The sequence below is a fragment of the Colobus angolensis genome, unplaced genomic scaffold, assembly GCF_000951035.1.
Source record: "Colobus angolensis palliatus isolate OR3802 unplaced genomic scaffold, Cang.pa_1.0 Scaffold344, whole genome shotgun sequence".
In the NCBI taxonomy this organism is placed as follows: domain Eukaryota; kingdom Metazoa; phylum Chordata; class Mammalia; order Primates; family Cercopithecidae; genus Colobus; species Colobus angolensis.
Window position 1 is genome coordinate 928273 of NW_012116755.1, and position 63369 is coordinate 991641.

Consider the following 63369-nt stretch of genomic DNA (forward strand, 5'->3'; position numbering starts at 1 on the left):
ATCCTATGAGTCAGTGGGCTAGAGAGGGAATCAATCCCCATATTCAACAACGATGACAAGCTGGTATACTCACACCATGTCAGTCTGCCTGGAATACTCCATTTTTACCTGTCCAGAAACCCAGAACAAATGATTACCAGCCTGTACAGGACTTGCAGGAAGTTAACAAGTGGACAGTCACCATCCATCCAACTGTCCCTAACCCTTATACTGAGCCTGCTCCCGCCAGAATTTATGGTGTACACTGTCCTTGACTTAAAGGATGCTTTCTTTGCTATTCTTTTGACCCCCAAAAGCCAATATATCTTTGCTTTTGAATGGACAGATCCTAGCTCGGGAGATACAACCCAATTAACCTGGACTCGATTACCCCAGGGTTTAAAAAATTCCCCCACCCTTTTTGGGGAAGCCCTCCAACAGGATCTTATACCATCTGAGCCAGTCACCTTAACTGCACTCTTCTCCAGTATGTAGATGACCTGTTATTGGCTACTGAAACTACTGACAGCTGCCTGCAACATACTAGGGACCTATTTTACCTCCTTCAGGAATTCAGGTATCGGGTCTCGGCCAAGAAAGCCCAGTTTTGTCTTCCCAGCATTTCCTACCTAGAGTATGAAATAAATGAGGGAAAAAGGGCACTCACCAATGCTTGAAAGGAAGCCATCCTGCAAATCCCCACTTCCACCACTAAGAGACAGGTACGTAAATTCCTGGGGGCCGTGGGATACTGTTGCCTATGGATATTGGGGTTTGCGGAGATCGCCAAGCCACTGTACGCTGCTACTGGAGGGAATGGCCCGCTAATTTAGACTGACAAAGGAGAACAGGCTTTTCAAAATCTGAAGAAGGCATTAACTGAGGCCCCTGCTTTTGCTCTCCCAAATATCTCAAAACCATTTCACCTTTTTGTTCATGAAAGCCAGGGAGTCACTAAAGGGGTACTCACTCAGACTTTGGGGCCATGGTGATGCCCAGTGGCCTATTTGTCTAAGAGACTGGACCCTGTGACCTCCAGATGACCAAGTTGTCTCGAGCCATGTGGCAACAGCAAGCCTTGTCCAGGAGGCTGATAAACTGACTCTAGGCCAGAATTTAACCCTTATGGCTCCTCATGCCATAGAGACTTTGCTATGAAGTGCTTCTGGCAAATGGATGTCGAATGCTCACATCCTGCAGTATCAGTTTACTGTTACATCAGCCTCGTTTAACTTTCTCTCCCACAAGGTGTTTAAATCCAGCTACCTTGCTCCCTGATCCAGACCTTACCACACCTGTCCATGACTGCCAAGAACTGTTAGAAACTACGGAAGCTAGCTGACCCGATCTCCAAGATGTGCCTCTAAAGGAGGCAGACACCACCGTATTTACAGACGGTAGCAGCTTCCTTGAACAGGGAGTACAAAAGGCTGGTGTGGCCGTTACTACGGAGACAGATGTACCGTGGGTCCAGGCACTGTCGGCAGGTACCCCGACACAGAGGGCTGAATTGGTTGCCCTCACTCAGGCCCTCCGATGGGGTAAGGACAAATGTATTAACATCTACACTGACAGTAGGTATGCTTTTGCTACTGTACAGGTACACAGGGCCATCTCTTAAGAGAGAGGGGTGCTCACCTCAGCAGAAAAGACTGTCAAAGATAAAGAAATTTTGGCCCTGCTTGAAGCTGTTTGGCTCCCTCAACAGGTGGCTATAATTCACTGCAAAGAACATCAAAGAGAAGACACGGCCATTGCTTGTGGTAACTAAAAAGCAGACTCTGCAGCTCGAGAGGCAGCTCGGTTTCCCGATCATACCTTTAACCCTGCTGCCCGCTGTGTCCTTTCCGCAACCTGACTTGCCAGACCACCCAGAATACTCCCCAGAGGAAGAAAAACAAGCTTTGGATCTTCAGGCCAGTAAAAATCAGGAAGGTTAGTGGACTCTTCCTGATTCCAGAATCTTCATGCCCCAAGCCCTGGGGGAAAGTTTAATCAATCGTCTGCATTCTACCAGCCATTTGGGAGGAGTAAAACTGGCCCAGCTTCTAAGGAGCCATTTCAAGATCCCCCACCTTCAGGACTTAACTAACCAAGCAGCTCTCAGGTGCATGACTTGTGCTCAGGTAAACGCCAAACAAGGTACTAAGCCCAGCCCAGGCCACTGCCTCCAGGGAGGCTCACCGGGAGAAAGGTAGGAAATTGACTTTACACACCGGGTAGGGTACAAATACCTCCTGGTGCTAGTAGACACCTTTTCCAGATGGACTGAGGCATTTGCCACCAAAAACGAAACTGCCACCAAGGTAGTTAAGCTTTTACTCAATGAAATCATCCCTCGACATAGACTACCTGTTGCCATAAGGTCTGATAATGGACCAGCCTTCACCTTGTCCATAGCTCAGTCGGTCAGCAAGGCATTAAACAGTCAATGGAAACTCCATTGTGCCTATCGACTCCAGAGCTCTGGACAAGTAGAACGCATGAACCGCACCCTAAAAAGTACTCTTACAAAATTAATCCTAGAAACCAGTGAAAATTGTGCAAAGCTCCTTCCTTTAGCCCTTCTTAGAGTAAAATGCACCCGTTACCAGGCTGGGTTTTCACCTTTTGAAATCATGTATGGAAGGGCTCCGCCTATCTTGCCTAAGCTAAGAGATACCCATTTAGCAGAAATCTCACAACCTAACTTGTTATGGTACCTGCAGTCTCTCCAACAGGTATGAGACATCATCCAGTCACTTATCCAGGGAGCACACCCCAACCCAGATTCTGACCAGACTGGGCCCTGCCACTCTTTCCAGTCGGGTGATCTGGTGTATGTTAAAAAGTTCCAGAAAGAAGCACTCACTCCTGCCTGGAAAGGACCTCATACTGTCATCCTCACCATGCCGATGGCTCTGAGGGTGGACGGCATTACTGCTTGGATTCATCACTCTCACATCAAAAAGGCCAACAAAGCCCAGCAAGAAACACAGGTCCCCAAGCCTGGGCCAGGCCCCTTAAAACTGCTCCTAAGTCGAATAAAGTCATCAGATTAATTCTTTTTATTTATCTGTCTGTTTCCACCTGTTATGTCCTCTGCCCCTTCCTACTCTTTTCTCCTCACTTCCTTCACGACAGGACGTGTGTTTATAAACACCACCTGGAAGGCAGGAACCTCCAAGGAAGTCTCTTTTGTAGTTGATTTATATGCTTTGTTCCTAGAACCTGCCCATACCCTCGAAGAGCAATGCAATCTGCTGATCATGGGAGCAGGGAACGTCGACCTTGCTGCAGGGTTCGGACACACCGGAAACCAGACTGGATGTGGAAGCTCTAAGGGTGCAGAAAAAGGGCTCCAGAGCATTGACTTTTACCTTTGCCCTGGAAATCACCCTGACTCTAGTTGTTGAGATTCTTACCAGTTTTTCTGCCCTTACTGGACGTGTGTAACCTTGGTCACTTACTCTGGAGGATCAACCCAATCCTCAACCCTTTCCATAGCTCGTGCTTCCCGTCCTAAACCATGTACTATAGGAAATTGTAATCCTCTTACTATAACTGTCCGTAACCCTCAATGGTATTATGGCATGTCATGGAGATTAAGGCTTTATATTTCAGGATTTGATGTTGGAACTGTGTTCACTATCCAGAAAAAAATCCTGGTCCTATGGAGCCCTCCTAAGCCAACTGGACCTTTAACTGATTTAGGTGACCCTACGTTCCAAAAACACTCAGACAGAGTTGATTTAACTGTCCCACCACCATTCCTGGTTCCTAAACCTCAGCTGCAATGACAACACCTCCAACCCAGCCTGATGTCCACTCTGGACGGGGTACATGACCTCCTTAATCTCACCCAGCCTAAACTAGCCCAAGATTGCTGGCTGTGCCTAAAGGCTAAACCCCCATATTATGTTGGATTAGGAGTAGAAGCCATGCTCAAAATTGACTCTCTTTCTTGTCATACACACCCCCATCCCCTTACACTAGGAGACGTGTCAGGGAATGCCTGCTGTCTAATTAGCACAGGGTATAACTTATCTGCTTCTCCCTTTCAGGCTACCTGTAATCAGTCTCTACTTACTTCCTTAAATGCCTCAGTCTCCTACCAGGCACCCAACAATACATGGTTGGCCTGCACTTCAGGCCTCATTCACTGCATCAATGGGCCCGAACCTAGATCTCTCCTATGTGTGTTGGTTCATGTACTCCCCCAGGTCTACGTGTACAGTGGGCCAGAAGGACAATTTCTCATCACTCCCCCTGAATTGCATTCCCGGTTTCGCCAAGCTGCCCCACTCCTTGTACCCCTTCTGGCTGGCCTTAGCATAGCTGGGTCAACAGCTATTGGCACAACTGCCCTGATTCAGCAAGAAACTAGACTAATATCCTTATCTCAACAAGTAGATGCTGATTTAAGCAGTCTCCAGTTAGCCACAAATACACTACGTACCCAGGTAGAGTCCCTAGCTGAAGTAGTTCTTCAAAACTGCCAAGGCTTAGACCTGCTATTTCTCTCCCAAGGAGGTTTACGCGCAGCTCTAGGAGAAAGTTGTTGTTTCTATGCCAATCAGCCTGGAGTCATAAAAAGTACTCTTCAAAGAGTTCGAGAAAATCTAGATAGATGCCAGCAGGAACGAGAAAGTCACACCCCCTGGTACCAAAGCATATTTAGCTGGAATCCCTGGCTAACTACTCTAATTACTGAGTTTGCGGGACCCCTTCTCCTCCTCTTGTTAAGATTAGTCTTCAGGCCTTGTGTATCAAATTGGTTTCTTAACTTTGTAAAGCAACGCGTAGCTTCTGCCAAACTTCCAATATAACCCCCTTATTATAACCGAGGAATCAATTATTTGATTCCCCAAAACACGAGTGGGAAATGTGATACCCTACCTTTTTTTAACCTGACTGACTCTCTCTTAGCTGAGAGAGCCGGACAGACGCCATTTCGATTTCTTCGCTTGCAGCCTCTTGTCCCCCTCCCTTAAGGACATAACTGGTGCAAGCTGACTCCAAGCACATCCAGGAATGCGCTTTCTGATAAAATACTGAGGCAAGCTGTACCAGCAGTTCCTGAGAATGCGCTCGGTTGATGGTACCCAAAGCCCCTGCATTTATCACTTTGTGATCATTTAAGCCCCTACACCTGGAACTGTTTATTTTCCTGTAACTGTTTCTGTAACCATTTATCTTTTAACTTTTTGCCTGTTCTGCTTCTGTAAAAAAAATTGCTTCATCTAGACTCCCCCTCCCCTATTTAGACCAAGGTATAAAAAGAAATCTAATCCCTTCTTCGAGGCCAAGAGAATTTCGAGCTCTAGCTGTCTCTTGGTCGCCGGTAATAAAGGACTCCTGAATTAGTCTCAGAGTGTGGTGTTCTCTCTATAACTCGCTTGGTTACAGTAACATAGGCCATTAAGTTGGAATCCCATTCTAGAAACCTGGAGGTTTTCTGTGGAAGGGAAGTCAGAAAAGAATAGCTTGTACAGGAGTGAAGGGGTAAACACAGCTCAGTCACAGAGGCCCATTCACTAACCCTTACTTGTATGAGCTAATCTGTTTTTCTTGTACTTTCATTTAATATATGACCGCTGGTGCCAGGCAATGTGCCAGGAGCTACAGAGAGCTATAAAGTATACTGAGAACACTCCAACCCTGGCATCAGCCATCTTTGACCTTATAATCTGTTTTTCTTCACAGTATCTTTAATAATGGAAATTGTTTATTGTTTGTCTCTTCCACTAAAAGGTAAGCTGTATGAGAACAAGGCCTGTGTTTTTCTTCATCACCACTCTATCCCCAGCACATAGTAAGTATTCCAATGCTAAATGAGAGGATGAATGAATGAATGAATGAATGAAGATCTGACTTCTATTCTCCTTGTTGCCACTGTTTGGGTGGAAAGACACTGGGGCCATCCATCAGACTAGGGAACCCAGGAGGAATAGGTTTATGGGGACAGGAAGATGAAGTCTGCAACTCCCTGTTTGGAAGATATTCAGTTGAAATGTTAATTGACTTAATTTTTTCCCTCTGTCCTGCCATGTAGTTGTCCCTTACCTGTTTAGTTAGAGGCAGTTCAGGGAGAATTTGGCATTGTTGCAGCAGGAATGCAAGGAGAATAAAACAATATTTAGTTCTAATATCCAAATAAGATTCTTAAAACTGCACATCAGAAATAAGTTTTGAAAACCAAGATGTTGATTAACAAAAGGCAATAAAAGGAATAAGTGATATTTAAAAATTAACATTATAATGGAAAGAAAATAATACAAGAGGAGATTCAGTCTAGGACTGGGGAGATACCTAAGGACCACAAGAGAAATGAGGAAGCATGAGGAGGGAGGACCTTTGCGTGGACTTTTTGAACTGGGGGGACCACAAAGCAAGGAAGTGGAACAAAGACGTGGAGTGTGTTCAGCTTCCTGCATGTGCATGCATCATTGTCACCAGTTCACGAGTTTGTGTCAGTGGCCCAAGACCACCCCTTACAATTCAAGTGCACACTCCTGTGACCAGGAGCCATCTGTTGCAGGTCTTCCTTTGATAGCTGTCTGCAGCCTGCCCTTGGTCAACCAGCAAGGGAGAATTCATCTATGACATGAGGTAGGCACAGCCCAACCAAACCACCCTATGTGACAAACCACCTTTACAATAGTCTAGGTCATCTGCAAGCCTAAAATAAGAAAGTGGCCCTGGTGTCCTGGAGAGCAAGCAGTTCTCAAAATATGATGTGGGGACTCCTGGAAACCCTTCAGGTGCTCCGTGAAGCCCAAACTATTTTCACAGTAATTTCACAAACTATTTTCTTAAAGAGTTAAGATTTTCTTTGCCTTTTATTCTCATTCTCATGAGTGTATAGAGGCTACATATTTGTCATATCCCAAAAGATTAAATGCAGAAGAATATATAACAATCCAGCTAACTTCCATTAACCAGTCTCTAAGGAGATATACCAAAAAGTAAAATGGTACAACTCTTCTAACTAGTCTTTGGTTTTGGAAAATATAGTTATTTTCATTTTAAAATGTTGTAAATAATGTAAATATTAACATGTAATGAATTTATTATTGCATTTGAATAAATTAATGGATATTTTTAAATGTCTATCTTATTTATAAGTCAACACCAAGAAGTTTTCTTGCAGTCCTGAATAATTTTTAGGGATGTCAAGAGCTTTTGACTAAAGAGGTTGAGAACCTCTGATCTAGAAGGACGGTATTGTGAAAGTAAAAACACAACAACAACAACCAACTCTGCACTTGGGTGAGAATGAATGGAACCAGAAGAAGACAGTTTGAAGCCAGTATAGTAGAGAAAACCTGCCTATTGCACCTGCTAAACTGAAAACACCCAAAGGGCACATGTCTAGCCTACTTGAATCTAACTCACTGCCTGGCATTCACTTGGTGCTAAATAAACATTTGTTCCATCGGTATCTATACAACTTGAGATGTGCTGAGCTTGAGGTGTCTGTGAGACATCTAGGGAGAGACAAGTAGGGAGACAAATGCATGGAGCTGGAGTTCACTGAAGTAGATATACAGATGTGGAAGTCATCAGCTTAAGAGAGTAGGTGAAGCAAGGAGTCGGTGAGCTCATCTAGAGAGCGAGGGTGTTAAAAGTGAAGTGAAAAGGTCAAGGAAAACCTGGGGAACATTAATATTTAAGAGGTGGATTAAGGAACAGATCAGCCCATTTTGAGAGCCCAGCTGTTTGATGCTATGTACTAGGAAAGCTGTGTCAAAGAAGTAGAACTGACAAAGTATCTTATTGCTGAAGTCAAGACAGAAGAGAAGTGCAAGAAATTAAGAGTGGTCCTGGGACAAGCACCCTGGCTTGGCTCACCCAACATCTTTTCTAACCCTCTTTCTCCTGTACTTCCTTCATTTCAAAAGTGTGGCTGCTGTAGCTGGGTGTGGTGGCTCATGCCTGTAATCCCAGCACTTCAGTGGCTCAGGTGGGAGGATAGCTTGAGCCCAGGAGTTTGAGACCAGCCTGGGCAACATGTGAGACTGCATTTCTACAATTTTTTTTTTTTTTAATAAGCCAGGTGTGGTGGCACACGCCTGTAATCTCAGCTACTTGGGAGGCTGAGGTGAAAGAATCACTTGGGCTGGGGAGGTCAAGGCTGCAGTGAGCCATGATCATGCCACTGCACTCCAATCTGGGCAACAGAGCAAGATCCTGTCTCCAAAAAAGTGTGACTGTCCAATATGGTAGCCACTAGCCACATATGGCTATTTAAATTCAGATTAATTTAAGTCATATAATATCATAAATTCAGGTTTTTAGTCATACTAGCCAGGTTTCAAGCGTTGTCACCACATGTGGCTATAAGCCATTCTATTAGAGCAGGTATAGAACATTTTTATCATCACAGAAAGTTTTATTGGACAAAGCTGCTCTAGAGGTTGGAAACCTAAAATGGTCTCCCAGATTCTCTTAGAACTAGAAGTGGCCAAATTCACAGTTCTAATGTGTAGAAGAAAGTCCTTGGTGAGGCATCTCTTACCAAATGGTTTTTTTTTTTATTAAAAAAATCTCTAGATGGGGTGTTGCTGTGTTCCTCAGGCTGGAGTGCAGTGGCTATTCACAGGCACAATCATGGTGCACTGCAGCCTTATGGGCTCAAGTGATCCTTCTGCCTCAGCTTCTAGAGTAGCTGAGATTACAGGTGCATGTCACTGCACCCTGCTCAAATAATAATCTTTTTAAATATATGTATAACTCACATTTATTTCAATGCTTAATATTAATGATGTTTAGGGTCTTTGTTTAAAATTTTGGTGATATTTTTGTGACTAGAAATATGCCATAGGAACTTAACTCATTTGTGTCAATTAGCCTGTGGTAAAATTGGTGGTTATATGTCATTTAGCTTAAAGTCACAGCTTCCAAGAACCTGTCATGACTCTAAGTGAGGGCTTGCCCTGTACATATATTTTTATTTTACATATATCATATATATTTTTATTTTTACATTATATAACTTTATCCTATTATTACATATTGTCTTGTATATAATATGTAAGCATTCTATATATGATGTTTCTCTGGAGAACCCTAATACAAATATGTGTATGTAATAACAGGCTGAACTAATGAAGCTGACACTCTAGAAATTGCTTGCTAAAATGTAAACTGGAGGAAGGAATCAAAAACCATAGACAGAAGCCAACTATGACATGTTTGTTTTCCAAATAGTGCTTGCAGAAATTTTTAGAGGTTGGTATTTGCCAAGGGTTTTGAGACTGGAGGACATCACAGCAGAGGAGAATTGTTGGAATGGGTTGGATGACTAGGATTAATGAGATGAAATAGAATTCTAGTGATAGGGCTAGAAAAGTCCTAAAAGAAAGGATACAAAAAGTCTTTGGGGGCGTTTCTTTTAGAGGAGAGTTGTAGCATTTATCCTAGTGCAAAAAGCAAAGAGGAAACAAACCAAATTCCAATACACAACTGACCTTTTCACATAGAGTAGTTTCTACTAGAGCTTTACTCTCCAAGCCTTATTTTTCATCCCTCTCAGTAAACTTGATGCCAATGACTGAAAAATAAAAAACAAAAACAAAACAAAACAAAACCAGTCTTTTCTAATCCTAAACAATACTTATGGAAATATCACAGAATTTTCTTCATGGTCATCACCTTTCCAAGTTTTGACAGCTTCCGGGGTGAAAGAAGCCAGAAATTACAGGGAATTAGGGTGAAAGGGGAACAGGCTTAACTCATTTCAGGTGAGCAACTGGGGCTAGGCTTATTCCAGGCCTTAGTAGTAGTAGGAAAAAGGAAACAATATTCCTGCCCACCTCTAATTGGGGAAAACCAGCCTGGCCCTCCAGAATGCCTACATTGAGGGAAGATGAAACATCCCCTCACTTTGGGAGTTCTGCACACTTAATTTGTAGAAACATTTGTGTGTGGAGCATTGGTTATTGGGCATGGGGCAATCTTCTAGACCCTATTAGAAGACATGGGCTTAGCCGCAGAAGAGTTCTAAGGGCATATGGTGGCATCCTGGAGGCCTCATAGGTGAAGGGAATTTAAAAATTCACTAGGGTATCAGTTTCTACTTGGCTGTTGTCCATTGTTCAAGGAAGAATAATGAATGGGCCAGGGGCAGTGGCTCACGCCTGTAATCCCAACACTTCAGGAGGTCCAGGCGGGTGGGTCACCAAGTCAGGAGATTGAGACCTGCCTGATTAACACGGTGAAACCCCGTCTCTAATAAAAATATAAAAAATTAGCCGGGCGTGGTGGCAGGTGCCTGTAGTCCCAGCTACTTGGGAGGCTGAGGCAGGAGAATGGTGTGAACTTGGGAGGCAGAGCTTGCAGTGAGCGGAGATTGTGCCACAGCACTCCAGCCTGGGTGACACAGAGAGGCTGTCTCAAAAAAAAAAAAAAAGAAAAGAATGAATGAATGAATGAATATAAGTATCACCTGTTTTCTAAATCAATGGGAGAAGCGGATCACCAGGGGACATTATGGAGGCTTAAGAGCACACAAATTGTATGTATCTAGAGATAGAATCACTGTTTTTGTTAATTTTCTATAGCCTACAACAGGAAACAACTTGTGCTGAAATAATGACTCCCACCCCCACCCAGCAATTTGATCATGTTGTTCCCTCTGCCAAAAATGCTCTTCCCTTTTCCTCAAGGCCCAACTCAGTGCTATTTCCTTTTAAGCTGCCCCTGGATTAATCCCTTGTTTGGCTCTCTGAATTTATCTTACGTTGGGTATCACATACCGAGTTTGTTGGAGTCAGTGGTATCTACCTGCCCTTGCCCTTGATATTTCCAAGGTCCAGGACTTACTGCCTTCTCCCTAGAATTCAAAGAGTTTTTTGCATAGATGTCTTTGGTAAGTGATTATGTCAAGGCTCTCACCTTACCTCACTGAATCCTCCCAATTCTGAGAGGGTAGCAAGCATGGATATTTTTTCCATTTCACAAATAAAGAAACTTAAGACTCAGGGTGTGTACATAACTTTCTCAAGGTCTCAATCCCAGCTGGTATGTGGCAGAGCTAGATTCTGCCATATTTACAGGCTGGAAAGAAACTCCAGTCTATGTTTGAGACCCTTCTGGAAGAATCTAGATTTCAAATCTGAGGTCTGACAAAACCCGGAAATGAATAGATTACAACCTATGATGTCAAGTTTATTATTTCCAAGAAAAAAAAATCATGTTTTTAGAGAATCAAACTCACAGAATTCTGGCCCAAAAAGAGACAAGGTCCCTACAGTGAGAGGCAGGAGACCTGGGTTCCTATCTCTCCATGTACCTGTTTCCCCACCTATAAAATAGGAAGGTAGTGACTGGATTAGTAACTCTAAGGATTCTCCCTGCATGCATGCTAACAACTGGTATATGGGAGCTGTGGGTAGGCTGGCCTGAAAATGCTCCTTTCCCTTCACAGATTTGTACCAGGAAGGGCCAGAAGCTGAGCTCTAGGGCTGGTGGGGAGATTGGGAAAAGGACAACAGACCCCAGGACTGGGATTTAGTCAGGACAGAGTACCAGGAGTAGTATGGCTCAACTCTCCTCAACCCACCCCCAGAAGAACAATGTGTAGAACTCCCAGGAAGGAAGCACTTAGAGCAGGGGTGGTACTGGGTTAGGAGCCAGAGGCCTGTGGGGTCCCAAATGCCATTGTTAATGCACTGGGTCCCCAGCAGGTTGCCGCTGTTCTTTAGGCCTGTCTGTCCACCTGTCATTATGTCTGGAGTTGGTTCCTTCCAGTGGGTTCTTGGTCTTGCTGACTTTGAGAATGAAGCCGTGGACCTTTCCGGTCAGTGTTACAGCTCTTAAAGGTGGCACGGACCCAAAGAGTGAGCAGCAGCAAGATTTATTGTGAAGAGTGAAAGGACAAAGCTTCCACTGTGTGGAAGGTGACCCAAGCAGGTTGCCACTTCTGGCTGGGGTGGCCAGCTTTTATCCCCTTATTTGTCCCCGCCCATGTCCTGCTGATTGGTCCATTTTACAGAGCGTTGATTGGTGCATTTACAATCCTCTAGCTAGACACAGAGCACTGATTGGTGCGTTTTTACAGAGTGATGATTGGTGCATTTACAATCCTTTAGCTAGACACAGAGTGCTGATTGGTGCATTTAAAATCCTCTAGTTAGACAGAAAAGTTCTCCAAGTCCCCACTCGACCCAGGAAGTCCAGCTGACTTCACTTCTCAATCCCCAACTCTAAACAGGATCCCCATCTGCTGTTGGGAATTGGGTGATGACCACTCTATCTAATTCCTGCTGGATAGGGGTGAAGAAGGGGCTCTGCAGTGGTAGTGTCTCTAGGCCAGTAAGAGGGCCAGTGGGTCAATCCAGGGGTCCTCAGTAGAAGTTGTTATTTGAACTCATTTGGGGTTCCATTTGTAAGATCACCTGTAGCTTGATGGCCTCAATCCTGGAGGAAACAAATTTGACAAGGAGGTTAAAAATACAGGGCCCAAAGATGAGTAATAGCAAGATGGCTGTCACGGAACCTAGAAAGGGGAGAAGCCATGTCGCCCAACTCCAGAGGTTGGTATAAGAGTTTGAAACGCTTTGTCTGATTTCAGAAACCTTTTCCTGTAATGCCAGGCAGCATCTCATACTATCCTTGACTGGTTAGTGTAAAAGCAACACTCTTCTCCTAAGAAGGTGCAAAGTCCCCCTTTCTCAGCAGTGAGGAGGTCTAGGCCTTGGTGGTTTTGGAGAGTCACTGCTGCTAAAGAGTCTATTTGGGATTGTAGAGTAAGGATAGATTTTGTTATTTCTTGCAAACTGTCTGAGAAATCCTTTGAGAGTGTGCGGTAGTAGGATAATACATGTTATACTGTTAACTTTTAGCAAACTTTACTTTTGTTGAAAACCTTGTAAGTTTGCGATTTCAATTATTCCTTGGTATTAATAAAACCTCATTCAGTCCATACTGACTTAGAATTGGTATAGATGGCTCCTTCCTGATTCTGTAAGTACTTTAAGGTTTAACTGAGTGCAAACAGCTGGCATGTTTGAGCAGACCAATTACTAGGCAATTTTCCTAACTCTGCTTCTACAAGAGTTTCCTTATCACTTACTGAATACCCATTGTGTCTTTTTCCCTTAATCGCCCGGGGGGAACCATCTATGGTCCTGTCCTGAAGGGAGTTCCTTCTAGGTCTGCTCGGACCTTTGTATGATAATTAATTAAGATTTAGATCCCCTATTAGAAAACCTGCTGGGTTAAGGATTTTTGATAGGAAGGCTATGGGTTGTCAGTGGCCTCAGTGCTTTCAGGCTACACACTTGTTTACACTGACAAGGTGGTACTGGAGTGTTAAAGAGTTATGGAGAAGACCTTCAATTATAAATTTTAGGTTTTAAATTTACCCTGACTTTTAAAGGAATAGGGTACACTGTTTTTTCTTTACTACTTCTCTCTCTTTCTCTCTTTCTCTTTTTCCTTCTCTCTTTGACTTTCTGTCTCTCTCTCTTTCTCTCTGACTCTCTTTGACTTTGTCTTCCCCCGTCTCTTCCTCTCTCTCTCTCTCTGACTTTCTCTTTCTTTCTTTCTTTGACTTTCTGTCTCTATTTCTTTCCTTCTCTCTTTGACTTTGTCTGCCTCTGCCAGCCGCTTATGCTGCTGTTCTCCCCTCTCTTTCCCCTTTTAATGGCTTTGGCAGTGTAAGACTGCCACCTCCTTGGGTTTTTGCACTGTGTGCAATAACTCCATGATTTCCTTGTGGTATTTAATGGGGCTTCCACCATTAAAGGTTAGGTTTTCCATATTGCAGCATGGACATGTAGGATTAGATGTAGCATACTTGCTATCTCTATACACATTTATTCTTTATCCCTTTCCCAGTTCCAAGGCTCAGGTAAGTGCCACTAGTTCTGCTGACTGGTCACTGGTCCCTGGGGGAAGAGACTTACTTTCAAGTACTGTTACATCACTAACTACAGCATAACCTGCCATTCGTATCCCATTCTCCACAAATGAACTTCCATTGGTATATAGGTTAAGGTCAGGATTAGCTAAGGGGACTTCTACAAGATCCGCGTGGGCAGCATAAGTCTGGACTATAATTTGTTGGCAGTCATGCTTGATTGGTTCCCCATCCTCTGGGAGAAAAGTGGCAGGGTTGAGGGCCACACACGTGCATATTTGAAGCACTGGTCCCTCAAGGAGTAGCACCTGGTATCTAAGCAGGCAGTTGTCTGAAAGCCATAAACTTCCTTTGACACCTAGTATGCCATTTATGTCATGAGTAGTCCAGATGGTGAGATCCTTTCCTTGTATTATTTTGATAGCCTCTGACACCAAGACGGCCACCACTGCAACTACTCATAAACAGTGAGGCCAGCGTTTTGCTACTATATCAATTTCCTTACTTAGATATGCCACTGGCTGTGGGATTGTCCCACAACTCTGAGTAAGAACTCCAAGAGCCATTCCTGCTCTCTCTGTGACATATAAAGAGAAGTTTTGTCCTGTGGGAAGGCTTAAGGCTGGAGCTTGTACTAGGGCCTGCTTTAAGGTTTTGAACACTGTTTCTGCTTCTGGTTCCCATTATACTACAAGAATATTTACCCTCTGGGTCTCCTTGATTAGAGTATAGAGTACTCACTCCAGAGTATAGAGTGAGTGACCTTGCCATCTCACTGTATCTGGGGATCCATAGTTGGCAAAAGCCAGTATTCCAAGGAACCCCTGCAATTGTTTTAATGTCTTAGCACAAGGATAAGCCAGTATAGGCTGTATTCATTCCTCACTGAGGGCCCTGGTTCCTCTGGCTAAGATTAGGCCTAGATATATGACTTGTTGTCAAATATTTCCATGCCTTGTACCCTTGATTAGCTAGAAAGTTCAAGAGATCTAGAGTAGCCTGCTGCCATGAGGCTTCTGAACTGGTAGCCAAAAGTAAATCATCCAGATACTGAAGGACCAGAGTGCTTGGACTTGAGAAGTGGCCTAGATCTTGGGCCAGTGCCTGACCAAACAGATGAGGGCTATCCCTAAACCCCTGGGGCAAGACCATCCACATAAGTTGGGACATTTGGTCTGTGTGATCCTCAAAGGCAAAGAAAACTGGGCGTCAGAGTGCAGGGGAATACAGAAGAAGGCATCCTTGAGGTCCATAACTGTGAACGATTCTGCTTCCTCTGGTATTTGAGACAGGAGGGTATTGGGGTTACATACAACTGGATATAGAGGAATTACCACCTCATTGATGAGTCTAAGATCTCGTACTAGTCTCCACTGACTGTTCGGTTTCTGTACTCCTACAATTGGGGTGTTGCAGGGACTGCTGCATTTTCTTACTAAGCCTTGAGCTTTTAAATGTCTAATAATATCCTGTAATCCTTTATGAGCTTCAGGCCTTAAGAGATATTGCCTTTGATAAGAAAAAGTGGTGGGGTATTTTAGCCTGATTTGGACTGGGTGGGCATTTTTTGCCCTTCCGAATTATCCCTTCAATGCCCAGACTTCAGGGTTGATTCTCTCCTTAAGCAGGGGACAACAAATGAGTAACTTGTTCTCCATATTCACGTAGATAATAGCTTCAGCTTTGGCTAATATGTCCCTCCCTAATAAGGGTATGGGACTTTCAGGTATAACAAGAAAGGCATTTGAAAAGAGCAAAGTCTCCCAATTACAACTGAGGAGGTGGGAGAAATACCTGGTTACAGGCTGTCCCAGGATTCCTTGGATGGTAATGGACCTGAGGACAGCTGTCTGGGACAGGAGATTAACACTGAGAAAGCCACGCCAGTGTTCAGGAGGAAGTCAATCTCCTGGCCCTCAATGGTTAAACGTACCCGGGACTCACTGAGGGTGATGACATGAGCTGGTACTTGCCCCGGGCACCCTCAGTCCTGCTGTTGGATCATCTGGTTGGGGGCTTCCAGCCCAGAGAACCTTTGCCCTTCAGGGCAGTGTGCCTTCCAGTGATTGCCTCAGCATAGTGGACATGGGCGAGGGGGCAGCTTGTTTCTTGTTGGACAATCTTTATTAAAGTGGCCTTGCAAATCACGCTGATAAGAAGCCCTACTGGGTGACTGACCTTCTCCATTTTCTGTCCTCTCTGAACTACCAAGGTTTGTTTGTCTGAGGGCCACAACTAAGGCTGCAGCCTTTCTCTGATCTTGCTTTTCCTTTTTGGCCTGTTCCTCTTGGTCCCTATTATAGAACACCGAGGTTGCCAGGTTTAATAATGCCTCCAGATTTTGTTCAGGGCCCAGGACTCACTTTTGGAGCTATCTCCTGATATCTGGGGCTGAGTGGGTAATAAACTTATCTTTTAGGATCAACTGACCCTTGAGGGAGTCAGGTGACAGGGAACTATATTTTCTTAAGGCTTCCCATAGCTGCTGGAGGAAGGCGGTAGGATTTTTCTTCCTTTCCCTGAGTTATGGTGGACATCATTGAATAATTCATGTGTTTTTTCCTAATTCTCCTTAGTCCTTCTAGAACACAGGTCAGCAGATGTTTACGACTGCAGTCCCCATGATCTGAGTCTAGGTCCCAGTAGGGATCCATACTGGGGACGGCTTGCTGACCAGTAGGGAATTTGTCCCTTTCTTCAGCTGTCATTCTATCATTTGCTCAACTAAGATATCAGGTATCTCCAAACTCTCAGGCTGCAGCTAAAGCCACATTCTTTTCGTTAAAGGCCAGAGTTTGATCTAACAATAGCATGATATCTCTCCAAGTGAGGTCAAGGGTTTGCCCTAGACCCCGTAGGACATCCATCTGAAAACTTCCCCGGATCTGCCTTTATCTGCTTTAAATCAGAGAGGGAGAAGGGGACATGTACCCGGGTTGGGCCAAATTCCCCTCTCCCTATAGCTTGAAGGGGACATACTGATAGCCCATGGTTTTTTGTGGTCCTTTGGAGATTTCTTTGCTTATTTCCTTCTGCACTGGGAGATTAGAGGAGGCTTATCGTTAATAGAAAGGGGAGGTATAGGGAGGCTAGGATATGGAGGTAAGCTGAGAGGTCCTCTTGTGGGATGTAAATTGCAAGCTTTGCATAGCTGTGGATTCTTCTTCAATGAAAAGAAAGCTTGGACATAAGGTATTTCACTTCATTTGCCTTCCTCTTACAGAAAAGGTCAAGCTGCAGGATAGGATAGTATCGTAATTTATACTTCCCTCAGGTGACCATTTTTCCCCATCAGAGAGAAAATACTGGGGCCAGGCCACAGTGCAAAAAAAATAAGCCACTTCTTTTTCAGGGTTTGTGGGTCAAATTGGTCTCAATGGCTTAGGATGCATTTCGAGGGTGAGCCTGTTGATGCCTGAGTGTTTCCCATGTGAAAGAAAAAAACTGCCCATGGTTTTGGTTTGTTTGTTCCCCCCATCCCCCCAGCAAGAACCTGCAACAGTCCCTGGACCCTGCTGATTGGAATAGTTGTGCTCACCAACGCAGCAACAGATCCCCCTCTTGCCCAAGAACCCAAAATGGTCCCTGGACCCTGATGATCAGAATAGTTGTGCTCACCAACACAGCAGCAGAAACAATAGTTTTCCTCTTAGACCACAAAGAGGACCAAGGAAAGTCAGATTTAGTGGCCCTTACCAATGCATTCTCAAAAACCTGCACCTTGTCTGTCCTCTTAGACCACAAAGAGGACTGAGAAAAATCGGATTTAGTGGCCCTTATTGACACATTCTTGAAAATCTGTTACAGTCTTGAGTGTTTTTTCCTGTTAGTATTGGGACCTTACTCTTGTCCCATAAAGATGTTATGCCTCAAAATGGAGTGGAGGGCCATACCCTGAGGGAGGGAAGGGACATCCAGGGTTGGAAGAGTGATACCTTTTGTCCTCAATTGTCATCATACAAACAGGAAGGATGTCATTTCTGAGGTTCCTCATATCCTAGCTTCAGGAATAGCTTTTGTTAGGCCTACTAGCCTGAGGAGGGATCCTAAAATTCCAGATAATCCCCCCTACCAATGGGACTTTGGGCAAAAATTATGTCTTTCTGATTGTTGAGCCCAGGTGCCTAAAGAAAGGAACAGAGTCCCGAAATTTATACTAGAAATCATTCCTATAGGAGAAACTAGAAAAGCACCAGAGACAGGGAATGGTTTTAAGAAGCAGGACTAGCCTTGGAAAAGAGAGGCAGGGGGAAGTTTGTCTGACAGGCAATAGAATGCAGGAGGCAAGGGTCAGGCTAGATGGGCAAGTCTTGCTTGGGCTACGTGACTTTGAGAGCCCTGCTCATGGCTACCGGGTCAACCAACTTTCTGTCAGGACCCCAGAGCTGAATGGCTTTCCTCTCTGTTGACCCTTGGGGTCAGCCCAGAAGTACAGAAAAAGTGGAAGCTGGTTCCAGGCAAACCAATGCTCCCAACTCCGAAGAGTCAGGGGTTGTTAGTGAGTCCTTTCCCAGAAAGCCTGATACCCGTGTCTTTAGTCTGATGGCCACGCTAGTCGCTTTTAACTGGCCGACAGGTGTCCATTGTTTAGCCTCCGAATTCTAAAGAAAAATAGGACAGAATAGCAAGTGAAAGGGGCCCAATGGTACTCACCGCTTGGTGATAGTCCCTTCGTGGTTGACAAGATGTGTCCGGAGTTGGTTCCTTCTGGTGGGTTCTTGGTCTCACTGACTTCAAGAATGAAGCTGTGGACCTTCGCCGTGAGTGTTACAGCTCTTAAAGGTGGCACGGACCCAAAGAGTGAGCAGCAGCAAGATTTATTGTGAAAAGCAAAAGAACAAAGCTTCCGCAGCATGGAAGGGGACCCGAGTGGGTTGCCGCTGCTGGCTGGGGTGGCCAGCTTTGATCCCCTTATTTGTCCCCGCCCATGTCCTGCTGATTGGTCCATTTTACAGAGTGCTATTTGGTCCATTTTACAGAGAAAGGATAGGTCCATTTTACAGAGTGCTGATAGGTGCATTTACAATCCTCTAGCTAGACACAGAGCGCTGATTGATGCATTTTTACAGGGTGCTGACTGGTGCATTTACAATCCTTTAGCTAGATACAGGGTGCTGATTGGTGCATCTGCAATCCTCCAGCTAGACAGAAAAGTTCTCCAAGTCCCCACGTAACATAGGAAGTCCAGCTGGCTTCACCTCTCATCATGAGGGAGAATCCATACCAGTGCCAATGACAAATGGGGGTAGCCTGGGGCCACAGCTCCCATGCTGGGGTTCCGGTAGGCTTGCCCACAGGCAATTGCCTGGGACAAGTCCTAAACTAAAGAGCACCAGAAGCAATTTGTATTAGTCTGTTCTCACACTGCTATAAAGAACTATCTAAGATGGGTAATTTATGAAGAAAGAAGGTTTAATCTCTTGTGGGAAGTCAGGGACCCCGAACGGAGGGACTGGCTGAAGCCACAGCAGAAGAACATAAATTGTGAAGATTTCATGGACATTTATTAGTTCCCCAGATTAATACTTTTTTATAATTTCTTACGTCTATCTTTACTGCAATCTCTGAACATAAATTATGAAGATTTCATGGACACTTATCACTTCCCCAATCAATATCCTTGTGATTTCCTATACCTGTCTTTACTTTCATCTCTTAATCCCAACATCTTTGTAAGCTGAGGAGGATGAATGTCGCATCAGGACCCTGTGATAATTGCGTTAACTGCACAAATTGTTTGTAGAGCATGTGTGTTTGAACAATATGAAATGTGGGCAACTTGAAAAAAGAACAGGATAACAGCAATCTCAGGGAACAAGGGAGATAAGACTCGGAGTCTGACTGCCAGTGAGCCAGATGGAACAGAGCCATATTTCTCTTCTTTCAAAGGCAAATAGGAGAAATATTGCTGAATTCTTTTTCTCAGCAAGGAACATCCCTGAGAAAGAGAATGTGCCCTGAGGGTAGGTCTATAAATGGCCCCCCTTGAGGCGGCCACCTTTTACAGTCAAAGCCGAAGGGATGAAATAAGCCCTGGTCTCCTGTAGCACTCCCAGGCTTATTAGGATGAGGAAATTCCTGCGTAATAAATTTTGGTCAGACAGGTTGTCTGCTCTCAAACCCTGTCTCCTGATAAGATGCTATCAATGACAATGCATGCCCGAAACTTCATTAGCAATTTTAATTTTGCCCCATCCTGTGGTCCTATGATCTTGCCCTGTCTCCATTTGCTTTGTGATATTTTATTACCTTGTGAAGTATGTGATCTCTGTGACCCACACCCTATTCGTACACTCCCTCCCCTTTTGAAAATCGCTAATAAAAACTTGCTGCTTTTACAGCTTGGAGATCATCATGGAACCTGCCAATGTGCGATGTCTCTCCCAGACCCCCAGCTTTAAAATTTCTCTCTCTTGTACTCTTTCCCTTTATTTCTCAAACCAGCCGAGATGCTTAGGGAAATAGAAAAGAACCCACGATAAATATCGGGGGTGGGGTTTCACCCAATATTAATCAACTTATAGTTCTGCAGGCTTAACAGGAAGCATGACTGGGAGGTCTCAGGAAATTTACAATCATGGCAGAATGCGAAGGGGAAGCAAGTACCTTCTTTATATGGTGGCAGGGGAGAGAGAGAGCAAAGGGAGAAGTGCTACACACTTCTAAATGATCAGATCTCATGAGACATCATTCACTATCATGAGAACAGTAAGGGGGAAATCTGTCCCCATGATCCAATCACCTCCCACTGGGCCCCTCCTCCAATTCGACATGAGATTTGGGCAGGGACACAAATCCAAACCATATCACCACCCCCTCCATGGTCTTTGCACACTTGGAACAACTTCCATTTCCCTCTAGGAAGCTCAGAGGCCTGTGGGGTTTGGTGGTACACTTGCCTGAGAGCAGCTCCTCAAGGAAGTCCCTGAGACCCCAGCACCGAGAAAACCCTTCCTCTCACCAAGTCACCCCCAAGGCTATGTTTGGTGACCATCACTGACCCTCCCCACTCTCCTAACAGGGCCTGGCACACCGTTGGCAAGAAGAAGTCTGACAGGAATTAAAAAACAGGAATGAATGAAGGTCAGAAAAAGCATCCTGCAATAGAAAGAAGAGAAAGAGGAATGGTCTAAAGACCAGAAATCAAAGCCTAACTTACTCGTCTCAGCCAGTAAAATGTTACTCAGCTACTAGGCTGTTTGCCAAGCCTCAGGATCCTCATCTGCAAACCAATGATCCTGTGATACTGTTGTAGAGACACTGGGAGTGCAAAGCAGATAAGCAGCTACAAGGAATGTCCGTGTCTCATTCCCTCCAAGCTCCTCAATATAGCCAGCCACCACAGGCAACTTTCTACAACCCAGACTGATCAGGTCGTTCCCTGTTAAAAGCCTTCCACAGCAACCTGGATCACGGACACATTTCTTAGAAGCTAGATTGGACTTTGTGTTGGATGCCACGAAAACAATGGTGGCCTGACCATAGGGCACTCACATCCAGCTAAGGGAACAGTCATGTCAAGAGTTAGTGTCAGGGGACTCAACTGTGAACCAGAGAGATACGGTGTCAGCCAAGATGGGGCTTACAGTACAGTAGGGAGGCCAGTAAGTAGACAGTGTTAATGCAGTATGTCCAATAGGGAACATAACCTATTGGTTATGGTAATAGCATATCATGGCAGGCCACCACAGGAGCAAAAAGGAAGCCACACCTAATCTAGGTGGAGCGCAGAAAAGACTTCCTGGAGAAAGGGCTTCTTGGCAGTGTTTTAAAGGATAAGTAGGAGTTTTCGAGGTAAAAGGAGGGTCTCTCCATTCTCTTAGTTAGGGCTTGGGCCCCATTCATTCTCATCACAGTGGACGGGGGTTTTCTTCCCATATCATGGTAGGTCCACCCACCCCATGTGTCTAGGGTCCCACCTTCTTTTCAGGGTGTGTAGGAGTGTTCTGGCTGTTGAAAAGGGACTATCCACACAGATGATGTCAGAACATCTGAGCAGTTTGGGGACAGAGACTCTCCAGACCTGTGCTCCTCTCTTTGTGGGGTTTTTTGTTTGTTTGTTTTTTGTTGTGTTTTGTTGTTTTTGACAGGGTCTTGTCACCCAGGCTGGAGTGGCACAAACACTGCTCACTGCAGCCTTAACTTCCTGGGCTCCCACCTCAGCCTCTGGAGTAGGTGGGACTACAGGCATGTGCCACCAAGCCCAGCTAAGTTTTAAATTTTTTGTAGAGACAGGGTTTCACCATGTTGCCCAGGCTGGTCTCAAACCCCTGGCTTCAAGTGATCCACCTGCCTTGGTCTCCCAGAGTGTTAGGATTACAGGTGTGAGCCACCGTGCCCAGCCTCTTTGTGGTCTGAAATCCAGGAAGTTCCTGGGGACACACTTCTCACAGCTGCCCTCACTCCAAGCAGGATTTAACACGGGAAGTGATAGTGATGATGCAGAGCAGCACAGTAATTGCTACAGATATTCTCTTTTTTTAATTATTACATATATATAGGGCAAACGTGATAGGTCTTAACATTAATATGAATACAGGGGTTGAACTGAGAGGAAACAAGGATAGTAAACACAATACTAGAAAACACCTATAATACAATGTGTCAGGCACCATTCTAAGTGCTTTATGTATTTTATCTCATCCAATCCTCACAACAACTCTACAATTCAAGTATATTATTATCCCCATTTTCCAAATAAGGAAGCTACCCACAGACAGGCTAAGTAACTTGTCCATGGTCACTCAGCTCATGGGATGACACCCAGCGTTCTAGTTTGGGTCCCGGGGTGAACAATAATTTTTTTTACAGTGATGGGAACATGGGTTGGAGCTTCAGGGCTGTGGATAGACAGTAAGTTTCCTTTCAGGCATGTAGAACTTGAGTTACCTATTTGTTAGCTCTCATACCAAAGCTTGGATGATGGTTTTTAAGAGAGATCGAGTTGGAGTACAGAATTCCTAAAGGCCTTCTGTGGTTGTCTTTGGCCCAAAAGTAGGTGTCCTAAGGTGCTATACTGAGGCATCATCGAGTGTCTTGCCCACTGGCGCCCAACCCAGTCATGGTAGATCAGGCCAGGCCCACAGTGTTGGTCACAGAAGTGCCTCTGAAGTCTAAACACACTATGGGCCTGGTCCTTACAGCCAATGAAAGACAACTACTTGAGCATGAAACAGCTCTGAAGAATAAAAAAACCTCAGTCTTGGTTTCCAAATCCTTGTGTCTCCTATACTAGTAAGCCAGGACTGCAGGACAACACATGGTCAAGGAGACCTGAAAATCAGGTCTGAGAGCATTTAGCCTGGCTTTGAGAGATTTCCTCCTAAAGAATCCTAAGCTTCTGGGGCCTTGATTTGCCTTCCACCTCAAGAATCCTAAGCTTCTGAGGCCTTGATTTGCCAGTAGGCAATGTCTAGCATCAGTGTCAGGCAGAGGCTGGGGTTCCTGGTTTTAAATAGCCAAAACCTCCTTGTGAGATTTCCAAATGGAGAGGGGGACCTTGATGACGGGAAACCACCCATTAGGATCAATGGACAAAGATTGCTCCAAGACATTACTTTTAAGCTTGTGGAAACTCTGGAGCAGGACTTCTGGTGTCTTTGTTTCTATCTTGGCTCATGCAGATATATGAGGAATATATGTCAGGGCCAGGGTCAGGCCCAGGACACCTCTGAAATATTGCCATCCCTAGACAGTCCAGGAGACTGTTTACTTTGGGCCTTGTAAAGGACCTACCTCCTGCGCTATAATAAAGATACACAGTTAACCTTATCATACCCTTTGCCCTTCACCCATGGTCATTAGCACACAGGGTCTGCTCAATCACCTTTGTAACAAGGACCTGTTCATATCCTACTTCTGTAGTAAACCATTCTTCAAAGCGAAGTTCACCTAGGTACCACCTGCCACCCAGAGGCTAGACAACTGCCTCCTAGGTTACAAACTGTCCCCACACCTTCTCAATTTATCTGCTCCTTGGTCTCCCTAGGAACCTCTACATGGACACCAGAATACTGGTGCTGTCTTAGGAAATATTAACTACATTTATGGGCCAAAATATCACAATTTCTAGACATGCTTCTTCATTTTTAAGATGGGAGATGCTTGCTGCTCCCTTCACTGAGACTTCAGATTGGGCATCACACATGGTATAACTGACTGCTCAGGATATGCCAGGCCTTTTGCTGTGTAGTGTCTGTTACCTCGTTCGGTGCTCCCAGCCCTGTGATGTACGCATTATGCTCTGCATTTTTTCAAATGAGAAAACAGGCTTGGAGGTTGGGTATCTTTCCCAAGGACACCTGGAGGAGAGGGGGTAGAGCTGGGATGCGTCTGGATTCCCCGACTATGTCCTGAGAGCGGGATGTGAGTGACCTGAGCCCTCGCGAGACCCCGCCCCCGCCCGCGGCAGGTGGCCGGGCACAGCCGAGAAGAAAGCCCTGCCAGCTCTCCTGGGTGCGGGGACGCGCGCGCCCACCTTCGCGCAGACTTCCGGGATCCCGGAAGGGGCGGAAGTTGAGGCCTCTTTCGCTTCCGGCTCGGCCATTGCTTTTACTTTAACGGGCAGTAGAGGTGTCCGGCTTCGGTGCCGAGTGCCACTGCTAGTGGGCCGGGGCGCGGAGGGAGGCGCGGCCGGAGCTCGGGTGGCCGACGCTGGCCCGTACCGCGCTTCTTCCCGGAGCAGGCGACGCGGTCCCCGTGACTCTCAGAAGCCCCCCAATGTGGAGCCGCTTCTTTGTCCCATACCCCTGACCATTCGTGTGTGGTACGAAGCCGGGTATCTGCGGGTACAGCGATGAAAAGGGCAGACGTGGCCAGGTGAGCGGCGCTGCTGAAGCCTGGTGTAACACGAAAGGTAGATCGCTGTTTTCCCAGCTCTTGCAGTGAGAAACTGTATGAACCGTCAGATTTGGGTCAGACCCAGGCTCAGAATCGCAAACGTGGAGCGTGACTTGAAAATGCAAAAATCCAATTGAGATTTTAAAGTGCTGAGCATTCGGAACACTATGGGAAGTAGGAGAATGGCCTGAACTTTCTACACGTTTGGGATCTTAGAGCAGAGTTTACAGATTATTTTAAAGTCCTTCTTTGTCTTTTTAAAGAGATTGAGACAGGGATCTGGGACGCTTGGTGAATTGGAAGCACAGCACAGATGCCCTAGTTACCAATAAGGTGCTGATTTTCAAACGTTCAAAGTTTTCCTCCACTTCAGTATCAGTTAAATGTATCATATTCATTCGTTTCCCGATTATGTGTGCCATGTACACATGTGGACAAAGATGACTGGAAGTTAGCTCTGCCCTTTGAATCCTCCCAGAAAGCAGGGGAGACAGTCGTGTAAACCACAAATGATTACAGTGTGAGACGTGCTCTACTAGAGGTTTCAATGATAAAGGTAGTTTGGGATGGCTAAGACGATAACCACCCGTCTAAGCCTAGCGTGATCAGGAAGGCTTTCTAGGGGAGGTGCATTGAGTAAAAAAAGGTCTGGTATTTTCTGATTCCATTTGGTTCCTTTCCTTTGGTGGCCATCCAGCAGTTTGGAGGGTGAGAGTGGTGAGTTGTGCATAAACCAGTTAAACGGTTATAGTGAGAGGTACACAAAGGGAAGCTACCAGCACTCTTCCTGATGGGGCAATCAGAAAAACCAAGAAAAAATTGCCTTTGTTCATGATCTTGACAGATAAGTTTGTCAAAAGTTGAAGAAGAAAAATTCAAAGAAAGAGGATGTGTGGCTTCTAGCTGTGTCTCTAGAGCTCTAGCTCCAAAGTTTCTTTATTTTGCATTTCTATCAGAAGAGGTTTGATCACCTACTCCCTACATTGGTTTATTTGTAATTTAAACATGAGTACTACTATACAAATTGTAATGCACATTATAAAACATACATTAAATAGGAGTTAAATAACTTAGTATTTTCTCTTGCACCCTTTGGGGTATCCTGCATTTCCCACATTGGAGACCATTGCTGTCTTTCTTGCATGGGTACTTGGGGTGAGTGGTTGGGGGTGTGGCTGGTTGTGAAGGGGGTAAGGCTAGGTGGTGAAGGGCTGTGAATGAGAGGCGTAGACCTTTAGATTTTATCCTGTAGGTTATGGGAGCCACTGAAACTTTAAGAAGGGCATCATTTGGAGAGATGCTTAGTGAGAATGCCCAGTTGTGTTCTTTTTTCCTGGAACTTTGTTTTTTAACTCAGTGGAGGATTGTCATCAGCCTGGGGCTGAATATTCCAAGAACTCTGATTTCACTCTTGTTTCTGTAGGCAACACTACCATCACCCCTTTCTCCAACTCTGAAAAACAGCTCCTGAGACCTGAACTATAGACCATCATTTTAATCGGACCAATTGCAGCTGGAACAAGCTTCTCTTTGGGGTCACAATGACCACTTCAGGCAGGGGAAATTTAGGCCTCATCCCCAGGAGTACTGCTTTCCAGAAGCAGGAGGGGCGCCTGACTGTGAAGCAGGAGCCAGCGAACCAGACCTGGGGGCAGGGCAGCAGTCTCCAAAAGAACCATCCTCCTGTCTGTGAAATCTTCCGGCTACACTTCAGGCAATTATGTTACCACGAGATGTCTGGGCCGCAGGAAGCGTTGAGCCGCCTCCGGGAGCTCTGCCACTGGTGGCTCATGCCAGAGGTGCACACCAAGGAGCAGATCCTAGAGCTGCTGGTGCTCGAGCAGTTCCTGAGCATCCTCCCTGGGGAGCTCCGTACCTGGGTGCAGCTGCATCACCCTGAGAGTGGTGAGGAGGCTGTGGCTGTGGTGGAGGATTTCCAGAGACACCTCAGTGGACCAGAGGAGGTGAGCAGTTGGGTCTAGAATGGCGGCCTGATGCTTCTCTAATGCTTGGGTTCGCCTAGGCATGGACATTCTCCACTTCCCAGGCCCTAGGCCAGTTTGCCTTAAGGGTTCCTGAACTTGTCCTGTGGATAGAGGGAAAACAGTTTTGTGCTCCAAGCCATAAATACAAAGCACATCCCAGCTAAGCTGTGTGATTCACCTTGTGAGATACTGTGTTCTGAGCCTAGCCTCATCCTGGGGATGTGCATGGTACTCCTGGCCGGCAGGGGATCTTCATGCTGGTTAGAATAGGGTGATCAGGGGAAGGCGGGCTTTTGGGTATGCTGATAATACGGGCCTTCATTTGAGACATTCTCTTTGCTCACTTCCTTGGACTTCTCAGAGTCAATTTTCTATTTTCCTGCCTCTTTGATTCCTTGAAAGGTGACATTTTGGGGCCTTGTAATTATTTATTCCTTTTGCTAGCTCTCCAAACCTAACTGGGATCTTTTTGCATCTTTAAATCTAATTTAAGTTTTCTCTATTGCCCGGAGTTCTCGCAAATGTAATGGCAAGGTAATTTAAACTAGAGGGATAGTTGGGAAGAGTGAGCAGTAAGACACATTGGAAAATCTGGTTTCTAGGACCATAATGCCATCTAGCTCTGTGATCATGTGTTTCAGTCAGGATTCAGCCAGAGAAGTAGAATGAGTAGGAGAGAGGTGTGTGTGTGTGTGTGTGTGTGTTTATGTGTGTGTGCACGTGCATGTGCATGTGTAAAGAGATTTATTGCTGACTGGGCACGGTAGCTCATGCCTGTAATCCTGGCACTTTGGGAGGCCAAAGGGGGTGGATCACTTGAGGTCAGGAATTTGAGACCAGCCTGGCCAACATGGCAAAGCCCAGTCTCTAACTAACAGTACAAAAATTTGCTAGGTATGGTGGCATGTACCTGTAATCTCAGCTACTGGGGAGGCTGAGGCAAGAGAATCACTTGAACCCAGGAGGCAGAGGTTGCAGTAAGCCAAGATCACGCCACTACACGCCAGCCTGGGTGACAAAGCGAGACTTCATCTCAAAAAAAAAAAAAAAAAGGAGATTTATTGCTAGTAAGTGGCTTATGTAATTGTGAGGCTGGCCAGGCAAGTCTGAAACACATAGGCAGCCCAAAACAGTGGCACAAGCTGAAGCTGCAGTGCACAGGTGGAGTTTCTTCTTTCTTCTTTGTCTTTTCCTCTTTTGTCTCCTTTCTTCTTCCTCTTTTTTTTTTTTTTTTTTTTTTTTTGAGACAGGGTCTTGCTCTGTTGCCTAGGCCAGAATGCAGTGGCATGAACATGGTTCACTGCAAGCTCAGCCTCCCGGCTCAAGTGATCCTCCCACCTTAGCCTCCTGAATAGCTGGTACCACAGTCATATGCCATCACACCAGGCTAATTATTATTATTTTTTTGTAGACATGCGGTCTTGGTATGTTGCCCAGGCTTGTTCTTGAATTCCTGGCTTCAAATCTTCTTGCCTTGGCCTCCCAAAGCACTGGGATTACAGACATGAGCTACCACACCTGGCCTGGAATTTCTTCTTCATGGAACTTTTAGCTCTGCTTTTAAGGGCTTACAACTGATTGAATCAGGCTCATGCATTCATTCATTATCTAGTATAATCTCCCTTACTTAAAGTAAACTTATTATGTACTTTAATCACATTCTTAAAATAGTGTACAGCAACACCTGGATTGATGTTTGATTAGTACCAAGTTGACACATCAAAAGATCATCACACCATGGATAAGTTAGTTCTTCCTAATGAGTTTTAAATTGTTCCCCTATAATAGAAGCACGGTAGACTAGAGGTCCCTTCTATTTTATCCATTTGTACTTTATCAGGGGAAAACAGTACAGAAAATTTCCCAAGTTCCCAATATATCATTTTATTCAATGCTTTTTTTCCTGAGATAATCTCACCCTATTGCCCAGACTGGAGTATGGTGGCACAATCTTGGCTCATTGCAACCTCTGCCTCCTGGGCTCAAGTGATCCTCCCACCTCAGCTTCCTTAGTAGCTGGGATCATAGGTGTGAGCCACCACACCTGGCTAATTTTTGTATTTTTAGTAGAGATGGGGTTTCGCCATGTTGTCCAGGCTGGTCTTGAACTCCTGAACTCAAGAGAGCCACCTGCCTCATCCTCCCAAAGTGCTGGAATTACAGGTGTGAGCCACCACACCCAGCCTATTCAACGCTTTTTAAAAAATGATTACATATCACTAGGGAATCAGTTCTAGTTGATCAGGATCCTGGGGCTAGACATTTTTCCAGGATTATCAGCAGTACACATTTGTCATTATCAACCATCATTTTCTTTGTGTAAACAAGTAAGAACATATGAGTAAATCAACTGTCACAAGGGTCTAGAGAGCAGCTGAGCCAGCCATGGCAATGACAGGTGGCTGAAGACATATTGAGAGAACCATTTAGTGAGGGTGACAGAAGGAAAATTTCCCTATTTCTTGCTTGGTTTTGCTTAAGGAGTGAATGCTTCCTCCATTAAAATTTCCAGCTAGCCTCAGAAAAGGGTGACTGTTGAGTCACAACCCAAGAAAATGACTAACAGTTGACAGGTGAGGCAGCTGAATGCTCATGGCTCCAGCCTGGGAGTAGGGTCTTTGGAGTCCATTTCTTACTCTCCCACTACTGTCAGTGTTGTTTTCTGACATGAAGACATAAGGGCAGTACTGTCTTTCATCAGTAGGGGTTCAGAAAATGTTTATAGTATGGCTAAATGAATAAACAAAGCTTTTCCATGGAAGTTTGCCAAGAGGAGATAAAGGAGGATCCAGGTAAATTGGAGTCATTTTGCTTATCAGGAGCAAGCCACTTTATTGCTGCAGAAGGAGCATGTACATGTGTGCACACTGTGGCTGGGAAAGGGTTGTACAGTGATCCCTACTAGGCTGCAGAGTCATACAACTTGCAGAATTCTTTTGTTTCCTGTATCTTTTTCTTTTTTTTTTTTTTTTTTTTTTTTTGAGACAGAGTCTTACTCTGGCTCACTGCAAGCTCCGCCTCCTGTGTTCACACCATTCTCCTGCCTCAGCCTCCCGAGTAGCTGGGACTACAGGTGTCCACCACCACGCCCAGCTAATTTTATGTAGTTTTAGTAGTGACAGGGTTTCACCGTGTTAGCCAGAATGGTCTCGATCTCCTGACCTTGTGATCCTCCCGCTTCGGCCTCCCAAAGTATTGGGATTACAGGTGTGAGCCACTGTGCCTGGCCTGTTTCCTGTATCTTTTTTCATCTTCTGCCAGGGTTACAAAACAGGCAGTGCAGTAATCATTATTTCCATTTGACAAGTGAAGTGAGCACCTGTAGTAAGCATTCCCTTGCCCAAAAGATTTAGCTGAAGTGTGGTTGTTTCTGATTACCATCAAATGTGAGGATCAGGATTTTCCATCTCCCTAGTTTCTAAGCCAACAGCTTTTCTCTAGGGTCTTGCTGTGGAATGCTGTATTAGAATGAGTTTTTCATGTTTTCAAGGAAAGGAAACCTATGATTCTGTATTAGTCTGTTTTCATACTGCTGTAAAGAACTACCTGAAACTGAATAATTAAGAAGAAAAGAGGTTTAATTGGCCCACAGTTCCACAGGCTTAACAGGAAGCATGACTGGGAGGTCTCAGGAAACTTACAATCATGGCAGAAGGCAAAGAGGAAGCAAGGACCTTCTTCACACTGTGGCAGAAGAGAATACACGTACTTTTAAATGATCAGATCTCATGAGAACTCACAAGAACAGCAAGGGGAAATCCAACCCATGATCCAGTCATCTCCCACCAGACCCCTCCTCCAATTCGATGTGAGATTTGGGTGGGAACACAAATCTAAACCATTATTATTCTGCCCCGGCCCCTCCCAAATCTCATGTTCTTCTCACATTGAAAAATACAATCATCCCTTCTCAACAGTCCCCCAGACTTAACTCATTTCAGCATTAACTCAAAAGTTCACAGTCCAAAGTCTCATCTGAGACAAGGTAAGTCCCTTCCACCTATTAGCCTGTAAAATCAAAAACTAGTTAGTTACTTCCCAGATGCAATGGGGATATAGGCATTGGGTAAATGCTCCCATTCCAAATGGGAGAAATTGGCCAAAACAAAGAGGCTACATGTCCCATGCAAGTCCAAAACTGAGCAGGGTAGTCATTAAGTCTTAAAGCTCCAAAATAATCACTTTTGACTCCATGTCTCATATCCAGGGCATGCTGATGCAAGAGATCGGTTCCCAAGGCCTTGGGCATACTAGCCCTTGTGGCTCTGCATGGTATAACCCCCATGACTGCATTCACCAACTGACATTGAGTGCCTGCGCCTTTTCCAGGCAGATGGTGCAAGCTGTTTGTGGATTTACCATTCTGGGGTCTGGAGGATGGTGGCTGTCTTCTCACAGCTTCACTAGGGAATGCCTCAGTGGGACTGTGTGGGGGCTCTAATCTTACATTTCCCCTTCACACTGCTTTAGTGTAGGTTCTCCATGACAGTTCCACCCCTGCAGCAGACTTCTGGCTGGACATCCAGGTGTTTCCATACCTCCTCTGAAATCTAGGAGGAGGTTCCCAAACCTCAACTCTTGCCTTCTCCACACCCACAGGCCCAACAACATGTGAAAGCTGCCAAGGCTTGGAGCTTGCACCCTCTGAAGCCACAGCCTGAGCTGTACCTTGGCCTCTTTTAGCCACAGCTGGAGCTGGAGTGGCTGGGACACAGGGGACCATGTCCTGAGGCTGCACAGAGCATCTAGACTCCTAGACCCTGGGCCTGGCCCATGAAACCACTGTTTTCTCCTAGACCTCCAGGTCTGTGATGGGAGGGACTGCCGTGAATATCTCTAAAATGCCCTGGAGACACTTTCCCCATTGTCTTGGCCATTAAAATTTGATTCCTCTTTACTTACTCAAATTTCTGCAGCAGGCTTGAATTTCTCCTCAGAAAATGGGTGTTTCTTTTCTATCACATGGCCAGGCTGCAAATTTTCCAAATTTTTATGCTTTGCTTCCCTTTTAAATGTAAGTTTCAGTTTCAGATCTCTTTGTTCACAAATATGAGTGGACACTTTTAGAAACAGCCAGGTCACTTCTTGAATGCTTTGCTGCTTAGAAATTTCTTCTGCCAGATACCCTGAATCATCTCTCTCAAGTTCAAAGTTCCACAGATCTCTAGAGCAGGGGCAAAATGCTGCCAGTCTCTTTGCTAAAGCAGAGCAAGAATGACCTCTGTCCCAGTTCCCAATACGTTTCTCATCTCCATCTGAGACCACCTCAGCCTGGACTTCATTATCCATATCACTGTCAGCATTTTAGTCAAAACCATTCAACAAGTCTCTAGGAAGTTCCAAACTTTCCCACATCTTCCTGTCTTCTTTTCAGCCCTCCAGACTGTTCCAGCCTCTGCCTGTTACCCAGTTCCAAAGTTGCTTCCATATTTTCAGGTATCTTTATAGCAGTGCCCCACTTTCCTGGTACCAATTTTCTGCGTTAGTCCATTTTCACACTGGTGTAAAGAACTACCTGAGACTAGGTAATTTATAAAGAAAAGAGGTTTAATCAACTCACAGTTCTGCAGACTTAACAGAAAGCATGACTGAGAGGCCTCAGGAAACTTCAAATCATAGTGGAAGGTGAAGGGGAAGCAAGGACCCCCCTTCACATTGTGGCAGGAAAGAGAGAGCACACAGAGGAAAGTGCCACACACTTTTAAACAATCAGATCTCATGAGAACTCGCTATTACAAGAACAGCAAGGGGAAAATCTGTCCCCTGCCCCACCACCATGATCCAGTCACCTCCTACCAGGCCCCTCCTCCAATTCAACATGAGATTTGGGTGGGGACACAAATCCAAACCATATCAAAGTCCTAGATAATGAACAGGAACTTTACCAGGATTAAATTATTAGTGAATTACAAAGTTGAATTATCACAATGCAGTAAGTTCTATCTTATGCCAATACCCAAAGCTCCTGTATTGAAGAGCTGTGACTCCCATTTTAGAGAGTCTTTCAGTTTCAAAGAACGTTTCAGTGGGAGAGCTTGGGAACTACAGAATCCAGGGAGCCTGCTGGTCCTACCACTACACTGGTGAGGTGTATATTAAAGGAGAGAGTCCCTTAACATCTCAGCAGATGCAGCCTAATGGGGGAATCCTGTGTGGTTTATTGAAGAACTTATTTTTACCTTATGGTGTGCTGTGTACATACCAGAGCAAGTGAACTTTAAAGTGTGCCTTATTTAGATAATAGTTTAGGTTTTTCTGCCCTACATGCTGTTAAAAGGAGTAATCATGAGATTGTGAGGAGTCGGTTTGGTGACAATAAGCAAGGGTTAGAAATAAAATGTCTATGTTCTGAGGTATTCTCAAGGTTTCTACAGGTTAGTGTGTCTGATCTTATTTGGCTTTTTAAATATAAATTATTGGGGAGAGATAGTACATATTGAAAACTGAGTTTGCAGATAACCTTAAAGTCTTAGCAAAATATCAAGAGGAAGTCAGTCAGCAGATATTAATCAAGCACCACTGTAGGGCTATATGTTGTTTTGGAGCTAGTGATCAAGACAAAAGTTCTTACCCTCAAAAAACTTACACTCTGTTGGGGAAACATAGACAATAAAGACCTAAGTAAGATTCCTTAAAGATTGATACATGCAATCTAGAAATTATAATTGGTTAATTGAGTCTGACTATCCCTGCTTTGTCAGTGTGCTCAGGGAAAGCTTCTCTGAAGAGGAGACACTTTTGCTCAGAGAAATTGGAAAAACTCTCCAGGTTTGCCAGCCACTGTTCTGGGTATTGCTTCAGCTGTTAGCGTCAGTAGCATTATTTGTGCTCATGCACATACACACATTTATCTTTTTTTACATCCTTCATGCTTCCTTTTTTGTTTGTTTTTGTTTTGTTTTGTTTTTGTTTTTTTTGAGACAGAGTCTCACTCTGATCTGATCTGATCTTGGCTCACTGCAACCTCTGCCTCCCAGGTTCAAGTGATTCTCCTGCCTCAGCCTCCCAAGTAGCTGGGACTACAGCTGCATGCCACCATGCCCGGCTAATTTTTTTGTACTTTTAGTAGAGACAGGATTTCGCCATGTTGGCCAGGCTGGTCTCGAGCTCCTGACCTCAGGTGATCCACCCACCTCGGCCTCCCAAAGTGTTGGGATTACAGATGTGAGCCACTGCGCCAAGTCTATCCTTTGTACTTCTGATTGTTCCTTTCTGTCAGCTAAGACCCTAGAGAATGTACTGAATTGCTCTCCTGGCTCTCTCTTTAAATGGTTCTTCACAAGAAAATATGTGTCTGAAGACCTGACACAGAGTGGAAATGGTTATAGAATCTGGTCCTCAGGCTCCTACCAAGAGGGTCAACAGAGGGATGGCAAGTAGAATTGCAAACTTTAGATTCTGCTGTCAGCCTTTTTCCCCCAGTAGGCTGTAGTGGTGGGGCTGGAAGGACACTCTGGCTCTTCTTTTCCCTGGCTTTCTTTCTGGAGGGAGCTGCTTAGAGGTTTTGGGTTCAGTACCTTCAAGGATGCTCTTTTGAACCCAATTGTATTTCCCTGTCTCTAGGTTTCAGCCCCAGCACAGAAACAGAAAATGCATTTGGAGGACACAGCAGCTCTGGGTGCAACAAAGGAATCCCCTCCTACATCACCCCTCAGTGGGGGCTCAGCCCCTGAAGCCCACCAGGAGCCTCCTTATGACCCAGGGACACACCACCTCCTCAATGGGGACTTCGGTACTTATCTCCCCAGTTTTGGCCCTAAGTCATGCCTCCCTTCTCTCCTGTGGAGTCTCTTTTCCTTTATCTGCCCATCCCCTACTCCATGGAATCCCTCATTGCCCTGCCGTATGTCCTCCTTCCCTAGTGACCCTGTTTGTTCCTTTTGCTTATTCTCTAATCATTCATGTAGTTAGTAAGTTTTCATCAAGGACGTGTCATAGGAAAGGCACTGTCAGAGACCAGAGAGATGTAGTACATCTATTGTCACTGATTTCAAAGAGCTTGTTATCTAGGTGGTAGGACGAGTTAGTCATGTGTAAGAAGAGGCAGCCGCATAAGATGCATGTGAATGATATCTGTCCTCAAGCGTTTGATCCTGTCACAAATGAGCATGTGGGCATTGGAAAAAGTGATCACTGGGTAAAAAGCAAGATCATTGTGGGCTGGAACTGGTAAGGGATGCTTCATGAAGGAGGTAGCAGTGTATTGGGCAGTAAAAATGTGGAAGAATTTTGAAGGGGAGAAAAAAGTAGTGGGCATGCCATTAGAAGATACAACAAGGACCCTAAGCTGGGGATTCCTTGAGCCCTGATTGAGCTGGAGTTAGGGAAGACTGTATTTGGGAACCTGGGCCTTGTTTGTACAGGACCTTGAGATTGAGGCAGGAATATTTTGGGAGTTAGAGAATAATGTGTTAGAAATAGTATTTCAGGAGGATTACTCTGGCACAGGTGAGCATTATGGATTGAAGGGGAAGGAACCTTAGTTAAAGGCTGGTGCAGTAGAATAGATGTGAGGCAATTAATGCCTGAAGTGCAAAGAGAGGAATGGGCAAGGATAAATATGAAAAATGTTATCATGGAAACATCTATGGAACTTGAGTTTGAAAGGAGAGGCAGGGGAATTAGAATGTTTTGGCCGATGATGGAATAATTGAGGGAAATAGAGAAATCTGAAAGAAAGGTGATAAGAACATTTTATTTATTTATTTAATGTTATTTATTTATTTTTTTAAGAGAGATAGGGTCTCGCTCTGTCACCCAGGCTGGAGTGCAATGGCACAATCGTAATAGCTTACTGTAGCCTTGAACTCCTGGGCTCAAGAAATCCTCCCACCATGGCCTCTTAGAACTGCAGGCATGCCACCATGGACCAGCTCTTTTTTTTTAAACTTTGTATAGAAATGGGATCTCCTGCTGGGAGCAGTGGCACACACACCTGTATTCCCAGCACTTTGGGAGGCTAAGGCAGGTGGATCACTTGAGGTCAGGAATTTGAGACCAGCCTGGCCAACATGATGAATCCCTTCCTACTAAAAATACAAAAATTAGCCAGGTGTGGTGGCAGGTACTTGTAATCCCCGCTACTCCAGAGGCTGAGGCATAAGAATTGCTTGAACTTGGGAGGCAGAGGTTTCAGTGAGCCAGGATCATGCCACTGTACTCCAGCAGAGTGAGACTCTGTCGAGAGAGAGCGAGAGAGAGAGAGAGAGAGAAAGGAAGGAAGGAAGGAAGGAAGGAAGGAAGGAAGGGAGGAAAGAAGGAAGGAAGGAAGGAAATTGAAAGAAAGAGACAGAAAGAAAGAGGAAAGGAAAGGAAAAGAAAAGAGGAGGGGAAGGGAAGGGAAGAGTGAAGGAAGAAAAAGAGGTCTCCTTATGTTGCCCATGCTGGTCTTGAACTCCTAGCCTCAAGCCAGCCTCCCACCTTAGCCTAGAACATCCATCCATTCTAGACACTGAACTTAAGATGTTGCAGGACCCCCAAGTGAAATGTACCATAGGCAACAGGAAGCATGTGGTAGGGGTCTAGGAGAGAAGTAAGAACTGTGAGAGCAGTATTAAAGCAATGAGAGTTGGTCAGATTGCTGATGGAAAGAACAAGGAAGCACTGGGGCCTGAGTTTTAAGGGGTCTATAATGAGAGGGCGGGAGCAGGAAGAGGAACCAGGGCATGAGGAACCACAACTGTGAGGGGAAAATTAGGGCTGGCTGGTGCTAGGGAAGCCATGGGAGAGAAAGTGTGGCCAGAATAGCTTCCTTGAAAAAGGTTGAAGAGAGTGAGGGCTTGGAGGAACACCCAGTTCTCAGCTTGATCCAGGACCTTGTACTGTGCCCTTCAGGGAAAATTCACAGCACTCTTGGGATAATGCCTTATGGAAGAGGTTAAGAGTCAGTGTGTGTGGAGGTGCCTGGGTTCTCTTGAATCCACTTATTGGGAATATAGATCTTATGGGAGCCAGAAGCAGAGTTTGTCCCACTCATAGCTTTCTTTCCTCCCTCAGCTCAATGTGCTTCTCCAGTTCCTACCCTTACTCAAGTGGGGAACTCAGGAGACCAAGCAGGGGCAACTATACTTCGGATGGTCAGGCCCCAGGTGAGCTTGGTTCTTTGTGTTTTTACCACGTCCCCATTAGTCTGGTCCAGGAATGGCTAGAGGTCTCACCCCCAGGACTCTGCCCCATCTAAGACTGTTCCTGTGGCTCTCCTGACTCATTGCTTCCCCTGGAGGTAGTGGACTCTATCTTGCGCTGGACTTGTCCTTTTGAGGTGTCATCTCAGCTCCTCTCTCCCACACTTTTGCCCACGAAGAGCCCATACCCTGTGCCCTCTTTACCCCTGATGACTCTGCCCCTCAGGCTATGAATGTTACTGAGTGATCAGAGCTTGTCATTCCAGGATACTGTAGCGTATGAGGACCTGTGTGTGGACTATACTCAGAAGAAATGGAAAGGTCCCGCACTCAGTCAGAGAGCCCTGCAGTGGAACATGATGCTGGAAAATGACCACAGCATGGCCTCCTTGGGTAATAGATTCTGTTTCCTAGTCACTTAGAGTCTGCATGCTGCACATTCTCTTTTCTATATTCCTTGTCTCTTTAAGCTTTTTACTATGAAAATTTTCAAACATAGATAAACTAGAGTGAATAATATAGGGACCCTGTCTGCATTCATCACTGAGATTCAACAATGATCAGCATTCTCTTCACCTCATTATGAATTGATATAGTGCGGTTTAGGTAGGGCTTCTTAGTTGTAAGGAATAGAGAGCCATTCAAGTTATTGTTAAATAAGGAGCTGTGAGTCATAGGCTTAAAGGAATGAGAACCTGGAAGAAACTGATCAGCTAGACCAGACTGTGGGAAGCAGGGCCTTGACCCTGGGAGCCTGAACAGCAAAAGCAAATGCATGTTGATGCCCATGTTCCGGTGTGAATGTAATGCAGCTGCTCGCAATGTACCTGTTTTTTCTCTGCTTGTCCTCCTCCTGCTGCCCATTTTCTTCGCTGTGAATCTTTTGTCCTTTTCATAACTCTTTTCTAATTGTACTTTCTGTTCTTTTATACTTGTTGCTTGCTGTATTTCTCAATGGCTTGGCTTCTCTCCATGCACCACTTCAGCTTCCACTGCTACTCACAGTGCCTTAATTTTGCCCTACCTCCAGTTCCAAATTTCCTCAGAGATGGACTTCCATTGCTATAGCCATTACCCATCATCTCATTTGGGCAGAGCTTTGGCCCAGGCCACAGCAGAGGCTGAAGCCTAACCTACAGATAAGCTGCCATTGAGTCTAGTACCTGGTGCCTGTCCAATCACCTGTGGCCCATCATGGGATGCTCAGGGTCACTTGGCACAAAGCATGGTTGCCTAAGCATCCCTCTCTGCAAACACTGGGGCAGAGCAGTTTCCTGAAAGGGCTTCTTGGAAAGGCAGATCCTGTGTTTGATGAGTTTATCATATAAGATCTGTTCTTTTTGTACAGTTTTCTTATCATACCTCCATAATAGAAATTTCCAGTCAATTCACTCTCATATTTTTTCCTGTCTCTTTCTTACGTTTGGCTTGAGGTATTTGCCAGCCTCCTCTCTCCCAACATGTTTTCTGATAACAATGGAACCATGCAATGTTATGGTTGGAAGGGATCTTAGAGTTCATCACTTTACTAAGGCGACATAGCACGAAAGTAACTTCTGTAAGATCACAGAGTGCTTTGCAATCCAGTTTTTTGCTTTCCAATGGCCCTTCTGACTTGGTTGTGCTGGCTTAGTATCTTTTTTCCACCCATCTTCACTGACCATCTTCCCCTTCCTTGTTTTTCTATCCCTAGGGAAAAAATGAGCTGTTAATATTTCCCATTTTGCTCTTGTTCTCAATGTGTCATCTCATTTCTTAACCATAATGTGACTTTTTTTCAGGTACGTTAGCTCTTAATGATTCTGTTTCTTAAACAGGATAAGAAATGGGTAAAAGTTGTTGTCTTCTTTCTTTTGGCAGCAGGTGAGAGCATGATGAAGGGTTCAGAGTTGACTCCAAAGCAGGAAATTTTTAAAGGATCAGAGTCATCTAACAGGACATCAGGGGGACTCTTTGGGGTGGTTCCTGGGGGAGCAGAGACTGCTGATGTTTGTGAAGATACTTCCAAAGAGTTAGAAGGACAAACCTCAGATGAAGAAGGGAGCAAGCTAGAAAATGATTTATTGGAAATAACAGATGAAGATAAGAAAAAATCCACAAAAGACAGATACGACAAATATAAGGAAGTTGGGGAACATCCACATCTGCCCTCCAGTCCTGCTGAACATGAAGGAGTTTTAAAGGGACAGAAATCCTATCGATGTGATGAATGCGGCAGAACTTTCAATCGGAGTTCTCACCTTATTGGCCATCAGAGGATCCACACTGGAGAGAAACCCTATGAATGTAATGAGTGTGGGAAGACCTTCAGGCAAACCTCCCAGCTCATCGTTCATCTCAGAACCCACACAGGGGAAAAACCCTATGAATGCAGTGAGTGTGGAAAGGCGTATAGGCACAGCTCCCATCTCATTCAACATCAGAGACTCCATAATGGGGAGAAACCCTATAAATGTAATGAATGTGCAAAAGCCTTTACTCAGAGTTCCCGACTCATTGACCACCAGAGAACCCATACTGGGGAGAAACCTTATGAATGCAATGAGTGTGGAGAGGCATTCATTCGAAGTAAAAGTCTTGTTCGACATCAGGTTCTGCACACTGGTAAGAAACCTTACAAATGTAATGAGTGTGGGAGAGCTTTCTGTTCCAATAGAAATCTCATTGACCATCAGAGAACCCACACTGGAGAGAAGCCTTATGAGTGTAGTGAATGTGGCAAAGCCTTCAGTCGGAATAAATGTCTTATTCGACATCAGAGCCTCCACACTGGGGAAAAGCCATACAAATGTAGTGAATGTGGGAAAGCCTTCAATCAGAACTCGCAACTCGTTGAGCATGAGCGAATTCATACTGGAGAAAAACCTTTTGAATGTAGCGAGTGTGGTAAGGCATTCGGTCTGAGTAAATGTCTTATTCGGCACCAGAGACTTCACACAGGTGAGAAGCCCTATAAATGCAATGAGTGTGGAAAATCCTTCAATCAAAACTCACATCTTATTATACACCAGAGAATTCACACTGGTGAGAAACCTTATGAATGTCATGAGTGTGGGAAGGTCTTCAGTTATAGCTCCAGCCTTATGGTACATCAGAGAACCCATACTGGGGAAAAACCCTATAAATGCAATGATTGTGGGAAAGCTTTTAGTGACAGCTCACAGCTTATTGTGCACCAGAGAGTCCACACTGGAGAGAAACCTTATGAATGTAGTGAATGTGGGAAAGCCTTTAGTCAGCGTTCCACTTTTAATCACCACCAGCGAACTCACACTGGAGAGAAGCCCTCAGGTCTGGCTTGGTCAGTTTCTTAAGGTGTGATTCTCTGAGACAGAAAGCAAGGACCTTTGAGTTAAGCTTTCTTTATAAGAAGGATGCTCTTAGTGGTTTCCCAGAGCCAATAGTCACAGTGGACCATTTCCTACTTGCTTTTCCTTGGATCACTAACGTGGGAGAGTAGGAGTAACTTATTCCAGTTCTTACCCATTATTAGGACGGTAAGGACTACACATGTCATTTAATTGTAGATTTCCTTTTTTTTCTTTACTTTTAAATTTTAACTTTTAAAATCTATTTCGTTTCTTAGTTATGCATCTCATAATCAGACTCCCCACTTTTCAAAGACAGAGATAATATCTTCTCTATTCTATTCTACTTCCTACATTTCACCATTTATACAAAGTCATTCAACAAGGTTGATTCGTGCCTTTCTGCCTCTTGGCTATGGCCCTCCCCATCTACTCTTTAAACTTAAATCTATAGCCTTTCATCAATTTCATTCCATATCTAGAAAACATTTTCTTCTGTTTGCTAATCTTTGTCCCTCACAATTTTTGAAATCCATCTCATCTCTGAAATAGTTCCTTCTTCAAGTACTTTATTATTTTTCTTCAACTTCTCTTGATTTGACCTCAGTGCTTTGAATTCACTGGTGCTACAATATGTGTTGTTAAATTGCCTTGTAAATTTTGCATGTTTGTATACTTTTATACCAACTTATTGTAGGCTCTTTGAGGTCAGGTAGGTATTTCTTTTCCATATAGATAGTATTTTGTACATACCAGTTGTTAAATAAATAATTTGTAAAATCTCAACTGTCACATTGAATTATCCTTAAAGTATGCACGATCTTTCTCCCCTCCCCAGCTGGACCAGCTGATTCTAAAGATGGAAGTCCATCTCATCATAGAATATCACATACAGAGATCTTACTGATATCTTTTGCATATACTCCTCGAAGTCTTACTACTGTTACTTCATCCTCAAAATGCAAATGGGTTTGTGTGTGTGTGTGTGTGTATGTGAAAGAGAGAGAGAGTGTGTGTGTGAATGTGTGTGTATCTAGGTATTGGGTTGGGCAATCATATCCCACTGATACGGACTTTCCCTCTGTGCTGATTCTAGTTCTGAATTTGCTAACTGTACCCTGCTTCCTAAATCAACAGATTAAGAACTTTGTCAAAATTTACTGCACAGAAGACTTGACTTTCATAGCAGTGGTACAGATGATTGAAAATCCAGCTAGCTAGCCACATTCCCTGATGCTTGGAATTCACTATGACTAGACTTGTGGCAAGATAATAGATTCACAGTAATCTGTTTTCCTTATCAACTAGTCCTATCTACCTACAACTGCCATCTTAATTTAAAGAAGAGAGCTATACCTTTAATTATCATAATTGTCTTCTGGACCATCTTTCATTCCCCAAAGACGTAAGAAAAGAAATCTCAGAAGATTTTCTCTCCTTCTGCCATCACATGTCAGTTCATGAGCTTGAACAACTTTTCCCTTCCACCCTTGCAATATGGCCCAGATCTGGGGGACCTTTGCCTCTGGTGTCCACCCCCTTCTCTTTCCATCCCCTAAACTTAACAGGTTTACAGGATCCACAGTGTGACAGAGTAGAGGAGGAGGCTACAGGAACCATGTGAGTTATATAATCTGGAGGGGAGATTTTTTTGAGGTGTGGTGTATGTTTTAACAAAGAAGAAAGAGTGGAGTTGAGGCATAAGAAAATAAGATTAGATGTGATTCCAGGGCGACATCTCAGGCAAGTTTAGAAAGAATAGGAGTCCTGAAAACATTGAACCCAGGACAGAACTGGAAATTTGCCACTTATGAATATATATTTTAGATTTGTTTTCAATGATATGTTTAGTATGTGTTTCCGTTTTCCTTTAGAAGATATGCGGATAGGACTTTTTCATTGTTTTAGTTTGGAAGCTCCCAGATCCCAGGGACAAGCCCAACCCTATATGAGCACATAGGTCCAGCCCTCCACCCTGAGCTGGACATTTCTGGTTAAGTCTTCAATAGAACGATCCTGCTTATTGGATGTTGCAGTTTTACCTTCTGGTTCTTTTCTGCTCATCGCCTACCACACTAACACTTTAGAGGTTGGGAACCTGCACTATTCATAACTAAGGTGAGAATAGTAGGGAAAAAAAAGAGTAGATGTAGGAATACTATACCAATGTGGTGTAGTTGTCATTAAACATTGCCTTGACATCCTTAAAAGTCTCAGGCTTTTGGATGGAGGAAAACTGGCTGCATTTGAAAGCCATACCTCAAATTACATTGGTTATTGCTAGTATAAACTTTAATTTTAAAAATTTTAACCTGGATTATTGTGTTGCTGAATTATTTTTAGTTTTAATTGTTTTTTGGTTTCATTTTCTAGGTATATAATAAATTAATGGCTCCTTTAGCTTTAAATTTTCTTTTTTTCTTGGAGACAGGGTCTCACTTTCTTGCCCAGGCTGGAATACAGTGCTGTGATCATGGCTCACTGCAGCCTCAACTTTCCAGGCTCAGGTGATTCTCCCACTTCAGCCTCCCAAGTAGCCGGGACTACAGGCGCATGCCACCATGCCCAGCTAATCTGTTGGTATTTTTTGTAGAGATGGGTTTTCACCATGTTGCCCAGGCTGGTCTCGAACTCCTGGGCTCAAGTGATCCGCCTGTCTTGGCCTACCAAAGTGCTGGGACTACAGGTATGAGCTGGCCTTATTTTCAATCTTATGCCACTTACATTGTGCATTAGCAAGAACTTCCAGAAATGTTGAGTACTAGATAACAGATCTTCTATATCTTGTTCTTAAATCTCAGGAGGGATGTTTTTAGTATTTCACATTTTCATTTGCGGTCATTGTTGGATATTGATAAATATTCTGTTACATTTAGGAAGTTTCCTTCTAATCTTATTTCTAGAGGAAGCAGGGTAATATAGTGGTTAGCGACACAGGTTTGGGCTGGGCACGGTGGCATGTGCCTGTAATCCCAGCACTTTGGGAAGCTGAGGCGAGCAGATCACTTGAGGTCAGGAGTTCGAGACCAGCCTGGCCAACATGGCAAAACCCCGTCTGTATTAAAAATACAAAAATTAGCTGGGTGTCGTGGCAGGCACCTGTAATCCCAGCTACTTGGGAGGCTGAGGCAGGAGAATTGCTTGAACCTGGGAGGCGGAGACTGCAGTGAGCCAAGATCGCACCATTGTACTCTAGCCTGGGTGACAAGAGCAAGACTTCATCTCAAAAGAAAAAAATAAAACCACATGTTTGTGCCCAGCAACCTAGGTTCAAATTCTGGGTCCAGTCAGGTGTGGTGGTTCACACCTGTAATCCCAGTGCTTTGGGAGGTGAAGGCAGGAGGATCACTTGAGGTCAGGAGTTTGAGACCAGCCTGGCCAACACGTCAAGACCCTGTCCCTAAATAAATGAAAAAATATTAGTTGGGTGTATTGGTGCATGTCTTTAGTCCTAGCTACTCAGGAGGCTGAGGCAGGAGTATTGCCCGAGCCTGGGAGGTCATGGCTCCAGTGAGCTATCATTGCACCACTGCAATCCAGCCTAGGCAATAGAGTGAGACCCTGTCTTAAAAAAAAATCTGCATGTCCACCACTTTGTTAGGTGTGTAACTGTGGGAAAATCACCTAGCTTCCTTGTGTCTCAGCTCTTCCATCTATAAAGTGGAGCTACTTCATAGGGTTGCAAGGATTAAATTAGTATGTGTAAGGTACTTAAAACAGTGCTTGACACCTAGTATACACTGTAATAAATATTATATTAAAGTTTTATTAGGAATAGTTGCTAAGTTCTATCAAGTTATAAAAATCTAAAAGTTCCCAAATAATTGAAATTTTCTTGTATTCCTGGGATAAATCTATTTTATTTATTTATTTATTTATTTATTTCAAGACAGAGTTTTGCTCTTGTTGCCCAGGCTGGAGTGCAATGGCACGATCTCGGCTCACTGCAACCTCCGCCTCCAAGGTTCAAGCGATTCTCCTGCCTCGGCCTCCTGAGTAGCTGGGATTACAGGCATGTGCCATCATGCCAGACTAGTTTTGTATTTTTAGTAGAGACAGGGTTTCTCTATGTTGGTCAAGCTGGTCTCGAATTCCCGACCTCAGGTGATCCAACCACCTTGGCCTCCCAAAGTGCTGGGATTACCAGAGTGAGCCACTGCGCCTGGCTTTTTTTTTTTTTTAAGTTCAGAAGTAGATTCAATGTGCCAATGTTTTGCTGGCTGTGCAAAATGAATTTGAAAGTTTTTTTTCTTTTATTACTCTGGAAGAGTGTGTGTAATATAGCAGTTATTCCTTGAAGGCTAGCTAGAAATGACACATCATATATACATACATTTTTTATGCGTGTTTGGATGTGTCAGGGTAGAGGGACTTATTTTAGCATCCTTGCAGATTTTTTCCATGGTTTTGTTCTTCAAGTTTTCTACTTCTGTGTAAATTTTTCTAATACGTATCTGGAAATCATATTTACTATTCTGTCAAATATTGGCATAAAGTTACACCTAGTATTCTGTAAGATTATTTTCCTCTATTCTATATATGTAATTAGACCTCCTTTTCCATATATAGTCGTTCCTCCGTATCCACAGGGAATTGGTTCCAGGATGCCCCTACCTTGGATATCGAAGCCCTCAGATGCTCTCTTACAGTCAACCCTCCATATCCTCAGAATATGTGGATGCAGAACCCACAAATACAGGGGGCCAACTGTATAATGTTTTACATTTTGGTTTCCTTTCAGTTTTTTTTTTTTTTTTTTTTTTACTTTCAGGATTACCGAAGACAGTGCATTTTGTTTCTCTTTTTGAATTTCATTTTTCTTGAATATTTTTTTCATACGTTCTTTTACTACCTTAAGTTGCTGAGGCTTTGCATTGCTTTACATGCATTTGCTTTTTCCTCATTAGTGAATGATGAATGCAGTCCTAATATTTGTCTGCAAATACGGAAAGTGGATTTCCTTTTACATTCCAAGTAGGTGCTGTTAAAACTGTCTCTTTAGATCTGAAGCTAGAAGGCTAGTTGTAAATTTACGTAACTATGCACTTCAGCAGTAGAGAAGCAGCTTCACATTTTGCTAAACTGGTTGAAAATTTTTCACTCAGGGCCAACATTTATATCTAGCTTTCTTTTTGGCTCAGCCTCCAGGCTAGTTATCCAGTGGAGCCTCCTTCCAAGTTCTCTGTCTCATTGGAAATAGCTTGGTTGTGAAAGAACTGAATGTGGAAAACCCTTCAGTCACAAGTCATTACTCCACATTGGAAACAAAATCTTCTTTTTTTTTAAGTGACAGGGTCTCACTCTCACCCAGACTGGAGTGCAGTGGTGTGATCGTGGCTTATTGCAACCTCAACTTTCTAGGTTCAAGGGATTGTTGCACCTCAGCCTCCTGAGTAGTTAGGACTACAGGCGCATGTCACCACACCTGGCTAATTTTTAAAATTTTTTATAGAGACAGGAGTCTTACTATGTTACTATGAACTCCTGGCCTCAAGCAACCCTCCTGCTTTGGTCTCCCAAAGTGCTGGGATTACAGGTGTGAGCCACCATGCCCAGCCCAGATAACCTATTCTTAAGATATGTGAAAAACCATTCAGTTGTAGCAAACATCATACACAAGAGACTTTGACATCAGATAAATCATATGGGTTAGAGAAATTTTTGGTTTTTAGAGGTGAAGAAATCATTCATCATGAGCTTCCATATTTTGCACATATTTCTGAAAAATATTCCTAAAGTGGAAAAGTTTTGTTATACAACACATAGTTTCTGGTACATGAGGGAACCCACGAAAAAGGGTATCAGTAAACAGTATTACAGAACTTCCAATTTAATATATGTATACATTTTTAGTCAAACAGAATTCAAACCCAGGAGACAGTTTAGGTGGTCAGACATGGTAAAGGTGCTAGGAGTGGTATACTTACTCACTTATCTCTTAAACATGCAATGAAAATATTCTACAGCCAAACCCTTGTCATAAACTTCAGCCCTGGTCATTCAGCTTCTGAATCCAGTAGGAAAGGTCAAGAGATGGTGGATGTTAACAAGTGATTGAGTACTGTCCCATGTTGGGAGACAGTTCTGTCAAGGTGTTGACCTTTTTCTGGAGTACTACAAAGCAAGCATTCCTGAAAACCTCTAGGGGTTAGGGACAGATTGTGAATTTGTCCATTGTGAATATGCACATGGTGGCACTATAAAAAAATTGAAAGTAAATCCCCTATCCCTAACATCAGGTCATGTTCTGCCCTGATGGGGACCAGTAGAATTTGCCACAGTTGGGTACAGGAAGGTGTTATGATTACAGCTGGCTCAAGAAACACCTAGTGGTGCTAGTACTTGATCCAGGATAGGACATTTTAGATTTATTATTCACCAAACCATAACAGTCCTCCACTAATATATGCACAGGGTCACTTTACCCAGGTGGATGCCAAGTAGGGTGAGATGCAGACTCCCTTTTAAGGCATGTGAGTGCTTTACATGAAAACACAATAGGAGAGCAATGTATGATGGCCCGCCTTTCTGGCCTATGGGTATTTCTGAAATTATACCTGGTTAAGAATTGTCAACCAACTAAAATCACAATGTTTTTTCCCCTTAGATGGCGCAGTCCACAAACTTAAAAAGACCTGACCAGCTAGATGTTTATTTCATTTACTCAAATGAGTTAGAATTTCCTTGGCAGATAGATGTCATAATAAATATTGAAATTGCTGAGTATTTAGGCAATTATGACACACAAAAAACACCCTGATTTCTGAGCAGTGACATTATACTTGACTGAATAAATAGATTTTTGTAGGAAAAAGTATGCTTGTGGATAAGGGCAATAGAAGCTGGATACAGGCAGGCTGGAATCTATTTGTAACATATATTCTAGTGACCCTTATGTTCTCTAAAATTTGAGAATGACTGGACTAGAATTTTGGGAGTAATCATTCCTCCCTGGGACCAGATGTGGGGTTAGCAGCTTGAATCAGAATGAATGGTCCCACCCACCCAAAGAGTAGGTGAAAGGGAAGAATAAGTAAGTTGAAGATCACAGCTCCCCTAATGTACATGAATATTCTTGTGTGTGTGCGCACGCGTGTGTGTGTGTGTGTGTGTGTGTGTGTGTATGACTGAGTTTTGCTCTTGTCGCCCAGGCTGGAGTACAATGGTGCGATCTTGGCTTACTTCAATCTCCAGCTCCTGAGTTCAAGTGATTCTCCTGCCTCAGGCTCCCGAGTAGCTGGGATTATAGGCGTCTGCCACCAGGCCCAGCTAATTTTTGTATTTTTTAGTAGAGACAAGGTTTCACCATGTTGGCCAGGCTGGTCTTGAACTCCTGACTTCAAGTGATCCACCCGCCTTGGCCTCCCAAAATGTTGGGATTACAGGCGTGAGTCACCACACCCAGCCTATTCTTTTTAAGTTTCTTGATGTAGTGGCAATAGTCTTGTGCTCTTCAGCACAGTGTCCTGAGTTCTACATCCCACATCAACTGAGGGTGTGAACTTGTGGAGGACTTATGTCCGAATCTCTTTTTCAATCTCTATGCAATGTGGCGGAGTTGTGCCACCTACATGAGCCAATGGAGAAGAAAGCTCCTGGTATACTTTAAGTATTCAACAATATTAAATATTAAATATTTGTCAATTGATGAAGTACCTCAAAAGCTTGATTCTCAGACTCCTTCTTAGATAAATCATTCCCTAGATTGTCTCATCCTGTCCTGACAACTTCCAAATTTACATCTTTAGCTGTGATCTCTTCACGGAACTCCAGACTCCTATTCTAGCTGCTTGTTTGGCATTTCCTCTTGGATGTTTAATTGGTATCTTTAACTTAACACATCCAAAACAAAACTACTAATCCCTCTCCCTAAACCTGTTCCTTTCAAGCTACTCCATTTCTAAAAGACCATCCCATGCTAGTTGCTCAGATCAATAACCATGGAGTCATCAGTAACGAACATACAATTTATTAGCAAATCATGCAGTCCACGCCTTCAAAATATATGCAGAACCATTTCTCCCTACCTCCATGACTTCTAAGCCTGTCCAAGCCACTATCATTCCTCATCTGGAATATTGTAATGGACTCTTAATCTCCCTGCTTCTACTCTTACCCACCTTCAGACCGTTCTCAACAGGACAGCCAACGCAAACTAAAAATATAAGTCAAAGAGCAAAACTCATGCAAGGTTTATGTTAGAATGGCTAAGGACAGACAGCAAAGAATTCACAGAGTTTATAGTAACAGGCTTCTTGGCTTCTTTCATGTCTCATAGCTTACATGTCTTTGAATATGTGGTAAGGGAAAAAAAGTTAGATCATGTCATTCCTCTGCCCCCAAGCCCTCCAACTGTTATGCAGAGCAAATCCAAAGCCCTTATCATAGTCTACAAGGTCCTAATGTGCACCTCTCCATCCCATTCCTGATTAAAGAATTTGCTTCTAATAGCCCACTGTGGGAATACTCTTTCCCCAGATAGCCACATGCTTCAATTGCCCACTTCTGTCTCTGCCCTCCCTGTCATCTATAAAATAATCCCACCACAATCTCCCTCTCTCCCCTTACTACTACTTTCTGCATATTTATTTATCATTGTCTCCCCTGACTTGAATGTAAACCCAATGGGGCAGAGAGTTCATTTTCTTCACTACGGTATCCGCAGCGCCTGGAACAGTGAGTGACATAGTAGGCACCCAAAACATTTTTTCATATGCTGCCAATAAACCATAGCTGATCCTGGCTTTGAGGCTGAATGACCCAGATCTGTGGAAGGAAAGATGACCTCTCTGCTCAGCAACCGGAGCTGGGGGTGTAACTTCAGGGAGTCTCAGCCTGAGGCTGGCAGCCTGGCCACCCAGTTGCTCCGTCTCTTTCCGCCCTAAGCAAGCACTCTGCCCAGCTTCCACGCTTTCCAGGGCCCTCCTCACATTGGCTGAAGTCGCCAAGCCCTTTCATCCAATGATAGGGCAAAGCCCGGAAAGGAGGCAGGGCCAGAACGCCGGCAGACCGCGCGGGGCTTCTGAGGGGCGGGAGGACTCCAGCCCGCGGGCACAGAGATGTGGAACCCTCATGAAGCCTAGAAGGGCCGGAGGGACAGGCTGGGAGTTAGCTGGGAATTGCTGACGCAGTTCCTTCTGCGCTTTGTTCAAGATGTGGGTCTGGCGCTTTCGGTGAGGGATATTCTACAGCCTGACGTGGGGGGTCAGGCCGGGTTCTGGGAGCGTGTGGGAGACGCAGGCCAGGAGGCCAGGACTCCTCTGCGGCTGCCCACTGCTGAGATGGGCGCGGCAGCCAAAGGGTCGTTGTGGGCCTCCCCCTTCTCTCGTTCACTGCTGCCCCTTTGTCTCCAGTCTAGGCTCAGACTCCTCGTAGCTGCTCGCTTGGACCAGGCAGGCCGTGGTGACAGCACTGTGTCGTCCCCGCTCCTAAGCAGTGGGCCGTCCGGGTAATAGCGGTCGAGTCCCGCCTAGGCTCTCAGAGGACTCCAGAGCCCCTGAGTATTTGACTCACATCACCAGTCCAATATCCCTCCCGTTACCAGTGAGGAACCTGGGGCCCAGAGAGGAGAACGGAGTCTTGCCCAAGGTTACTCATTCATTCATTCATTCAACAAATATTTATTGAGCACTAACCCAGTAGTGTGCTGGGTCCTGGAGTTATGGTTGTGTACAGGGCAGAACTAAATTCTGGTAGGGGAGAAATGGAACAAGCTTGAAGGGTTAGAAGCAGGGTCTGGGGATCTGGAGGAGGAAACACAAAACATATTTGAGGCTTAGTAATCCTAAGACATGGGTAAACAGAAAAAAAGAGACATTCTTTTTGTAGTGCTCTTTTAAAGCCTTGTTTCTTTCTGTCTTCCTAAAGACACTTGACTCAGCAAAGTTCTCTCTCTCTCATCCCCCTTGTGCAGACTTTCTGTGGAAAGCTGGATTGCAAAGAAGTTCTCCACTGCACTGTATTTTGCAGTTAGATGAGAATATGGAAGCTTTTAGATATCAATGGAGTGGGTGAAAAGGGGAGGCTGTGGTGTGATGGAATTAGGATTTCCTGCAGACACAGAAGGCTTTTTAATCACTCACTAGCTATAGGACCCTGGGCAAGTCGTTCAATCCCTGGGAACTTCATTCCCTCATCTTTACACTGGAAATGATCCTTCTTACTGCCCACAGTTCTATAGGAAGGGAAGTTACCCAAAGATGGGACACTGCCCTGAGTGTCCACTTGGAGTTCAGGTCTCAGAGAACTCAGTCATTTATATCTGTTTACAGTGACTCAAGACCCTCTTAGGAATTTCTTCACTGAACTCAAGGAGGAGATCAGGCAAGATCTGTGCTGGGCAGATCCTTTGGATTGAGGCTGCTGTGCACAGGAATATGGGTGAGTCATTCCATTCTCTCCTGGGCAGGTGAGGCCTAGATTGTGAAGTTGGTCTGGGCACAGGAATCCTGCTTGTGGGCACCAGGGTTGAAAGGGAGCTTTTCTCAGTGGTTATTTGTCAAATAGGAGAAAGGCACTGAAGTGGGCAGGGGGCCTCTGGACCTTGAGGAGTAGAGTTTTGTTTGAGATGGGAATAAGGGTGATGTAGTAGAACTCAAAATTGGGTGTCATGGGACTTGGATTTGAGTCCCAGTTTTCCTCTAATTTCCAAGTTTTCCTTCTGTATATTTGGATATAAGACTGGATAGATTGGGAGGTTACTTCCAGCTCTGACATACTGAGAGTCTCTGAATAGTGGGACCAGGTCAGTCTCTTAGGGAATTTAGTCCCTGGGATGGCTCTGTTGAGACAGAATTGCCAAGAATGCAAACACACCATTATGGTGTTTCCCAGATAATATGAAGCACAAAAAGGACAAACATGTAGAGGAGGGATGGTAGTAGTGATGTGCGGATTTGGCTGTCAACATCCCTCGGTGCACTCCAGGTGTTAGATAGAATCTTAAACTTGTTTAATTTACCATTTCAAACCAAACAATGCTGACTGAGCCCTCTTTGTGTTAGACACTGTGGTAGCTACAGGCAAATCTCATGGGATCTGCTGTCTGAGGGCGTAGAGCTTAATGTATGCGTGTGAGGAAGGACACAGACATACACACAAGCAATTCCAGTATAAGGCAAACTCTATATTATAGATTTGTTGTGGCATTTTTTTGGAATAGAGAAATTTTTATGTGTCAGATATATCAGCTTTTTCACATGGTGTTAGCCTTTGTTTTATGCTTGAGGCTTAGGCCTTTCCCTGAGATCAAGTAATCCCTTGATATTTTCTTATTCTTTTTTTTCTTTCAATGTTTACATTTCACTTATCCATCCCTTGAATTCATTTTCAGGTATTGCCTCTTATTCCTTACTCCATTGCACCTAATCAGTAACCAAGGACCGTGTAACCATTGCTTAGAGGGACTTGAACAGGCAGATGATGCTGGTAAATTAAAGGAAGACAGCCTCCAAGTAAAGCCTCTCTCTCTCTCTCTCTCTCTCTCTCTCTCAGTAGGACTGTACCCTTTATGTATTTGTCACAGCCTGAAATGGATGGTGGTCCTAGGATTAGAAAACTTACCTACCAGTCTCAGAGATTTGTGGGTTAGAGATCTGCAGGGCCTTATCAGTCCTCACACATTCACTGGTTATCTGAGATTTTGCTTTTCTGTACAACTGTACAGATACCCTTAGTGTCCTATTGGCCCATGACCTCATGTTTCCCTCCAAACTTCCCCAGCCAAGACCCTACTTCCTTAGTACCTAGAAATTCTTCCAGGATTTCTGAGGGAATTTCCTATTCAATCAGGCAGAAGGGAGCAAACGGGTTTCTTTTTGATCAAACTCTCCTCATTTGGCCCTCTTTGATCTCCTGTCTGGTCCTGCTTCCTCCTCAGCTCCTCCATCACCACCCTGGGCTTTCCCACAGTGCATTACTGTGCATTTCTCTTTCTCCCTACCTGCCCCTTTGTGTTAGGTTGTTCTTATGTTGCTATAAAGAAATATCAGCCGGGTGGGTGGCTCATGCCTGCAACCCCAGCACTTTGGGAGGCCAAGGCGGGCAGATCACCTGAGGTTGGGAGTTCGAAACCAGCCTGACCAACGTGAAGAAACCCTGTCTCTACTAAAAATACAAAAAATTAGCTGGGTGTGGTGGCGCATGCCTGTAATCCCAGCTACTCAGGAAGCTGAGGCAGGAGAATCACTTGAACCCAGGAGGCAGAGGTTGCGGTGAGCCGAGATCACACCATTGCACTCCAGCCTGGGCAACAAGAGTGAAACTTCGTCTCAGAAAAAAAAGAAAAAAGAAAAGAAAGAAATACCTGCAACTGGGTAAATTGTAAAGAAAAGAGTTTAAATTGATTCACGGTTCTGCAGGCTGTACAGGAAGCATGGTGCCAGCATCTGTTCAGTTTCTGGGGAGGCCTCAGGAAGCTTTTACGTATAGTGGAAAGTGAAATAGAAGGAGGCAGAACATGGTGAGAGTAGGAGCAAGAGCAAGGCGGAGGGATACCACACACTTTTAAACAACATGATCTCACAAGAACTCACTCACTATCACAAGGGCAGAACCAAGAGGATGGCGATAAACCATTCATGAGAAATCTACCCCCATGATCCAGTCAGCTCCCAACAGGCCCCATCTCCAACACAGAAGATTACATTTCAATGTGAGATTTGGAGGGAACATCTAAATGATATCACTCTTCTAACCCAAATCCCTTTCTCAGTAAGCTTATCTGTTTTTTATTTTTAAAATGTATTTATTTATTTTGAGACAAGGTCTCACTATCTCCCAGTCCGGAGTGTGGTGGCATGATCATGGCTCATTGCAGCCTCAACCTCCCTCAGCCTCCCAAGTAGCTGGGACCACAGGCATGTGCCACCACACCTGGCTCACTTTTTAAAATTTTTTTACCCAGGGTGATCAAACACCTGGGCTCAGGCAGTCCTCCCACCTCACCCTACCAGAGTGCTGGGATTATAGAAGTGAGCCACTGTGCCCAGCCCTCAGTAAGTTTATACATTTTCTTTTTTCTTTTTTTTTTTTTGAGACAGAGTCTCGCTCTGTCACCCAGCCTGGAGTGCAGTGGCCTGATCTCAGCTCACTGCAAGCTCCGCCTCCCGGGTTCATGCCATTCTCCTGCCTCAGCCTCCCGAGTAGCTGGGACTACAGGCGCCCGCCACCTCGCCCGGCTAGTTTTTTGTATTTTTTAGTAAAGACGGGGTTTCACCAGGTTAGGCAGGATGGTTTCGATCTCCTGACCTTGTGATCCACCCGTCTTGGCCTCCCAAAGTGCTGGGATTACAGGCTTGAGCCACCGCGCCCGGCAAGTTTATACATTTTCATGACTTCCTCTGTCCTTTCTGTCTTATCATTCTCAAATTTGTCTTCGTGATATATTCCTCTTCCCCTTGTCTAAAATGTTTCTGTGTGTCCCTGTCTTGCTTAGTGACACTACCATTCTTGGTATTCAGACATGGATCTGATGACCTTGGATTGTTTCCTTCAGTCCGTCCTCTGTATTCAAAGGATATATGGATGTGTGCGTTATACGTGTGGATGCGTTCCTGAAAATAGCTAGACTTTATTGTTCTCTGTTCTCTCATCTTGAATTAGGGTCTTGCTATCTTCTTCATTTGTTCATTCATTCAAAAAACATGTATTGGGTACCTACAACGTGCCAGACCCTCCAGTGTTCACCCATACTACATTCCTAGTGTTGTCTCCTAATTCATTTCCCTTCCTTTTTTCTTTTTAATCCCCTCTAATCCATCTGGGCTAATCTTCCTAAAGAGTTCTTTTGCTAATTTCACTTTTGGGTAGGGTAATGCAAAATTTATTGTCCAAACGGGGATATTTTTGTGAGTTAAGGGGGCCACTATTAAATATGCAGGGATAGTAGGCTTAAACTAGCACTATTCTGGGAAAACCGGGATGTATGATTGCCCTCCTTGACATCTCTTTGATTCTTTACTTCTATTTCCCTCAATTTACTCCCCATGGGTTATCCCAGCTGCCTCTCTCCTCTGTTTTCCATTTCATTAAGCTGAGAGAAACATGAATGTTCTGGGAGGTGATAAGAGAGGAACTCTGGGAACTAGGGGAAGTGCATGGTAATGCTTGAAAAACTATATTGTTAAGTGAGAGAAAGAAGGAAAATAACAAGAGTGGAAAATAGCAAGGTAGAAAAAAGAATATAGAATGGAGAAAGAAAATTAAGGGGCCAGGTGCGGTGGCTCAAGCCTGTAATCCCAGCACTTTGGGAGGCCGAGACGGGCGGATCACGAGGTCAGGATATCGAGACCATCCTGGCTAACACGTTGAAACCCCCATCTCTACTAAAAAAAATACAAAAACTAGTCGGGCGACGTGGCGGGCGCCTGTAGTCCCAGCTACTCGGGAGGCTGAGGCAGGAGACTGGCGTAAGCCCGGGAGGCGGAGCTTGCAGTGAGCTGAGATCCGGCCACTGCACTCCAGCCTGGGAGACAGAGCCAGACTCCGTCTCAAAAAAAAAAAAAAAAGAAAATTAAGGATAGATTTCACTCTTCTGTTTAGAACTGGTTTCCCTTTGACCATCAATTTATATCCATATTTTTCATCTTGCAATTTCAGTATTCTGGTTGGAATCACTTCAGGCAGCTTGATTCTTTCTTAATTTGTTCATTCCAACAACAAGTGTTGAGCACTTACCATGTGCCTGGGACTATTGTAGTACTAGGAATACAGGGTAAGCAGGGTGGACAAAATCCCTGCCTACATGAAGCTTATATAATATTATGATCTCCCATTTATTTTCATGTATATCAACTCTGTGCCTTTTTTTTTTTTTTTTTTTTTTTTTTTGAGAAAACACTGCTTATTCTCCAGGGCTCAGCCTAAATTCTGCCTTTTTAAAATGCTTTTCTCCATCATTCCATGCCTTGGTAATTGCTCCCTCCCTCCCCTAGTCCCCTTCATCTCCTGCTTGCGTAAATTGTAAATTTGAATTTGCTCTCTTATTGTTTTGCCATACTACTCCATTGTAAGCTTTTTAAAGGGTGTATGATATTTCATGCTTGTATTAGTCTGCTTGGGTTACCATAACAAAATGCCATAAACCAAGTGGCTTAAACAACAGAAACTTATTTTCTCACGGTTCTGGAGCCTAGAAGTGTGAGATCCATGTGCCTCGCCATTTCGGTTTCTGGTAGGGGGCTCTCATCCTGGCTTGTAGCTGGCCATCTTTTTGCTATGTATTCTCACGGCCTTTGTGTGCATGTGTGTGGAGAGAGGGAGAGCATGTGAGAGAGCTTTTTTGTATTTCTTTTTATAAACTCACTAATTTTGATGGATCAGGCCCACCCTTATGACCTCATGTAACCTTAATTATCTCCTTAGAGGCCCCATCTCCAAATACAGTCACATTGGGGATTAGAGCTTTAACATGCAAATGTTAGGGGGACACAAACATTCAGTCCGTAACAATGCTTCTTTAAATTTTCCCTGTGTTAGACCCAGAACAGGGATATATACAGAGTAGGGTGCTCATTAGTTATGAGTTTAAGAAATGTATGAAGAAAAGAGAACTACCAGAGAAGATTAGAAATTGAAAAGAAATTCAGAAAAAACTATCAACTTTCTCACAGAACTTTGAAGGTGAATTCACTTGCTCTCCTACTCTGCATTGCAGTCCCCTGGCTTTGCACTGTTTTCTCCACTTGCTTCATCCTTTATGATTAGGAGAGGTAGCAGCAGCTGAATGTGAGTGAGCCCAGGATCCTGGCAAGAATCCACCCTCCCTCACCATTCTCTCGTCCTATCCCTCATATCTTGGGCATGAGTTTGTGTGTATGTGCCTGTGTATAGAACCCGTGGCCACCTGCACTTCTGAGATGTGAACTTGAATATGTGCAGTTATCTTTTTGCCAATCTTGAGTACTACCATTTGCTATTTCCCTTTTCCAGAAAGTGTGACTCCATTTATCAGAAAGCTATGGGACAATGGGAATTGGTCAAACTTTTTTTTTTTTTTTTTTTTTGAGACAAAGTCTTGCTCTTTTGCCTAGGCTGAAGTGCAGTGGCATAATCAGGGCTCACTGCAGCCTGGACCTCCTGGGCTTAAGCAATCCTCCCACCTCAGCCCCCTGAGTAACTGAGACTACAGGTGCACACCACCATGCCTAACTAATTTTTAAATTTTTTGTAGAGATGTAGTCTCCCTGTCTTACCCTGGCTGGTCTCAAACTTTTGGTCCCAAGCAATTCTCCCATCTCAGCCTTGCAAAGTACTGGGATTACAGACGTGTGCCACCGTACTCAGCCCATCAAACTTTTTTGAATAGCAGCAAGCAATACTGCACAACAGTTGCACTCCTTCTGACCCAGTTAACTCATTTGTAGAACTTTTGTCCTAGGAATATATTTTAATAGGAAGGAAATTTTGTGTGTATAAAGAGATTACGATAGCATTATTGATAGTAGTTAACTTCAAGGAACAACAGAAATGTCCAACACTAGCAAAATGGAAGGAAATTACAAGGAATTCACTGATCATATGAAGATTAAATAGCAGTGTGGAAAAATATGCATAAAAATTAAGTGGAGGCCGGGCGCAGTGGCTCACGCCTGTAATCCCAGCACTTTGGGAGACCGAGACAGGCGGATCACCTGAGGTCAGGAGTCCAAGACCAGCCTGGCCAACATGGCAAAACTCCATTTCTACTTGAAAAATATAAAAACTAGCCAGGTGCGGTGGCAGATGCCTGTATTCCCAGCTACTCAGGTGGCTGAGGCAGGGAGAATTGCTTGAACCCAGGAAGTGGAGGTTGTAGTGAGCTGAGATTGCACCACTGCACTCTAGCCTGGGTGACAGAGCGAGACTCCATCTCAAAAAAAAAAAAAAAAAAATGTGAGGCAGGGATTAGGGAGCTATTGATCAAAGGATACAAAATTTCTATTAGGAGGAATAATTTCAGGAAATCTATTGTATAACATGGTAATTATAGTTAATATCAACATATTTAGACTTGAAAAGTGCTGAGAGAGATTTTAAATGTTCTTACCACGAAAAAATAATAAGTGCGTGAAGTAATGGATATGTTAATTAGCTTGATTTACCTGTTCCACGTGTAAACATTTATCAAAACATGTTGTATGCCATAAATATATATACTTTTTTTATCAACTAAAAAATAAATAAGTGAAATGAACTGCAAGAAGTAGGATGCGAAATAGTATCTACCATATATTTAATTGTCTGACAATATACATATGGGCAAGTCTATAAAGGACCATAGTAAGGAAAATTAGTCATGTGTTAGTATCATGTAGTTATCTTTTTGCTTTCTTTTACATCCCAATTCCCTCTAAGGTCTGCCATGGTTACCTGTATGTCCAGAGTTTTACATCAAACCAGTTGGGAAATCCCTGCTTATTCTGATGTTTGGTTTCATGTATTGGCATCTCTTGGTTATGCTGCCCCTACTCTGATGCTTTTGCCATCCTTAAATACTTTACTATTATGCCATGCAAGGTCCTATCAGAGTTTCATCTGCCATGCTTTAACTAACCTTCTTTCCCAATTTAGCCTCTCAGATTCACCCCTTAAGTAGTCTCAGTCTGTCAGAGTGACAGCATGGTGAAAAGCAGATGGACTAAACTTGCATATAAAACTGGATCCAGCTATAAGCCAGCCCCTGTGAAGTAGGCTGTGATGTTACTAGGCTGAATATTGGAAGAATTATGTCACCACTTAACAAGATAGGGCTTACATGCAAGGATGTAGACTGAGATCTAGTACCTGGACCTTGAGCAAAAGATGTAAGTAAGTACAACCTACTTACAATCTAAGACAGAATCCTAGTTGCTATTCTATAAAACCATTTTGAGCACCTTTTACATACTAACTACAGTATCACTAGTGCTAGGGGAATAGGTTAGCAAGAACTAAAAGCCAAACTGATCTAAAGTTCAGTCATCTTTCAGTTCACTTTTTCTAGGGCCAGATTATAGTTGAGCCTGCCATTAGGAGTTAGATGGCTCTGAGCTGGGCGCAGTGGCTCACGCCTGTAATCCCAGCACTTTGGGAGGCTGAGGTGGGTGGATTGCCTGAGGTCGGGAGTTCAAGACAGCCTGGCCAACATAGTGAAACCGCATCTCTACTAAAAATACAAAAAATTACCTGAGCGTGGTGGCGGGTGCCTGTAATCCCAGCTACTAGGGAGGCTGAGGCAGGAGAATCGCTTTAACCTGGGAAGCGGAGGTTGCAGTGAGCCGAGATCGTGCCATTGTACTCTAGCCGGGGGCAACAAGAGCAAAACTCCATCTCAAAAGGAAAAAAAAAAAAGGAGCTAGATGGCTCCAATTCAGGGAGTAGAGGATGAGGCAGGAAGGAACTAGGGTGGATTTTATACGATTCATTGCTTATTCTGACCCTGGACCTGTTGGGCTCCCCTCAGCCCTGGCTTTCCATAAGCCTTTACATTGGCTTCTATGTTTAACTTCATTTTTGTCATCTTTTTGATCTGTCCCCCTGCCCTTGAACACTTAACCCTTCCATATGTCTACCACATCTGGTCCGTGGATAGTTCTCCTTCCTCTGGTACAGAGAATAGGTGACATGTGCAATTTCTGTTTCTCCTGTCAGATGGTGAAACTGGGACTGAGGCGGAGTTAATTCCAAAGCATCATTCCTGAAAAGTACATACTTTCAAGAGAATTCCACAGAGACGTTGCCCAGGAAGTCAAAATTTAGAAGGCTCTTCTGAAGGGAAAGAGAAGACTAGAGAGGACACTGGTATGTTCCAAGCAGGAGAAAATGAGGAGAAAAACAAGAAATTTCAAACATAAGACAGTTAAAGACAATAAAGTACTCACAGAAGGGAGTGACCAAGAATCTGAAAAAGACAATAGTCAGTGCTATGACCCTGCAACAAACAAGAGAGTTCAGGCTGAAAAGAGACAGTATGTATGTACTGAGTGTGGGAAAGCCTTTAGTCAGAGTGCAAACCTCACGGTACATGAGCGAATCCACACGGGAGAGAAACCCTATAAGTGTAAGGAGTGTGGAAAAGCCTTCAGCCATAGCTCTAACCTTGTTGTTCATCGGAGAATCCACACTGGACTGAAGCCCTATACATGCAGTGAATGTGGGAAATCTTTCAGTGGAAAGTCACATCTTATTCGGCACCAGGGAATCCACAGTGGGGAGAAAACGTATGAATGTAAAGAGTGTGGGAAAGCCTTTAGTCGGAGTTCGGGCCTTATATCACATCACAGAGTTCACACTGGAGAGAAGCCCTATACTTGCATTGAGTGTGGGAAAGCCTTTAGCCGTAGTTCAAACCTTACTCAACATCGGCAAATGCACAGAGGAAAAAAAGTTTACAAATGTAAGGAGTGTGGGAAAACATGTGGTTCAAATACAAAGATTATGGACCATCAGAGAATTCACACTGGGGAGAAGCCTTATGAATGTGATGAGTGTGGAAAAGCTTTCATCTTAAGGAAAACCCTTAATGAACACCAGAGACTTCATCGTAGAGAGAAACCTTACAGATGTAATGAGTGTGGGAAGGCTTTTACTTCTAATCGAAACCTTGTTGATCATCAGAGAGTTCACACTGGAGAGAAACCCTATAAATGTAATGAATGTGGGAAAACCTTCAGGCAGACGTCTCAAGTTATTCTACACTTGAGAACCCACACTAAGGAGAAACCCTATAAATGTAGTGAGTGTGGGAAAGCCTATCGGTATAGCTCACAGCTTATTCAACACCAGAGAAAACATAATGAGGAGAAAGAAACGTCGTAAGTAACAGATATTCTGGGTAGTAGGGCTGACTGCTGCTTTTCTAAAAAGTAGTTCTTTAGTTTCAACTTTTTAAGTCTACTTCTAAGAATCATACAGGGAAAATAATTAGAAGTAGGCAAAGATTAATGAAAGGGATGTTCATGGCAGCATCATATATGACTGAAAGAAGACGACCAGATTTTCAGCATTACAGGGTTGAAATGAATGATGAGCTATCCGTGTGGTGGTTCTGCAGCCATTATAAACATTTTTAAAGACAATTTAATGCCATGGAGAAATGATTTGGATAAGACGGAAGATAAAACAATGACATACAATCCAAAATTTTAAAAAATGTTTATGCATAGGAAAAATTGGGAAGTAAACCAAAATGTTAACAGTGATCATCTCTGGGTGATAGGATTATAGGTGATTTCTATTTTCTTCTGTATACTTTTCTATGCTTTCTAGATTTTCTACATGAGAATATACTAATTTTATATTCAAGAAAAAAGCACAGTATTTTTTAAATGCAATGAAGACATGCTCATTTTCACTCAGCAGTGTTATGAAAGGCACATACTATATAGAGCCTGAACCCTGGGATTACACCCTGACATTGGCATTTAGCAGCAGTGGAACCGCGAGCAAGTCCCTTCCTTTTAGAGGATGTTTCCTGTTCAGTAAAATCATAAACACCGATCCTTTGTCTTTTTTAGTTTTAAGACAAGCTGACTTTAGAGTTGTCAACAAAATATATAGTAACACTGTTAGGTTAAAAGAACACAGCAAAAATTCACTGAACCCTCCTTTCCCACAGTTGTGGAAGGATCTGCAGATGATGGAAAACAACCTAGGCTTCATCTTTTCAATATATGTCTAGACAACCAGAAAAAACTGAAATTGAAACAATTGTAGACTCAAAAACTTTAGATACATATAAAACTAGTGGGAGACTCTGCCTTCACATGGTATAGAGAACTGAAAGGCTAAGAGAACAAACTTTGGGGTTGGAGAGATCCATGTTCTAACCCCAGTTTTGCCATTAACTAGCTTATCAGTTTTGGACAAGTCACTTAACTGCTCTGAGCCTCAGACCTGTATGTAAAAAAGGAATAATACCTACCTTATAAGGTTGTAAGGATTAAGTGAGTAATGCATGAAATATATGGTAAGCCAGACAGATGGTAAATGATAAAATCTTAAGTATAGGACATTGGAGCAGTGTTTCTAAACACTTTAGGGAGAGTGATTAAAGAGAATTTTTGTGTAAGGTAGTACTTAGGATATTTTCAGATGTAATGAACGGAATACCAAGTACTAGCAGCCTAGACCTTAAGAATATTGATTGATTGCTTAAGGGGAAATCTAGAAGTAAGCAGTGCTATGTTGGGTTTGGCAACTCAGCACTTCATCAAACTTCTCTCTTAACTCCATAATTTTCAGCATATTGATTTTCATTTTTTCATAACCTCATGGTGGCAAGACAGTGGCCACAACTGCATCTTGCCTTCACACAACTCCTTCAAATTGGGAAGTGGAAAAGGAGCTGAGGCTTTCTCATCTGGTTTGTTCCTTTTGTCACTGAGAAAAATCACCCTGAAGAAGGGAGGGAGGGGTGTTGAGCAATCAGTACAACAGATGTTTTCTATCTTTGTCTGCCTTTCTTTATGACCAGCCCTCCTTGAAGGTCTCAGCCTATCTTCCACCAATATTTAAAACATTTTAAATGCTTAGCTGAAAGTCAATCTGGAACACTTAGAATCTCCCTATTTTTAACTCAGCCATTCCTCTGGGTATACAGTGAATCCCTAAGCCCACTGCTGCCTGTCTTATGCACATAGTGAATTGTTTGGGGAATTTTTGATAATACATTATTTAGTCCCCCCACTATTATACAAGAAAATTGAGTGTCAGTGAAGTTAGGTGACTGGCCACTAAGTTGTCAGAGCTGGGATTTGGGCTCAGATCTGACTTTGAAATTCATGCTTTCTTCATTATACAAAAGTGTCTCTGCCCACCATGGTGGTTCTGTAATGTGAGTGGGAGACCAGTTGGCATTTTCCCGGGTAGCTGCCTCTGTGAAAGGTGATTGTATCTAACAATTATTTGACCATGGTTTTATAGGGAAGATGCTATCAGTGTTCTGTGAATGAGATTTATGGCCTATCTCTGTACCTCGTAATTTAGTTTTAAGGCATATATATTTCTTTTTGCTGTTACTGGAAAGAAAGAAGTGAAGGGTGAAGGTCATATATTTGTATGAAAAAAATTACTTATTTTGTCCTATTTTGATAGGATAGTGGTTTGCACATAATTTGTGATATAATAGTCCTTTGTGTGGTCATTGCAAGCAGGGTTTGGAGGGCCTGGGACAGATTTGCTCCATTCATGGGACAAACCTGGTATATCATTCCTGAGCAGAATTGTTGATGCTTTATATATTGCTGAGCAGATACTCTCTGACCAAAACATTTTTTCATCACCAGGTCATAGTGCCTAAAACTTTCTTTAGATAGGCTTTCTTTTTTGTCTTAGAAGACTTTATGATCTTCAACAGTATATATCTTCAAGGAAGGATATGATGCTATCTCATACCTAGAGATCTGAATATAGGAGAGCTTCATATTTCTTGCCCCGGGCAAGTGAGGATTATAGTCCCTTGAGGAGGCCATCACCCATCTTCTAGGCTAATACCTGCCTTGAGCTGTAGGAATAAACATTTGACAACAGGTCCCTGCATCCCTTCAGATAAACATTCTGCTATAATTTGAACTGATCACCCATCTTTCTCTAGGAGTCTCCCAGGGCTACCAACTTTTACCTCAGTCAGAGTTTAGGCATGCAGCTCTTACTGTCCTTTCAAGCCCTTTCATAATACCCTCTGGAAACCAGGAACTGTCTCTTTGAATGTGTTTTTTTTTGTTTTTTTGTTTGTTTTGAGACAGAATCTCGCGCTGTCGCCCATGCTGGAGTGCAGTGGTGCGATCTCAGCTCTCAGCTCACTGCAACCTCCGGCTCCCAGATTCAAGCAATTCTCCTGCCTCAGCCTCCTGAGTAGCTGAGATTACAGGCACCTGCCACCACGCCCGGCTGATTTTTGTATTTTTAGTAGAGATAGGGTTTCACTGTGTTGGCCAGGCTGATCTTGAACTCCTGACCTCAGGAGATCTGCCTTCCTCGGCCTCCCAAAGTGCTGGGATTACAGGCGTGAACCAGCACGCCTGGCTTTATTTTTATTTATTTATTTATTTATTTATTTATTTATTTATTTATGAGATTGAGTTTTGCTCTTGTCGCCCTGATCTTGAACTCCTGACCTCAGGAGATCTGCCTTCCTCGACCTCCCAAAGTGCTGGGATTACAGGCGTGAACCAGCACTCCTGGCTTTATTTATTTATTTATTTATTTATTTATTTATGAATGAGATTGAGTTTTGCTCTTGTCGCCCAGGCCAGAGTGCAATGGCACGATCTTGGCTCACTGCAACCTCTGCCTCCTGGGTTCAAGCGATTCTCCTGCCTCAGCCTCCC

At 43.9% G+C, this 63369-nt stretch overlaps 2 protein-coding genes across 6 annotated transcripts; both read left to right on the forward strand.

The window, feature by feature from the left end:
* Nucleotides 1-23907: 23907 nt before the first annotated feature.
* On the forward strand, nucleotides 23908-47744 carry ZKSCAN7 (zinc finger with KRAB and SCAN domains 7). Of its 4 annotated transcripts, none has more exons than XM_011952629.1 (6): nucleotides 23908-24680; nucleotides 26088-26628; nucleotides 34213-34381; nucleotides 36646-36737; nucleotides 37040-37166; nucleotides 47233-47744. In XM_011952629.1, exons 2-6 carry the CDS (start codon nucleotides 26206-26208, stop codon nucleotides 47280-47282), a joined length of 861 nt encoding a protein of 286 aa, XP_011808019.1. In that variant the 5' UTR covers nucleotides 23908-24680; nucleotides 26088-26205; the 3' UTR covers nucleotides 47283-47744. The 4 variants fall into 4 exon arrangements, with proteins under 4 accessions (XP_011808019.1, XP_011808020.1, XP_011808016.1 ...); XM_011952630.1 differs by having other exon boundaries at nucleotides 23908-24643; nucleotides 47233-47725; XM_011952626.1 differs by lacking the exon at nucleotides 47233-47744 and adding an exon at nucleotides 38634-40867.
* A 1466-nt stretch (nucleotides 47745-49210) lies between these two features.
* ZNF660 (zinc finger protein 660) lies at nucleotides 49211-60727 on the forward strand. Of its 2 annotated transcripts, XM_011952625.1 has the most exons (4): nucleotides 49211-49254; nucleotides 50353-50461; nucleotides 51414-51534; nucleotides 58691-59891. In XM_011952625.1, the coding sequence occupies exon 4, from the start codon at nucleotides 58862-58864 to the stop codon at nucleotides 59855-59857; it is 996 nt and encodes a 331-aa protein (XP_011808015.1). In that variant the 5' UTR covers nucleotides 49211-49254; nucleotides 50353-50461; nucleotides 51414-51534; nucleotides 58691-58861; the 3' UTR covers nucleotides 59858-59891. The 2 variants fall into 2 exon arrangements, with proteins under 2 accessions (XP_011808015.1, XP_011808014.1); XM_011952624.1 differs by lacking the exon at nucleotides 51414-51534 and having other exon boundaries at nucleotides 58691-60727.
* Nucleotides 60728-63369: the final 2642 nt, after the last annotated feature.

Bases quoted from the DNA above. Each gene is read 5' to 3' on its own strand.
- ZNF660 (XM_011952624.1), top strand. From the start codon at position 58,862: ATGAGGAGAAAAACAAGAAATTTCAAACATAAGACAGTTAAAGACAAT.
- ZKSCAN7 (XM_011952626.1), top strand. From the start codon at position 26,206: ATGACCACTTCAGGCAGGGGAAATTTAGGCCTCATCCCCAGGAGTACT. The intron at 34,382-36,645 runs GTACTTATCTCC...TTCCTCCCTCAG, and splicing joins CCTCCTCAATGGGGACTTCG to CTCAATGTGCTTCTCCAGTT. The intron at 36,738-37,039 runs GTGAGCTTGGTT...TTGTCATTCCAG, and splicing joins TTCGGATGGTCAGGCCCCAG to GATACTGTAGCGTATGAGGA.